The sequence below is a fragment of the Pleurodeles waltl genome, chromosome 11 (genome assembly GCF_031143425.1).
Source record: "Pleurodeles waltl isolate 20211129_DDA chromosome 11, aPleWal1.hap1.20221129, whole genome shotgun sequence".
Taxonomy (NCBI): domain Eukaryota; kingdom Metazoa; phylum Chordata; class Amphibia; order Caudata; family Salamandridae; genus Pleurodeles; species Pleurodeles waltl.
The window spans coordinates 302,152,887-302,224,975 of NC_090450.1; positions in this window are offsets into that span (position 1 = coordinate 302,152,887).

Here is a 72,089-nt window from a genome sequence, read left to right on the forward strand (position 1 = left end):
CACTCTTTTGCCCCATAGATTGCTACCACTGCGAATGAATAGGAGATGGAGACATACTTACGTGTACAGACCCCTGGTGGACTTGGCAAAAATGGAGGACAGGCACATTATCCTCACCTATAGACTTGACAGGGCCACAATCACGGAGCTGTGTGCCCAATTGGAGCCTGACCTAATATCTGATATCCGTCACCCCACTGGTATTCCCCCTCTTGTGCAAGTGCTATCTGTGCTTCATTTCTTGGCAACTGGTTCTTTCCAAGTGACAGTGAGCTTGGCAGCAGGAATATCAGAGCCGATGTTCTCAATAGTGCTGACCAGAGTGTTGTCTGCCCTGATCAAACACATGTGCAGCTAGATTGTTTTCCCCCAGGTGGAGTATTTTGCCACAGTGAAGGCTGACTTCTATACAATGGGACAATTCCCCAGCATCATTGGGGCAATTGATGGAACACATATTGCATTTGTCCACCCCCGCAAAATGAACAGGTGTTCAGAAATCAAAAGAGTTTTCACTCCATGAATGTCCAAATGGTGTGCCTGGTGGACCAGTACATCTCCCATGTCAATGCTAAGTATACTAGGTTGGTGCATGATGCCTTTATCCTGAGGAATAGCAGCAGCCCAAATTTGATGGGCCAACTACAAAGGCACAGGGTGTGGCTAATAGGTAAGCCCTGGTTCCTGCCGAGTGGATGTTGGTGTATGGTTAGGGTGTGGGCCATATGGGATAGTGTATGGCTAAATGTTGTCCCTCGATATTTGTAGGTGACTCTGGTTACCCAAATCTATCATGGCTACTGACCCCTGTGAGGAATCGCAGGACAAGGGCAGAGGAATGTTACAATGAGGCACATGGGCGAACAAGAAGAATAATCAAACGTACCTTCGGCCTCCTGAAAGCCAGGTTTCGGTGCCTCCATCTAACAGGTGGATCCCTGTGCTACTCACTCAAGAAGGTCTGCCAGATAATCGTGGCCTGCTGCATGTTTCACAACCTTGCCTTGAGACGCCATGTGCCTTTTCTGCAGGAGGAGGAGGCTGGAGATGGCCGTGTGCAGCAGTGGACCCTGTGGACAGTGAGAATGTGGAGGCAGAGGATGAGGATGAGGACAACAGAACTGCAGTGATTCGATAATATGTCCAATGACACACAGGTAAGACAGTGCTACTTCATATTTCATTGACATTTTTTTGTTCATCTTTGTCACTAGCAGGCTGTTATTTCCCACTTCTATGCCCACTCACTGTACCCTTTGGCAACTCATTTTGCAGATGTTGGTGCCCCACTATCGCTCCTGGTGTGATAACTGCAGGCAACTACAGGTCTTTCGTATGTGAACATTACTGTACAGTTGAATTGCAGTGTTTGAACCTGGTTAAACGAATAAATACTTAAATCATTTGACATACTCCATACTTGTATTTTTTTTATGGTGTGTTTATTTAAGTGCTAAGAAGTAGAGGGAATTTATTGAAGTGATAAGGAGTAGTGGGGCAAGTGTATTGGGATGGGTGATGACGGAGGAAAGTCCATGGTATAGTTCCAGTCTATTTGTTGCACAGATGCATTGTCCATGGGGACATAGGAAGGGGAGCAATGGCAGTTGAAGGTGGAAAGGGTGACTGAGTGGGACACAAGGGTGACAATCAGGAGAGCCTCATTTCCTGGCGGGGGTCTTGGCAAGTGTCTATGGCTTCTGCCTGGATCACAGGGAACGTTTGCAGGGTGGTTCACCTTCTGCAGGGGGATGGGTACTGGTCGCCTGTTGGTCCTGTGGCGGGGCCTCCTGTCCACTAGCGGCAGCGGAGGTGTAAGGCAGTTCAGATGTCTGGCTAGTGGCAGGGGCCCGCTGTTGTAAGACTGCCTCCCTCATATTGTTGGCCATGTCTGCCAGCACCCCTGCCATGGAGACCAGGATGGTGTTAATGGCCTGCAAGTCCTCCCTGATCCCCTGGTACTGTCCCTCCTGTAGCCTCCTGTTCTCCTGCACTTTGGCCAGGATCTGGCCCAGCGTATCCTGGGAATGTTGGTATGCTCCCAGGATCTTGATGAGTGCCTCCTGTAGAGTTGGTTCCCTGGACCTATCCTTCCCCTGGCGCATAGCAGTACTCCCAATGTCCCTGTTGTCCTGTGCCTCTGTCCCCTGAACCATGTGCCCACTGCCACTGACCCCAGGTCCCTGATTGTCTTGGGGGCGAGGTGTGCCCTCGGGTCCCAGTAGTGGTGGACACATTGCTAATTGATGTGTCCTGGAGACAGAGGTATGGGTACGCTGGCTGTGTGCTGTGGTGGTGTTTCCTGAGGAAGGAGGCTCTGTGGTTGTGTGTGGCTGTGCCTGGGTAACTGACTGTCCGGAGGTCCCTGATGGGCCAGGTTGGTCATCCAGATCCAGGCGACCAGAGTCGCTGTCATCACTGTGGGCCTCTTCTGTGTGGGGACTGGATGTGCTGGCACCTCTTCTCCGCTGACATTGTCTGGGATACCTGTGGGGATGTAAATGAAGTGTTATTGTTTCTGTGTGTGACATATTGTGCATCTGTGGGTTGCCCAATTTAGTTGTATTTACCCTGGCAGCTTTGACTTGTGTGAGTTGGTATGTGGTGGGCTAGCTGATTCTCTCTAATGTGTATGCTTTAGTGATAGGTGTCCATGCAGGGCTGTGAGTGATGTCCATGCATTGGTGGTGCATGCAAAGCTTGTCACCAGGATGGGTGATATGTGATGGTGGGGTGTGTGGGAGGTGGTGGAGTGATGGGAGTGAGGGTGGGCTGGGGGTATGTGATGGAGGTGATAGTAATAAAGAGTTGACTTACCAGAGTCCAGTCATCCGGCTACTCCTGCCAGGCCCTCAGGATGCATGATTGCCAAGACTTGCTCATCATGTTGTTAGTTGTGGGGGAGGAGGTGGAGGTCCACCTCCAGCCCTCTGTACAGCGAATTGGTGTCTTGCTGCTATGGAACATACCTTCCCTTTTAGGTCGTTCCACCTCCTCCTAATATCTCCCCTTGTTCTGGGGTGCTGTCCCGCGGCGTGTTGCCCGTTCACGCATCTCCTCCATGACTCCATCTTCCTTACAATGGATATCTGCTGCACCTGTGCTCCAAATAGCTGAGGCTCTACCCTGATGATTTCCTTCACCATGACCCTTAGCTCCTCCTCAGAGAATCAGGGGTGTCTTTATGGTGCATGGGTGTTGTGTGAGTAGTGTGGGTGAGGGTGTGTAGGGTGATGTGTTGGGGTGTGTGATGTAAGGTGCGTGGGTGGTGTATAGGTGTAGGTGGTGTGTGGCTCTGGTCTTGTCTGTGGTGTCTGTCTGATGCCAATAGTTTGTATTCGTAAAGGGTTTTGGGTATTGTGGGAGTGTGTTTTATAGTGGTGTGGGTGTGTGGGTGTGGTGTGTGTATGGGTGTCAGGTGTGTGTAGTTTGAATTGTCCAATGTGGTGCTGCTTTATTTGAGTGTGTGTATTTTGAGCGTGGCGGTATGTACTGCCAATGATTTACCGCCATTGAATGTCTATTGTGGTGATTCGTGGGTCATAATGTGATGGGCATAGTTCTGTTGGCATAACGGTGTGGGTTTTGATACCACCAGTTTATCACTGACCTTTGGGCTGGTGGAATTGTGTCTGTGGCTGAATAGTGACGTATTGGTGTGTGTGTGTCATCATATAGTGAACAAATATCCGCAGCGGTGTGTTGGCGGCAGTCAGCGTGGGGGTAAGTGGGATCTACCGCCAATATCATAATGAGGACCTGAATGACATAAAGAAGAAATTCGTGATATTTCAGAAATCAAAAAAATAGAACAAGTAACAAGGGTCGGGTTTGTAGTGAAAAATAAAAGAAATGGGAACGAAAGAAAGCACAAAAGGTGTAGAAATGAGAAAATAGGCTCATTTTATCATATTTGTTTGATAAAACAAAAGATATCATACATGCATGGAAATAAGAAATAAAAAAAAAACATTTGAGGGAGAAGGGTCATACATTAAAATATTTTCAGAGTCTGGGTGGTGTTGAGACCACATAGAAGGATGACACATCATGACTTCGGAAAAGGAGGTGGGGAGACTTGAACGAGAAACAGCAGAAATGCAAACAGAAATATAAAAGCTGCAAAGGAAAAAATACACTAGTTGAGGTAACCTATTGAATTAGATGCAAATGTAAACAGTAATTAGTAAAGTGAAAAAGTAATTCGTACTAAGCAATGTCAATAGAAAGAGAAGATGCCTGCAAACTTTGGCCGTTTTGCAGAGAAAGAGCTACGAGGCCTCCGGGCAGTTTTAGGCGCTATATAAGTAGTTATAACATAACATAACATAACAAATGAGAAACTTGAGAAATACATGAGAAATGTCAATGCTTAGTTGATCTGAATACATCAATGTCTTCAAGTTGACACCCTTGAAGAAATTCTTTCATATTTGAAAGCTCCTCGAAGGGAGAAGCTTTATTTTTGCATTTCACCTTAAACAAGCAAGGGTGGAAAAGGCCTCAGCAAGCTCAAAGATATCAGCAGGCTGGTCTCATGGAAAAAGAATGCTTTGCATCTGTCATCTGTAATTTTGGCAGTGTCTCACGAAAAGTGGATGTTGTTGCCAGACAAGAAATCTTCTTCATCAACCTAGCCACTGAGGGAACCCTAAGCAAGCTGGTCTAGTCCTGAAAGTAGAGAATAACACCCAGTGGTTTCCTGGTGATAGAAGCAGCATGTGGCAAATGACCACGTCTATGGTCACAGTGAATAATAACAGTTGGTGTCTCCAAAAAGATTATTAGTGTAGGGAGAAAGGTTTTGAAAAACATGATGGGGTCAGGACCTTGTGAACACTCGTGCAAACCATAGATGAAATGTTTTCACATCAGTTTAAACTGTTTTTCAAGCATGGAGACTTCAGATTATAGGTGAGTAACTGTTAGAGTAGTAGCAGTGAAGGTGGAATTTTTTTTTCAGCTGACACAATTCTTTCCTCCATCCTTCACCATTTGTCATCAAGACTCTATAGTTTCAGGTTGGTTTGCTTTGTATATGGGCACAAGGTACTAATTTCCCACAGTCAAAGGGAGGGGGTTTTCTATGAGGAGAGTCTTTTTGGAGTCTCCTATGGAACTTTTCAGCACAATGGGAGGTAGTATAGCAACTCCAGTAGTGGCAGTGGAAGAAAGATGCAGTCCACCAGTTGTGTGAAGAGCAGAAGCCTCCATCTCTAGTTTAGTAGAGGTTTGAGGAAATTGCATAGGAGATAAGTGTGAGTTTTTTTAGGAGCTTTCATGTGGTGATCATAGTGTCTTTCATCTGCCTATATAGCAAAGATCATTTAGAAATATAACAGAATTCCAGTCAAGCAATGAATCATAACAATAAATGTCTAATCCGAACCTCCTTGAACTCTTCCTCAGATATGCATCACAGGAGCACTTGGTGGAGATTTTTACCTTCGGACTGAGTCGTTTTTTGTGGTGAAAATCCTGTGACCGGGGCAAACCTGTTTCTTGATCCGATGTCCCTGGAGCCTTCCTTGGATACATTGACTGGGAGGTCCCGGTCAACTTTCTACGTTTGGACTTAGTCACTTTTTCGAAGATTTTCTTCACTGGGACGAACCTGCAAGTCAGGTCGGGTCGCGGTTGAGGCAAGCTGGCTAGAGTTGCCACGGCGGGTCGGTCCCTTTATGGAGCTTTTTTCCAAAACTTCTCCAAACGTCTCTAAACTTCTGGATCTTCTTCTAGATGATTTTTAAAGGTTCTTGTGAGGTCCACAGATCACCCCAAGGCTCCAGAAGCTCTGAGATGCTCCTTGAGGGTGCGGACTACAACTCCCAGAATGCACCTGGCACAAATTCCTTTTTGGTCACTGGACAGTGGTCAGCTGATCAGTTTCTTCAGGAGCTGGTGCAGGGGATTCTGGTTAGCAATTTTTTACCTGTAGCAAACAGGGAGTCCCTCCTTGAACCAGTTGAAGCCAGAGAAATTCCTTCTTGTGGTGAAGCCCAAGTGTGCAGGTGGTGCAGTCCACCAGACTGCAGTGTCCAGGTACAGGTCAGGGGTCTAGCAGGGCAGTCCTTCTTCAGTAGTTCTCCCTTGTTGGAATCAGGTATTGAACTAAGGTGTGAGTGCAGGCCTGCCAGTTTTATCCTTGCTCGTGGGTGAAAAGCGGGGGGGGGGGGTCCTGGTTCTCCAATCAGGTGCAGGACCCTTCCCCCTGTGAAGACAACTTCCTGGGAAGTGTGGAAAAAATCAATCCCAGGGAGCAACATTCCTCAAAAATCCATCATGGCTGAAAGTGATTTTTGGAGGTAACATCTGGCTGAACCCACCCACTGGTGTGGCTAAAAATCTTAAACACACCCTTCTCCTGCCCTCTCCTAATCTAATCAGGGGGCACCTAATTATCTGGGTTTGCAGGATGTGAGGGAGGTGCTGAGTTGCTCCAAATGTCCTTCCCTGCCTTTGAAGACCAGTTTGGCAGCCCTCTCTCCTTCCTGCTTCCTCATCTGTTGAGGGAAGGTCTCCTCCCCCAGGCACATCTCTTTGTAATAGCCAGGACACTTCACACCTCATCAAGGCAGCCTGGCCAGGCTGCCAGAGGCTGGCCAATCAGAGCTAAGAAGCAAAACACTGCAGGGCTGTAGTTGGCAACTTTTTAGGTAAAGTTTAAAACTTTTTTCCCTAACAGGTTATATTAAATCCAACAATTGTAAGTTCTGGGATTTATTATAACAATTAATTTGATACCCAACTTAATGTATCTGACATGTAAGGGGACTTTATAAATTAAAATAAAATCTCCCCATTCTAGCATATGAAGGCCATTCACTACAATGAGAGAAACATGAATTTTGCTGTTTTACCTCACCAGGGCTTATAAAAAATATTTTTACAGAGTCCCTGCTTATAGTTACACAGCCCTAGGGGCACATAGGGCACACCTTAAGGGTGAACTTATATGCATAAATAAGGTAGTTTAAGACTTTGGAAATAAATTCCAAAGTCGAATTTGCATGTATCTTTAATTTAAAAGCAGCCAGCAAGGCAGGCCTGCTTTTAAAATGACACTGGGTACCTCAGCAGTGCAACTATGGGGGCACCACCTATGCTGGGGTCCCTAAACCTACATGTCCTACACATATACTAGGGACCTATAGGTAGGTTGACTTAGCCAATTTCAATTAGTCTAATTTGCATACTCATTTTATACAGGGCACAGGCCCTGGGACTGTTTAGCAGTACCGAGGGCACCCTTAGAGTCAGGAAAACACCAGCAAAAAAGTGAAAAATGGGGGCAAAAAGTCAGGGGGCCTCTGCAGTCAGACTTGTTTTCACTCAATTAGCATTGTTATTATAGGAAAATAAACATTCTAACTTTTACACAAAGGTGTGGTTATTAATGACTGCTAAGTCATGGTGTGTGACAATTACTGACTCCTACTGATTACAAATGTTATTGATTGTTATTGGATATTGATCTATATTGGTATGGGATATATGGTGGGAAAACCTCAAAGCGAGTCAAAAGGTCCATCGACCCATCCGCGTCTCCTTGTGAGTTTACTTATAAAGGTCAGACACACTATCAGAGATGGAGGCAGATTGATGGTTAGTTTCCTTAAAAGCCCAACATAGAGGCCCGGTACATGGTTAGTCTCCTTAAGAGCCCATCATCACAGAGATTTTGAATTTATTGTGTTTCATTGATACAAAGTGGAGAGAAAATGTGCCCCTAAGTACTTAAGATGACTTTCCCAAAATCTTGGAGCTTGCCGATGATTGTTTGAGGATGTTCTCAGCATTCTAGTGACAGTGTGAATGAAGTAAGTTTTGCGCTTGCACAGCCTATGCAAATCACAGGTGAATTGTGGTATTTGTGAGGGTTTAGGGAGTTTGCATACTCCAAATGAAGTTGTAAAAGGAGTGTGCATACTCCGAAGGGTGAGAGAAGGGAAATCATCAAACTTCACATCTGTTTGGTGCTTTGTGCTAAAAAATTATCCACGTGGTTGTTGGTATATGGACCCTGCGTGGTCTAAGACTCTGGAGTGTATTGAAAAGTGTAGGAGACACTTGGTTTTTGTTTTAATTTGTCTGGTCTAATAGGTCAATTGGGCGTGGTCGACGAGTCTGAGTGTAACTCAAAGTGATTGAAAGAAATTTTCAACTGAGATCTAGCGAGTCCTATATGCACCAGGACAGACCTATTGATCAGTTGAGAGTGAAATTTGCAGGTCGAATTTTGCTTGCGGTTCAGGGAAACTGAGAAAGAAGGAGTAGCTGTTAGAGTTTCTGAAGCGATTGTGTTACCTTACCTGTAGTAAACAGACAAATTGGATTTTTATTTTGTTTAGTGCTCGCAATAAATTGCATTAGTTGAGTGTGAATCTGAGTTTGGGAGGAGAAGTTGCAAGACTTTGTCAGCCGCAGTACGTGTGAGTGTTACCTCATTGCAGCCGCGCTTTGATAGGTTGGTTAGTGAGAAGTGTTGAGCACGGATTGGCAGTAAGAGTCACTTCCTGATTTGATTTTGAGGAACACGAAGGGTGAAAAAATTTAAATTCTCAAAGCTTTAAAGAGTGCTTTGAGGGGAGATGTGTTCATTACCACAAGCATAGGGGATGTTGCAGCACCAGACGGCACATTAGCCTGAATTGTAATCAAAGAAAAGTGTGTCGCACCATATCTTTGGTTGAAGCAATGATGCAATGTGACCAAGAAAGATGGGAGTTTAGTGTTTCCTGTCCATGGAACATTTAATTTGAGGAGATTGGAGAATTTGAGAAGGGTACTAAATGATTTGAAACCCCTTCCGAGATCAGCACAGTTTGAGGCATTAGCAATCTGGGAGTTAGTAGCTAGACAGCAACAGCATCAGAAATTTGAGAGGAGGATGAGAAAGGCAGAGAAGACACTAGCGGAGGCTAGATGGGGCATTTGTCAGAAATTATATATAACCAAGACTTTACAGGGGATTAATATGTTTCCATTGATTGTACAGGACAATGAGAGAGAAGGAAGGAAAGCCACTAAAAAGACAAACAGAAGCCCTTCCGAGAGTGGAGAGTGGAGATCAGGGGAGGCTAGGAGATCTTTGACAATGGAGGAAGAGTCAGACAATGATGAGTTTATTTTTCAGTTATTGAGAATTCATCCCCCCCCATATGCAGCACAAGAGAGTGGTCCGCGCACCAGTGCAGATCCCTCAGCTCGGAAACAGGTTAATGTGACAGCAAGTCCAGTACAGATTAATCCTGTTTATACACTGAGTCCAATGCAGAGCAGTTTTAAGCACCTACTGCTCCAGTAGTGCAACATCAGGTGCCACAGCCAAATGTCCAGAGAATTTACCCTGATGTACCCATTGTGGAAACTGCCACCAATCTACTAGTGCCTACAGGACAACTTTCCAGAGAACCGACATTGGTTCAGACAGAACCAACTCCACTTTTACTGCCTCGAGTGCAGTCACAAACGATGCCGAAATACACCCCAATAACAGGGACACAGTCAGATGTGTCTGTACTAATGAACCAGAATGTGGGAATTACACTACCACAGAACCTGACTATCAGACCAAGCCCAGATGCTGTATTTGTACCTGTTACTATTGGACCAATTGTACCTTTATTTGCACAGGAGAGTAACAGTGCAGGTGGACAGGGAGTCCTGAGTCAAAATTCAATGAGGGGAGGACTTAATGAAAATATTCAAGTAGTCTCTCCAGTGGGACAGGCTTTAGACCGATTGAGATCATTGCTAGACCTTAGCCCATTCGGAGTTCTTCCGGATACTGTCATAGGATTGAATGTTAATCAGAGCCTGAAGTTACTGACACCTCAGACTCCAAATACAGTTGTAAAATGGACACCACATGCCTAGGCCAGCAACATTTCATTGCAAGGTTTGACTGCCCAGCAATTGACTGCATGGTTAGACAAGCTGAATACCCCACCACGTGCTCCTAAGGGAGAGGAGTACTTGAACTATGTGAGACTAGGAATGGAAGCGGGTGAGCTCATTGAAGGAACTATGGGTGTGAACAGATTACAATCCTACACAGAAGCAGAGTTGAGGTATCTGTGCCTGAAAATTACGAGGGAAGTGAGAAATGTGCATCAAAGCTAGCAGACCTGGCAGAGAAGTATGACATTGAAATAGAGAAAACAAAACATTTGAAAAGGAGTTGCAGGTTAGATTTTGACCCAAAATACTTTGAGCACATGAGATCTGTAGGAATGAAGGCACATCTTAGGGAGTTACTTCAGAGTGCCCAGACCTTGGGAGCATTGGAGCGATGGGAAGGCAGATGGGTAAAGAAAAGAGACAAGAGAAAAAGGGATTCTGCGGAGCTGACTGCAAGTGTGCAGCAAAGTAAGAATCCGGTGAAAAGTTTACCAATGAGGGAGATTCCAGGAGAGAATTTTGTTCATGTCCCTTGGAGCAGAAGTGACATTCTGTTCTTTACAAATGACTATCCTAGGTTGAGAGAGAAACCAGTAGAATGGTATCAATGGACAGACAGGTTCATGAAACTTGCAAATGCCTGTGGGAAGACTTGAACACTCTATTAGAAATAGCAGTTCCAGCTGATTTGTGGATAGAGTGCAAGAGGAGCACAGATTGGTCAACAAAAGAACCTGAGAGAGATCAGGTTACAGGTGTGCCGTCTCCTGAGGTAATAAAATATTACTACAAAGTGATTGAATTTTTTAAATGAGAATTTCACCCAAAAACATTGATTGGCAGAGAATAGATAGAACAGCTCAGGAAGCTAAGGAGTCAATACATGCATATCATCAGAGATTGTTGCAGGTGTTCAGGTATTACAGTGGTACGGAGACAGTTGAGCCAAAAGACATGATTCATTTTGTGTTCAGATTTGTGGAAGGATTGAGACCAGAAATTAGCCAGATGATTAGGAGTCATTTGATTTGCTGGCAAGCAAAGCCGATTGATGAGGTATTGCAGTATGCAAAGTACTGTGGTGATGAGATTGAGTTGAAACAGAGAAAGCTGAAAGAGAAGGTGATGGTGATGCAGATTAAAGCTGCACAAACACGGATGCAGGAAAGTTTTCCACAGCATCAACAACAGCAGCAGCGGGGAAATGTGGTATTTCAAAATCAGATGAGAGGACGCAGAGGAATTAGTAATGTAAATCGTGGTCCATTCTTGGGTACCATAGTGGTTCAAAATAATGTGCAGGGAATTAAGAAATTGTTGCCTTGTCATGGTCAGACATTGGAGGCAGGAGTGTCCGATAATGGTGCAGGATGGTGTTGTTCAGCAAACAAGTGACATCAACTCATTCTAAAACATGAGAGGACCGAGAATGAGAAGTCATAATTAAAATTTTCAGAATGTTGTGAATCAAAAAGCAGAATTTTCAATCCATGTAGCAGGTGCAACTGCCACGTGTACAAATGGCATGGTTACAGCCGATGCAACAGCAGGTTTCCAGGGTACCTAGACAGCAATTCAAATACCTCAAGCCTCAATGGAACAGCAGCAGGTGGTGCTTCCTCAAGAGGTCAGAGGTCCAAACAAAGTAATAGCACAGTACACCAATTCCCGTTACACAGTGATAAGGGAATAAACGATGATTGGGTCAGCGAGAGTTCGGATGAAGAGGAATGTGTGCTTCTTTAAAAGTAAATCAGAAAGGTCCCTATGTGAAGAGAAAAGTCATTGGTCACAGAGTTTCCTTCTTGGTTGACACAGGAGCTACACACTCTACAGTAAGATCTGCAGAAATTCCAAGTTTGGCCCTTTCATGAAAGAAAGTCCAGATTGTAGGAGTAGCAAATCAGTATTTGACCAACCCAATTACAGTACCAGTTCAAGTTAAGATTTGCAGCTTTCAGGGATTGCACAAATGCATAGTCTGTGATTCGAGTCCGGTATCCCTACTGGGAAGAGACTTGCTGTGTAAAACCAGGTCGATTACTTGCTCAAATGATGGAATCGAGATACAGACAAATAGTGATGATGAGAATGACCCAGCTCCAGAGACAGAGTGTGAGGCAATAAGTGAGGAGTATTCTCTGATTAATTTCTTTCCAGTGTTCACAGTGAAAGAGCTTCCTCCTGATTTATAGGGAACGGTTGAAGAGAAAGTGTGGGATCTGAAAGGAAAAGAGATAGGGCTGATAAAGGGAGTTCCTGTAAAGCCAAACGTGATTTTTCCTCAGATTCCCCAGTATCACATGCCCCAAGATGTCGTTATAAAGGTTGCCCAAATATTTGCAGAGTTTGTAAGTCAAGGGGTCTTGAAAGACGTGTTGAGCAGCCCCTGTAATTCACCGATAATAGGATTGAAAAAGCCCTGTGGGAAGGTTCAGGTTGTACAGGATTTGAGACAAATAAATTACATTGTGATCAAACATTGCCCCGTGATGCCAAATCAAGCTGTGACAATGTTTTAGATTCCATGTGGTGCTGAGTGGTTCACTGTCATAGACTTGTCACAAGGCTTCTTTTCTGTGCCTCTCCATGAGGCTAACCAATTTCTCTTTTGTTTCACATTTTTAGACCGAGTTTACTGTTGGTGTCAAATTCCTCAAGGGTTTTCAGTCACCTTCCATATTCAATCAGATCTTGAAAAAGAATTTGGAGTTGTTGGAATTGCCTTTCCAATTGACTATGGTACAGTACATTAACGACTTATTGATTACACCCAAAATGAGGGAAGAGTGCAAGTATGACTCAATTAACGTACTGAACCATTTAGGAAAGAATGGTCATCAAGTGTCTTCAATGAAATTGCAATACTGTCAGAAAGAAGTGAAATACTTGGGTTATCACACTGTGAAGGGATCAAGGTAGGCTACTGTCTCCAATAGATTCCCTATTTTTCAGTAATTTCCAAGCCCTCACAGAAGCTGACTGACAAGGAAGTCACCGATCCCCTAGTGTTAGACCAGGCTTGCATCAAAGCGTTTTCTGATTTGCGAGAGAGTCTGTGCAAAGCTCCGATTTTGGATATGCCTGACTACACGAAGCCTCCATATTGTTTTGCCATGAGCTTGATGCATGTCATTGTTTGTTTTGACGCAGGTCCATGGTAGGTGTCAACCGCCCAATAGTATATTTTTCAGCTACTTTGGACCCATTTGCAGCAGCTTTGCCAGGCTGTCTGCATGTAGTTGCAGGGGTTGGACAGAGCTTTACACAGTGTGAAGGCATTGTGATGGGACATAACTTAGCTATCATGGTCCCTCACTCTATTGATATCCTACTTACAAAGACAAAAACCCCGTACCTAACAGGTGCCAGATTGAACCGTTATGAGACAAGTACTTTGGGGTCACCTAATGTATCTTTGAAAAGCCGTACAGTGCTTAACCCGGCAACTTTGCTTCCAAATGAAAATATTGAAATTGAAAAATTGGAAGACATTGAGCATGATTGTCTTGAAGTAATTGATCTGTGCATGAAACCAAGACCTAACATTAGAGACACCCGATTGGAGGAAAATGACCAAATTATCTTTGTTGATGGTTCTTGTCTAAGAGACAATACAGGCGATCTCAAGAGCAGGATATGACGTGTGCACAATTTCTGATATAATGGAAGCGTCCTTGCTCCGAGGATACTATTCTGCACAAGTAGCGGAGCTGGTAGCGCATACTAGAGTGTGACATGTTTTTGCTCAGCTTAAAGGTACCATCTATACAGATAACCAGTATGGTTTTGGAATAATAGTCCATGACTTTGGCCAGTTGTGGTCACTCTTCTGGTTCACCAGTGGCAAATGGTGAGAGAATTCAAGAATTATTGCAAGCAATTGAAATGCCTGAAAAGATTGCCATGATGCAATGCAGTGCACATTTGAAATCGTAAGATTTTGTGTCAATGAGAAATGGATATGCGGATCAAGTCGCAAGGTTTTGCACATTGAACTGTACATCATTCAAAGATAAGTGGGAATTGTTACCTGAAGAAGATGAAACATGTACAAGTTTTGCATTGCATGTAATAGATTCATTGGAAGAATTTAGAACATTGCAGAGTAATGTTGAAAGGGAGGAAAAACTAACATGGAGCAAAATGAAATGTGTACAGCGACAGGATGAATTGTGGGTTTCATGAGAGGGTCACTTGGTTCTGCCAAATAGCCTGTTGTCTCAAATGGATAGATTTTATCACGGTCAAGCACATGTTGGGAGGGATGCCATGATTTGCCAGTTCAAGCATAATTGGTTCATCCCAAGGTTTAAACAAGTTGCTGAAACAGTTTGCCATTTTTGCATCATTTGCCAGCAAATGAACGTGGGAAAAGGGACAATGGTTAACTTGAGCCACATTGGAAGAGCAGGAGGTCCATTCAGCAGAATGTAAATGGATTTTATTGCGATGCATGTGTGTGGTGGCTTGAGATACATGTTGGTGATTGTCAACATCCTTAGTTATTGGATTGAAGCATACTCTTCTCAAAGAAATGACGGCCTCACAATAGCGAAACTACTACTTAGGGTACTGATACCAAGTTTTGGGTTTCTGATCTCTTTAGAATCAGATATGGAAAGTCACTTCAACAATGAGGTCATTAAATTACTGTGTGCAGCCTTGAACATTGAGCAGAAGTTGCATTGTAGGTATCGCCCTGAGGCATCAGGACTAGTGGAACAGATGAATGATATCTTGAAATCAAGAATGGCAAAAATGTGTGCATCCACAAATCTGAAATGGCATGACGCACTGCCTTTAGTTTTGATGACAATAAGAAACACACCTGACAGGAAAACAGGATTATCCCCCCACAAAATGCTCATGGGAAGATGTAGGAAAGTAGCCTCTTTCTAGCATGGTTACCCCCTCTTTTGGCCTGTTTGTGAGTGTGTGTCAGCGTGTTTTTACTGTGTCACTGGGATCCTGCTAGCCAGGACCCCAGTGCTCATAGATAAAAACCTATATGTCAGTGTGTTTGCCTGTCTCACTGGGATCCTGCTAGCCAGGACCCCAGTGCTCATAGTTTCTTGCCTAATATGTATGCCTGTGTAGTGCCTAACTGTGTCACTGAGGTTCTGCTAATCAGAACCTCAGTGCTTATGCTCTGTCTGCTTTTAAATTTGTCACTGTAGGCCAGTGACTTCCTTTACCAATTTTAATTGACATAGGACCCCCCCTTATAAGTCCCTAGTATATGGTACCTAGGTACCCAGGGCATTGGGGTTCCAGGAGATCCATATGGGCAGCAGCAGTTATTTTGCCACCCATAGGGAGCTCAGACAAACCGTTACACAGGACTGCCATTGTAGCCTGCATTAAATAGTGCAGACACTATTTCACAGCCATTTTCACTGCAATTAAGTAACTTATAAGTCACCTATATGTCCCAAAGTTACTAAGTGTGAGGGCACCCTTGCACTAGCAAAGGTGCCCCTACATAGTTCAAGGCCATTCCCCCGGACTTTGTGGGTGCGGGGATACCATTACATGCATGTATGGGTCAATACCTATATGAAGCTTCACAATGGTAACTCCGAAAACGGCCATGTAACATGTCTAAGATCATGGAATTGTCCCCCCATGCCAAATCTGGTATTGGGGAGCCAATTCCATGAATCCTGTGGGCTCCAGCAGGGCCCCCTGGACAGCCACACCAGCTCTCTGAGGCTTGCACTGCAGCTACAGCTGCTGCCACCTCACAGACAGGGTTCTGCCCTCCTGGGGTCTGGGCAGCCCAGTCCCAGGAAGGCAGAATAAAGCATTTCCTGTGTGAGCAGGGTGTTACACCCTCTACCTTTGGAAATAGGTGCTACAGGCTGGGGAGGGGTAGCCTCCCCCAGCCTCTGGAAATGCTTTGAAGGGCACAGATGGTGCCCTCCTTGCATAAACCAGTCTACACTGGTTCAGGAACCCCTTCTCCCCTGCTCTGGCGGGAAACTGGACAAAGGAAAGGAGAGCGACCACTCCCCTGTCCATCACCACCCCATGGGTGGTGCCCAGAGTTCCTCCAGTGTGTTCCAGACATCAGCTATCTTGCTTTGCAAGGTGTGGGGGCACTCTGGAGGGCTCTGAGTGGCCAGTGCCATCAGGTGACATCAGAGACCCCTCCTGATAGGTCCATACCTGAGAAGGTAGCCAATCCCCTCTCAGGGCTATTTAGGGTCTCTCCTGTGGGCTTTCTTCAGATTCTGCTTGCAAGTCTCCTTCAGGAATCCTCTGCAACAACTTCAGCATCCTCTGACCTCGGATCAACCACAGCCTGCTCCAAGAAACGCTGTTACTGCAGCAAAGTGTCTACAAGAGACACTTTTCTTCTGCAACCTCAGCTCCAAGTCAGCAACTGCAACAATTTTCATGGTGTGCATGCTCTGGGGACTCCCTGTCTTTATCCTGCATCAGAAGGACCAAAGAAATCTTCTGTGGAGTGACTGAGTCACTCCCCTGCTCCAAACAGGCACCTTCCAAGGACTCCTCTCATGGCAACGAGCATGCTCTAAGGACACAGAGGGTGGACATCATCGACATAGACTGTCCTGAGGTCCTGCTGATGCAATTTGGAGGAGGTAAGACCTTGCCTTCCCCGAGAACGACAGTACTCCTGTGTATTGTGTCTTCTTTGCCTCCTGAGGCTTCTGTGCACTCTTTACAAAATTCGTACATGCACAGCCTGGCCCAGGACCCCAGCACTCCACCCTGTGACGCTCAACTTGCTGAGTTGTTCCCCGACGGCATGGGACCGTCTTTGGTTGTGCTGTATCAACCATGGTCTTCACCTCCTTTGAACCTGGATCCTGTGACTTCTGGGGGTGCTGGCTGGCATCTGGTGGGCTCTCTAAAGTGCTGAGAGCCCCCTCTTCCTCCTCACACACCCACCACCATTTTGATGAAAAACACACTTTTGCCATAGCCAAGGCCTGTTGACGCCTTCCAACAAGAAATTTCACCTGCAACAATCTTCACACCAGGTGACATCTTTTGCATCATGCAGTAACCTGCTGGCATCTTCCTAGGGTGCATTTCTGCAGTCTTCTACTAACTGGGGACTCTTCTTTTGCACCATCTTCTGGGTTGGCAGGGGCTCCTGTCCTTCCTGGAACTTCTTTTGACTTCTGGACTTGGTCTCCTTCCTTCCTTTTGCAGGTCTTCAGGTCCAATAATCCAGCATCTGTTCTTTACAGACTTAGGGGGTCATTCTGACCCTGGCGGTAAAAGGCTCTTACCGCCGGTCAGAAGACTGCCATCATACCGCCACGGCCGCGGTAAACCGCCACGGTCATTCTGACCCACAACTGCCAAACCGCCAAAAACCCGACATCCATTGAAGGCCGCCTCATCAGCGGTCAGCGATAAACTGGAGATGACCAAACCTCCACCGTCACGCCAACACAAACACGCCCATGCCATTACGACCCACGAATCCACGCGGCGGTCTTTCAACCGCGGTATCCCATTGGCGGTACACACCGCCGCAGTCAAAATACACACACATTTACAAAACACAGCCACATTGGACAACTCGAAATACACACACCTGATACACATACACACACCACACCCACACACCCATCACCATATAAAACACACACCCACATCACCCACAAACACCCACAAATCGAAATTCAGAGACAAGGCGCAATACACAGAGAGAGAGCACAGGGAACGCAAACCACAACACACACAGGAATCCAACATCATCACCCACACCACATCTACGCACAAAACACCACACACCACCACACTCATCACCACAAACACCACCCCACACCTCATCCACACCACCCCATGGCACCCCAAAGACACCCCAGGTTCACGGACCAAGAACTCAGGGTCATGGTGGAGGAAATAATCAGGGTAGAGCCCCAGCTCTTCGGCACACAGGTGCAGCACACCACAATAGCCAGGAAGGCGGAGCTATGGCAAAGGATCGTCGACAGGGTCAACGCTGTGGGACAGCATCCCAGAAATCGGGAAGACATCCGAAAGCGCTGGAACGACCTACGGGGGAAGGTGCGGTCGATGGTGTCAAGACACAACATCGCTGTGCAGAAGACTGGCGGCGGACCCCCACCCACTCAACCCGAATTCACAGCATGGGAGCAAGAGGTCTTGAACATCCTGCATCCTGAGGGCCTCGCTGGAGTAGGCGGAGGAATGGACTCTGGTAAGTCTAATCTCAACTACTTCACCCCCCCCAACCACCAGCATGCCAACCCACACCCCCACCCTCACCCCTAACACCCCAGCACACATACTCCCGGTTAATGTCTCACCAGCACAACCCACCCAACCCACCCCAAACCCCTGAATGCCAACACAAATCATGGACACCCATCACCTAAGCATGACCACTGCACATACCCATCCCCCCCCACAAACCACCCTCACAACTCCACACACATGGGACTGCAAGCACTGGGGGACAAGGGCACCCACAAATCGGACGCCACGGCACACACAAAAGCAATAACCATATTATTTTACCCCTGCAGGGCCCGAACGCCAACACACCGGCCAGGAGGGTCCAGATTTGTCCATCCCACCCCCAGAACAGGCCCCCAGTGATGACAGCAGCTCTGTCGACCTAGAACCTGATGACCAGCCCGGACCATCGGGGACCTCTGGACAGTCGGTTACCCTCAGTCAGCCACAGGCCACAGCAGACCTACCCCCCTCAGGAAACACCAGCACAGCACCCACCCAGCGGGCCCATGCTTCTGTCTCCAGGACAGGTCAAGCAGCGGTGTGTCTACCAGTACAGGGCACCCAGGGTAACCCACAACCCCAACAACAACAGGGACCTGGGGGCACTGGTAGTGGGCACACCGTCCAGGGGACAGAGGCCCAGGAACAAAGAGGAACTGGGAGGGCTGCTGTGCGACAGAGGGAGGACAGGCCTAGGGAACCCACTGTCCAAGAGGCCCTCACCATCATCATGGGAGCGTACCACCACTCCCAAGAGACGATGGCGACGGTCCTGGCCAGGTTCCAGGAGATCCAGGCCATGCAGGAGGGCCAGTACATGGGGTTCCGGGAAGAACTGCGCAGCATCAGTTCCGCAATGGGTACAATCGTGGTGGCACTCAACCTGATTGTCACCACATTGCGGGACCATGTGGCCCCCCAAAGGGCCCCTGCCACTAGCATGGAGGAAGAACAGCCCACCACCTCCGCCGGCGCTAGTGGTCAGGAGGCCCCGACACAACAGCAACGGCCCTCCCGGACCCCACCCCCTGCAGAACAAGAACCACCCCGCAAGAAAGGCCTGAGATCGAGGAAGAAGACAGAGTAGGATGTCAAGACCCCCGCCATGCACGGAAACCCCCGGATGTCATCCCACTGTCCCACTTGTTTACCCTGTCCAACCTTGAACTGCCCCTGCTCCACCTTCCACAGGCATATGGACAATGGACCTGTAGGAACGACAGTCTGGACACTGCCATGGACATGCCTCCATCATCACCCTGTTTGAACTATACACCTTTTTTTAAACTTCAATAAACCCAATTATTGCACATTAACCAACTGGATTCTGCTATCTATTTATTTAAACCAAATGTATTCGATATAACCAACAAAACATTTCTAGTTACATTGTGATGACAACATACCAGTGTCACACAGCGGTAGTCCATGGTGAAAAAAAACAGAGGGCACTCCGTGGGGATCAGATCACTGAAATAGGAAGTGATATACACAACTGAGTTACCATACATTGGGGTGAAAGGTCAGACAGTAGAAAGCCACTACAGTTACAGATATAATACAATGCAGGAGTAGATTCTTACCTGTGTGTCACTGGAAATACTGCAGTATCACTCTGTCCCTGTTGTCTGTGTCGTCCTCTTTGTCTTCCTCCTCTTCACTCTCCGCAGGCTCCACAGCGGCCACAACACCACCATCTGGACCATCCTCCTGCAGGAAAGGCACCTGGCGTCGCAAAGCCAGGTTGTGAAGCATGCAGCAGGCCACGATGATATGACACACCTTCCTTGGTGAGTACATTAGGGATCCACCAGTCATATGCAGGCACCTAAACCTGGCCTTCAGGAGGCCGAAGGTCCGCTCAATCACCCTCCTAGTACGCCCATGGGCCTCATTGTACCGTTCCTCTGCCCTGGTCCTGGGATTCCTTACTGGGGTCAATAGCCAAGGCAGGTTTGGGTAACCAGAGTCACCAATTAACCACACACGGTGTCTCTGTAGCAGTTCCATCACATAAGGGATGCTGCTATTTCGCATGATGTACGCGTCATGCACTGACCCTGGGAACTTGGCATTTAAATGGGAGATGTACTGGTCAGCCAAACAGACCACCTGGACATTCATCGAATGATAATTTTTACGGTTCCTGTATACCTGCTCCTCGTCTTTTGGGGGAACCGAAGCCACATGGGTACCATCAATGGCACCAATGATATTGAGAATGTGTCCAAGGGCATAGAAATCACCCTTCACTGTAGGCAAGTCACCCACCTCAGGGAAAATGATGTAGCTCCGCATGTATTTCATTAGGGCAGCCAACACTCTGGACAACACCTTTGAAAACATAGGCTGAGACATCCCAGATGAAATGGCCACGGTAGTTTGAAATGATCCACTTGCCAAAAAATGCAGTACTGACAGCACCGGCACTAGAGGCGGAATCCCTGTGGGTTGGCGGATGGGTGACATCAGGTCTGGCTCCAGCTGGGCACACAGTTCCTGTATAGTGGCACGGTTGAGTCTGTAGGTGAGTATGACGTGTCTTTCTTCCATTGTCGACAGGTCCACCAGCGGTCTGTACACGGGAAGATTCCTCCGTTTCCTCGCAAGTCCCAGCGGACGATGCCTAGGAAGGACAACATGGAGCACAGAGTCAAGCAACCCACAGGTAAGTGCCCACAGCATGCACAGTACACGAATCTCTCGGGATTAAATGGCTAGTATGATTGTCGGTGCAAGGCCTAGGTATGTGTGACGCAGTAGGAATGAAGCCATGTGGGCCCTTGAAATGGCGGCTGCCTGACCTGTGAAGTGTGACAATGTGAAGTGAGGTCATTGCGCAAGCGTGGCACACCGTGGCGGTAGGCGGTCGCAGTCCGTGGCGCAAAGCCGTATTGGACAACATTGAACCCTATGGGTTTCAGGAGCCAATGGCGCTGAGCGCCGGCGGTCGCGGTACGCACCGCCGCGGTACGCACCGCCGCGGCACGCACCGCCGCGGTACGCACCGCCGCGGCACGCACCGCCGTGGCACGCACCGCCGCGGCACGCACCGCCGCGGCCGTAACCGCCATTTTCTCTCGGCTTGATCACACGAGACCTGAGCATCCACAGGAGAGGACCTATACTGCAAGTGCTGCTGTGACCTCGGTCTGGAAGTGACAATGGCTGCTGCGACTGGGGAAAGGGCCCCCGCCTTCAGTTCCAAGGAATTGGAGAATCTCGTGGACGGGGTCCTCCCCCAGTATGCGCTACTCTACGGGCCTCCAGACCAACAGGTGAGTACACGAGGGGCAATGCATAGTGCCCAATGCCTGGGCTGAGTGGGGAGGATGTACGATGGAGGGGAGGGCTGCGAATGACCAATGCATGGCACGACAGATGAGAGCATGTGCCACATGGCAAGGTTGGGGAGGGGGGGCCACTCACATCGAGCATGCAGAAAAGTGATGATGTTTCTCTTCCCCCCTGTACATGTCACATAGGTCAGCGCCCATCAGAAGATTGACATTTGGCGTGCCATCGCCAAGGACGTCTGGGCCCTGGGGGTCCACACCAGAAGGGGCACCCACTGCCGCAAGAGGTGGGAGGACATCCGCCGCGGGAGCAGGAAGACCGCGGAGCCTCTGCTGGGGATGGCCTCCCAACCTAGGAGGGGTGCCAGTCGTACCTTGACCCCCCTGATGTCCCGGATCCTGGCGGTGGCCTACCAAGATTTAGATGGGCGCTTGAGGACATCACAGCAGACACAAGGGGGTGAGTACCAGCACATTCAGCTATTTTGCGCGCAGTGGAGGTGCCTGGGTGGGGGAGGAGGGCTGTGGGTATCCCTAGGCCAAGGCGATTTCTGTAGGATAGGCCCGTCCGTGAAGCATGGTCCTGTGCCCCCGCCCCCCACCTCTGTAGGGTGCCTAGTAACACGATTCATGGACCAGTGTATACTGTGTGGGCAGTTGTCGCCCATAGGCTTGTAGGGCATGTCCAAGTGAATGAGTAGTGTACCCCAAGTGCGCAGCGTAGTGCAGGGGGCTTCTGTGTCTGTCCTCTCCGCCAACGGTGTCCCCAATGCATGCACTCAACTTGTCTTTATGTTTTCCACCCCCCCCATTTTCTTTGTTTTACTGTGAATGTGTGCATTAGCATCATCAGGCGGAGGAGAAGTGGCATCGAGGGAGCTGCATCTCACATGGCCCCGGAGGGCCATGCAACGGACTCCGACATGCCCAGTGAGACGGAGCGAGGGGGGCTCCACCACGGGGACCCGTGGAGACGGCAGCGGCACCGACACGTCCTCAGAAGGGAGCTCCCTTGCGGTGGCGGCAACATCCGTGCCCACCGATCCTACAGGTACAGCCGCCACCCAGCGCACCAGCTCCGCCCTCCCAGCAGCCCCTCGGCCTTCGGCCCGTGCCCGCAAGGCCAGGAAGCCGGCCATCTCCTTCGCCCCAGGCACCTCAGGCCCTGCCCCAGTCACCCCTGCTGCCCTCAGTGAGGAGGTCATTGACCTCCTGAGGACCATCATTGTTGGGCAGTCTACCCTTTTGAATGCCATCCAGGGTGTGGAGAGGGAGGTGCATCAAAGCAAAGCATACCTGGAGGGCCTTCATTCGGGTCAGGCTGCCCATCAACGATCGTTCAACGCTCTGGCCTCAGCACTGACGGCAGCGATTGTCCCTGTCTCCAGCCTCCCTCTTCTGACTCCCTCCACCCAGTCCCACTCCCCTGTTCCTCTGCCTATCCCATCCACACCTACAGACCAGCCTGCACACACCTCAACACCCAAGGGCAGCTCATCCAGACATAAGCACCACAGGACACACAAGCATTCACCCAAGCAACATCCAGATGCAGACATGCGAACAGCCACTACCTCCTCTGTGTCCCCCACCTCCTCGTCTCCCTCCTCCCTCCCTGTGACGTCTCCACACACACCTGCAAGCACACCACCATCAGCCATTGCACCCATCACCAGCACACCCTCCACACCAGTCCGCACACGTGCAGTCACCACCCCCACTGCCATGTACACGTCCCCTGTGTCCTCTCCCAGTGTGTCTGTCACCCCCGCTTCCCAACCACACAAACGCAGGCAGGCACCCAAACAACAGCCATCCACCTCACGTCAGCCTCCTGCCCAAGCACCTGCACCCAAAGACAGCACAATTGACTCTCCTACAACCACATCCTCTTCCTCCACTCCCATACCCACTCCAGCCACCCTTCCCATGGCTCCAAAGAAAACTTTCCTCGCTAAAGTGGACCTCTTTTCCTCACCTGACCCACCCCCTCCATCCCTTAAGAGTTCCACAAACACCTCAGCCACCACCAGCCCAGCAACTCCAAAGAACGTTGTGCCTTGTTTTTGGAGTCTGCCCTTTCCTTGGGCTGGGACATCGTCCAGCAGCAAAGGCACAGCCAGCCCCCCCCCCCCCCCCCCGGGAAGAGGACCAAAAAACTGAAGGGCAGGCGCGACAGGCCTGATACGCCTGCCCCCAAGGAGGGTAGCCTTGCACCGTCACCTGCCACATCGGGTAAGGGAGCCAAGGGCCACGGACAGTCTGCCAAGGAGGGCAAGGGCAGCAAGGAGCAAAAGGCAGGGAGCAGCCGACCTGGCCATGAGGGCCCCTCCAGCCCCATTCCGGGGGTATTGAAGGAGAGCCAGGGCCCCATGACTCCATCACAGGAGGGCCCGCAACGGAAAGGTCCGATGCAGACTGAGCGGCAAGTATTGGCCAGGTGTGGTTCACTGGAAGCACAAGACAGGCACCGCTGAATAGGGCCCCGCCGTGAGAAGCACCGCTGAACAGGGCCCCGCCGTGACCAGAACCGCTGAACAGGGGCCCGCCGTGAGAAGCACCGCTGAACAGGGCCCCGCCGTGAGAAGCACCGCTGAACAGGGCCCGCCGTGAGAAGCACCGCTGAACAGGGCCCGCCCTGAGAAGCACCGCTGAACTGGGCCCTTCCTGTCAAGCACCGCTCCGCTGGGCCCTTCATCTCAAGCACCGCTCCGCTGGGCACCGCCGTCTCTGAACTGCTCCGCTGGGCCCTTCCTGTCAAGCACCGCTCCGCTGGGCCCTTCATCTCAAGCACCGCTCCGCTGGGCCCTTCCTGTCAAGCACCGCTGGGCCCTTTCTGTCAAGCACCGCTCCGCTGGGCCCTTCATCTCAAGCACCGCTCCGCTGGGCCCTTCCTGTCAAGCACCGCTCCGCTGGGCCCTTCCTGTCAAGCACCGCTCCGCTGGGCCCTTCATCTCAAGCACCGCTCCGCTGGGCCCTTCATCTCAAGCACCGCTCCGCTGGGCCCTTCCTGTCAAGCACCGCTCCGCTGGGCCCTTCATCTCAAGCACCGCTCCGCTGGGCCCTTCCTGTCAAGCACCGCTCCGCTGTGCCCTTTCTGTCAAGCACCGCTCTGCTGGGCCCTTCATCTCAAGCACCGCTCCGCTGGGCACCGCCGTCTCTGAACTGCTCCGCTGGGCCCTTCCTGTCAAGCACCGCTCCGCTGGGCCCTTCATCTCAAGCACCGCTCCGCTGTGCACCGCCGTCTCTGAACTGCTCCGCTGGGCCCTTCCTGTCAAGCACCGCTCCGCTGGGCCCTTCCTGTCAAGCACCGCTGGCCCATTGGCAGTCCCGGTTCTGTGTCAGGCAGGCCTTCACGACGCACTCTGCCCACCATGCCTCCTCCATGACCAGTGGTCTCTGTAATCCACCTGATGGACTGTGGCTTTGCACTCCCCAGGATGGCACAGTGGGCAATCCACCCACTGTAGAGACTTGTGAGACTGTGGCTTTGCACTCCCCAGGATGGCACAGTGGGCAATCCACCCACTGTAGAGACTTGTGAGACTGTGCTTTGCACTCCCCAGGATGGCACAGTGGGCAATCCACCCACTGTAGAGACTTGTGAGACTGTGGCTTTGCAATCCCCAGGATGCCACAGTGGGCATGGAGGCCCTTTGTGGATCTGGCGTCGTTCACTCATGTGGCTGAGGTGCCCCCCCTTCCCTTCCCCCTGAGGTGCCTGTCTTTTTATTTTAGTGATGCCCCAGCAGTGTTCTCTCCAATGGACTCGATCTCGTGTGTGGGCTTTGCCCATGTGTTTCTGCACATTGGCCCACGGACATTTGGACTTTGAATGACTGGGCCGGACTTTTGCTACTGGTATGGATAGAGTTCTAGATGTCGATTCATTCTTCATATATTGCTATGGTCGCTATACTTTATTGTTGCAATAATATGGTTCTACTTTTACATTCATTGCCTTTTGTCTTTGTTTTTGGGGGGGGGGTTGGGGGTGTCACTCTGACTTTTTTATCTGCATAGGTGTGTAGGTATTTCGGTGGGGGTGAGGGTGGGGGTGGGTGGCGTATGTGTGTGCCCGTAACCTTTCCTCCTCCCCCCTCCCCTGTGTCATAGGTGCAGTACTCACCGTTGTCGTCTGCGGCGAGGTTTGTGATCCTGGAAGAAGAGCAGGAAGGCAATGGCTGGGAGGATGTGGCGTTCGGGTTCCATGCTGTTCCGATTCCGCGTGGAGTGTGTCGAGGTAAGCGTTTTCCATTGGAGATGCCTGTTTCCGCCGTGTTTTTATCGGCGGGGCTGCCGCCCCGGAAAAGGTGGCGGATTGGTGGGTCGTGATAGGGTGGGCGGTACATTGTCTGCCGCCTGCCTGTTGGCGGTGACCGCCGTGCTGTTTGTGTGTCCCGCCGTGGCGGTCGGAGTGTTAAAGTGGCGGGCTGTGTTGGCGGTTCCCGCCAGGGTCAGAATTCCACTTTTTGGACCGCCAGCCTGTTGGCGGGTTGGCCGCCGCTTTATCATCGACCGCCAGGGTCAGAATGACCCCCTAAGATTGGTAAATTGCTCCCAATATTGGATAAATTAGGTACTAGCACTGCAAATTCATTGTTGTTGGTGAACACTGAGCTGTTAGCAATAAAATCTATTGTTTTGCAAAATCGGCTTGTGCTAGACTTGTTGCTTATGAAATAGGGCGAAGTCTCTCTGATGCTGAAGGTCCATCAATGTTGTACCTATAGTCCGGATAAAAATAAGGATTTACAGAAGTAAATCCAGAATATTTCTGGATTGACAAAGGATTCGAAGGAGCTGGAATTGACTGGTGCATGGAAAGGGATTGGAAATGGATTTTCTGCTATAAGCAGGTGGTTTGGAAATTGGGAAGCAGATTTATAGGCTTTGTGTTGAGATCACTGTTGATTTTCCCGCCAGGGTCAGAATTCATATTTTTAGCCCGCCAGTCTATTGGCGGGTTGGCCGCCGCTTTAACACTGACCGCCAGGGTCAGAATGACCCCCTTAGTTGGCAGCTGCAAAATCCCAAAAACGAGATGTAGTGTGTCCTGAGGAAACTTGCAGTACTTTACTCCTGCTTTTCTGGGCTCTGGGGTGGGGCAATTTACTTACCTTTACTGCATTCTTACTCTCCCAGTGATTCTGCACACATTACACTTGTCTAGGGGGAAATTTGTGATTCACATTCCACTTTTATAGTATATGGTTTGTGTTGCCCCTAGACCTATTTCCTCCCATTGCATTCTATAGGATTTCCTACTGTTTGCATTGCTCTATGAGTATTTACTTGTCTAATTTTGGTGTCTAGTGTATATATTGTGTATAATATAATACTTACCTCCAGAAGGAGTATTGTCTCTAAGAAATTTTTGGTACTGTGTCACCAAAATAAATATCTTCATTTTTGGTAACACTGTGTATTGTCTTTACTTGTGCATAAGTAGTGTGTAACTATAAGTGGTATTGAATGAGCTTTGCCTGTCTCCTAGTTCAGCCTAAGCTGCTCTGCTGTAGCCACCTCTATCAGCCTAAGCTGCTAGAACACTACTACATTCACTAACAAGGGATAACTGGACCTGGTGTAAGGTGTAAGTACCCAAGGTACCCACTACAAACCAGGCCAGCCTCCTACAGCAGAGCAATAAGGTTGCCAGCGGTTCCTGAAAATGTGCTTTTGAACATTACAGATGATATGGTGTTGGACTACTGCAAAGGTCTGGCTGATGTGGTTCGCTCTTTCTCTCAGCAGGTGAAAGCCACCACTTGGCCACCGATCTAAAATCAAAGACATACCAGGAGGGCGTGTGACTGGATGGTGGCCTGAAAACACCTGAGGAAGACGTGTTTGGAGCTTTGTTGGAAAGGCCCTTTTTCCAGGTAGTTCTGGTTATTACCACACCTGTAAAATGAGCTGGAGTGCCGAACTGGATCCACGCAAGGCACACAAAAAAGGTGGCATTCCTTTGGACAATGAAGAGAAGTTCTTGAGAGTACTAACAATGACCAGACAAGCCTCACAGCCGGAAGGAGAAGAGGGAAGAACTGAGGCCGGATCTGAGCAAGTTGAGGACAGTTCAGTGACTCCTGTAAGAGACAAATGAGAAGACATGCAGGATGGTGACAGTGAGTCAATCTCAATTGAGACAGCAGGAGAGTCTAGTCAGAGGAGGGCTCTCCCAGAAGTAGATGATTTTGAGAGACAAACAGAGCAATTGCCAGACCCCGAGGTGGAAGGAGTTGAGGTGGATCAAAGTCAATGTGATCTGATGCCTCCTGAACCAGTTGCAGGTCCGTCAAGAGAAAATCCTGCGGAGCAAGAATAAGTTTCAAGTTCAACACTGAAAAGAGCATTGACCTAGGGTCCACTGAAAGGAGGCAAGTAGCCGGAGTCACAAGCAAAGAGAAAGTAAGTAGTTGTTTTCACACCAATTGAGGAAGAGGTAGATACAACAAGGAGAGAAGACCTGAGTGAAGGAGAATTAAATGGAGATCGAAAGTTGAAAACAAAGAGAATAGCAAGCCGAAGGTACACAGGTCCTGAATGGGCATATGCAACTACAAGTGAATGGCAAAAAGAGTTTTTGTCTTTTTGTTTTGATCAAGACATTCCTGGTCAATATTTTGGCATTTGAAGGAAATCAATGAACTTGAATTGTTGAAACAAAGAAATTGTGAAAAGTGCAAAAAGAAAGAAACTGTTGAAAGTAACCTGAAAAAAACTTTGACAACCTGATTTGACTTTTGAAAAACCTGATTTTGACCAGCTGCAAAACCGATTTTTGACAAAGAAACCTGGAAATGAGACTGAGGGTGGTCAATAACTGCTAAGAGACGATTGAAGATTTTTTATTTTTTATTTTTGCTGCATAGTTTCTAAATATTTCTCTTCTGCTTTCTGATTCTTTACAGATCATGAGTAATGTTAGCCAGCAGGGTAGGAATAACAGGTGCTGTAAATACATGAGTAGTGGTTTGGCAATTGTGTGTGTGATATTGTTTGTGATATTGATTGTGGGTATGACTGTTCTTGACAAGAGTAAAGCCAGCCATACTTCAGCTTTAGAGACAACTACTGTATTGTCAACAAGAGAAAAGTTTAGGTTAGATGACAAGTATTTGCACGTAGGTAGTGTTCAAGGGGAACTTTCTTCTAATGTCTTCTATTGTTTATTTAGTGAGTATGTTGGGATGATGGATGCGAAGAATTGTTTAGTCGAAGAAGGAGTTACTTGTCATAGTTTACCCCTCACTTATTGGATAAGTTGTAGCCTGTTAGTAACAAGATTCTATAACCAGGAGTACAATCAGTATTTCTACTCCAACTACGATGTGGTGTTTTCATTTGTCCCCATAATTAGGTACCTAAGTAGAGTAGCTAAGGGTAATGACATAGGCCCTCATTAAGACATTGGCGGTAATGACCGCCTACCACCGTGGCGATGGCTGCCAAAACACTGTCACCACGGCTACCTACCGTCCGCCATATTATAACCGTAGCCAGGATTCTGCCAGTCGGCTGCCGGAATTCCGGCTACGGTCATGGCTGCGAACAGTGGTAAGGTGCGCCAGTAGACCGCTGTAGACTGTATCATGATCTATGATACGGCCTGGCAGTGTTCTGCTGGCAGCAGCTTCGCATCCTGTCTCCTGCTGGAGGACCCCCTGCAAGCAGGTAAGTCAGCTGCTCTGACAGTGGAGGGGGTGAGGGGTGTTGTGTGCATGTGTGGGTATGTGTGTGTGATTGTGTGCGTGCATGCAGATGTGTAGCGTGTGTAATGCGTGTGTGCATGAATGGGTGTGAGTGTGCGTGTATGTTGTGTGGTGTGAATGCGTGTGTGCTAGAATGTATGTCAGTGTGTGTGGATGTGTGTGTGAATGAATGTATGCAAGCTTGGGGAATGTGGATATGAGTGTGTGTATGCATGTGTATGTTGGTGCGTGAATGTGTGTTTATGTTGGGGGTCGAGAGGGGGAGGGGCAGGTTGGGGGAGGAGTCTGGTGAGGGGTCAGGGAAGACCCCTATCAGTGTCAGGGAAGGAATTCTCTAGCACTGATAGTGCTACCACCATGGTTTTCATGGCGGTAAGATTGCCACGAAAACCATGGCGGTAGGTGGGGTTATAATCCAGCGGGTGGGACAGTGACGGCAGCCTGGCTGGAGACAGAATTCTCCAGCCTGGCAGCTGTTACTACCCTGGCGGATGGAGTGATACATTGGCGATTTGGCTTGAGCCAAACTGCCAATGTCATATTTTGGAGAAAGGTACCGCCAGCCTGTTGGCAGTACCTTTCTCCAAAATACCGCTATCGCAGTGTCGCAGTACTTATTGTGATGGTATTCAGTTTGGGTTTTTGGTAATGCAGTGTTAGTAATTGTGCCAACAGTTATTATTATCCAAGAAAAGTGCTGAAGCATCCCAGTGTATTTCTACTGCTCCCGTGCCCATATCAGAAAGAGAGATTCAGTTTCAAGGAAGTTGAGTGCACTAACACTACTATCACTTTGTCAACAATGACCTGCCCCCACAAGATACAGGGTGCCTGGCTGGACCAGCAAGACCTGGCAGTGTTTTGTCTCTTTCTCTTCCACTTCCCCTTTCCTTTTGGGACACCTGCCGGGTCTTCTGTGTCCACCAGGAAGTGCTGAGAGGTGTTCAAATAGGTCGGGGCATACCATTCCCCCTGCAGACATCCTGCTTTTCAGGTGAGTGGCCCGTCTCGACATAATGCCAGGCCACAACATACAGGGCTGCCTGGGCAATGGATTCCTCAATGGGTAATTTCAAAGGTTTAGCACAGGCTTCACCAGCTGATCAGGATGCTCCATCTTTATTAGATTTAACTAGGGCCCTAGGAGGATTACAGAAGGAAGTTCTTTCCTTAAAGCAAGAGAACCTGGAGTTGCACACTGAACTACAGCGGTATAAACCACATGACACCCCCTGGGGAGGAGTCAAACTAAAACAAAGATCTTCAGTACTACAGGCCCCTCGGTTTGACCTGTCTAATCCTGTTCCTAGACCCAATTCAGACCCAACAACTTCCACCGCACAACCCATGCAGGTAATAGTCACAACACCAACCCCTGTGCCCTTAGCTCCTCCAGAAAGTTTTTTGGGAGATAGTACCAATTTCAAAAAATTTCTAAATCAGTGCCAGCTACAGTTTTTTTGTTGGGCATCAGCATTCCCCAAAGATGCTGCAAAGGTGGCTTTTATTATCTCTTTTTTGGGAGGCAATGCAACTAATTGGTCTATTCCACTGGTGAAGCGCAATGACCCTATACTGTATGATTTCAAGCGGTTCAAGGAAGCCTTGCGGAAATTGTTCACCAAACACCTCTTTGTGCAAGCCAGTGATAAAGAGTTGCTGAATTTGCACCAGGGAAACAAGGATCTAGTGGGCTATGTCACCTCTTTCAATTGGTTGCTGGCAGAGACTGAGTGGCCTGAGGAGAAGAGGACCTCCCTCTTCTATCGTGGCCTTCTGGACGATCCCAAGGATGTTCTAGCCCAAATCGTGGAACCTCCTACAGAGTTTTCTGAGTTCATTGACCTGGTGGTACAATTGGATCACTGCTTGAGTGAACGTGAAGGAGACAAATTCCAGGGTGACATACGCTTAGTGGTGCTCAAAACTGAGAAAAAGGAGTCCACCACTCCCACTCACGATACACTTTAGCCCATGCAGATTGGCAGTGTGCGGGGCCCACTATCTAAGGAAGAGAAAGAACGTAGGAAAAAATTTAAACTGTGTCTATACTGCGGTAAGGCAGGGCATTTTGCTCAGAAATGCCTTAACAAGCCCACTGCTCCAAAGAAAGCAATCGGAGCGGCAAAAGGGTCTGAATTCTCTCTTCCTGCCATGCGGAAAACTAACTGGCTTCATAACTTCTAAGACCATTTTATTGAGCGCTTCTTTCAATATGGTCTCACATCTTCTGGCTAATACCACCAGTCCAGTACCTCAACATTTATCTCTTATTGTGACTTTAGAGTTGTCCCCTCAGGTTCGTAAGGTCATCCCCATATTGCTTGATTCTTGGGCTACCAGAAACTTTTTAGACTCAGGTTTGGCTAAAACCCTAAATATTAAGACTGTCAGAAAAGACGTCCCTGAACCATTCAGAGCGTGGATGGCTCAGAGTTGTCCTTCGGGCTTATCGTTTATCAAACCACACCTTTGTCCATGCTTTGTGCAAACAACCATACAGAACAAATTCAGTTTGACCTCATAGATACCCCAGTATTTGGAGCCATTTTGGGCATACCCTTGCTTCAGTTACACAATCCCAAAATTGAGTGTGCAGCAAGTACAGTGACATTAGACTCTAAACATTGCTGGCACTCCTGTTACCAATACAAACCATTACTAGTGACACCCTTGCATTGTGGGTCCACGCATATTACAGCTATCAAGCCGGATGACACACTGGCCATGCCTGCATCGTATAAAGACTTCCATGATGTCTTTAGTAAACAGAAGGCCACCCAGCTGCTGCCACATAGGTCATATGATTATGGTGTAGACTTGATTCCAGGGTCAACGCTACCATGTAGTAGGGTGTATGCTCTTTCTGAGCCTGAGAATCAATACCTACAAGACTACTTGGATGATCTATTTGCTAAGGGTTCCATTCGTCATTCAACGTCACCAGTATCGTCATCTTTGTTCTTCGTGCCCAAGAAGAATTGCAAGCTGCGCTCCTGTATAGATTATCGAACAAAGTGACCATAAAAAATTGGTATCCACTTCCGTTGATCCCGGTACTTTTAGATCAGGTACATCAGTCGACCATTTATACTAAACTCGACCTCCGGGACGCCTACCATGTGATCCGAGTGATGAAGGGGGATGAGTTCGAGTACACAGTGATGCCCTTCGGGTTGTGTAACGCTCCTGCAGCATTTCAATTTTTCATCAATGAAGTGCTGTAGCAGTTTCTGGACATCTGGTAGTGATATACATAGACAACATTTTGATTTATTTGTCTTCCACTGAGGAACATATAGGGCATGTAAGAGCAGTTTTACAATAGCTTTGTGAGCATCATCTCTTCGCCAAGCTGGAAAAATGAGTTTTTTACGGTACAACTGTAGAATTCCTGGGATATGTGATCACTCCTGATGGAATTTCCATGGATAGGTCCAAGGTACAGGCCATCCTGGATTGGGTAGCCCTAATATCCATCAAGGAAGTGCAACAGTTTTTTGGGCTTCGCAAATTTTTATCAGAGATTTATACCCCACTTTTCTACCGTGGTATCTCCCATAACTCGTCTCCTACGAAAGGGGGTTAAGTGCCTCTGGGATGCAGATGCTGAGAAAGCCTTCGATCATCTAAAAAACACATTCACTGAAGCACCCATTCTCCATCATCCTGACCTGGTTCAGCCATTTATCATGAAAGCAGATGCTTCCCAAATGGCAGTAGGTGGTGTCATGTCCCAACAAGATCCTGAGTCTGGGTATTTCCATCCACAAGCTCACATCTCAAAGAAATTGCTACCCTCAGAACAAAATTACACGGTGGCAGAGCGGTCACTTCTGGCCATTAAGCTTGCCATCCAGGAATGGCATCACCACCTACTAGGAGCTAGACAGACCATAACTATTTACACAGATCACCTTAATTTACAGTTTTTTCAAGCAACCAAGGCCCTGACACCTCGTCAATTACGCTGGCTTCTATTCTTTAACAAGTTTGACTTCGTAATTACCTATAGGCCTGGTACTACACAATAAAAGGCAGACACGTTGTTTAGGATGGGTTTCTCCTCTGATGTTGCGCAAGAACAGGCCAGAAGCATTATTCCCCCAGAAACAACTGTGGCTGTGTACACTTCCCAAGAGTTCCTTGAGAAGATATGGGTAGCCCAACTCAAGGTTTCATGTTCAACTGATGTGTATGAAAAAGAGGGTTCCCTATACCATTCTGATCAGTTGTACATCCCTACCAAAGAATTAATGGATACAGTGTTACATTGGGGACATGATTCTGTCCTCACAGGTCACCTGGGTGAGAAAAAGATGTTAGATCTCTGTCAAAGATGGTTTTGGTGGCCCACACTTCTGCATGATTTCAGAAGCTACATCCAGACTCGTCCCACCTGTGTTCGGACTAAAACCCCACGTACTCCAGCCACAGGATTGTTACTTCCCATGCCAATTCCAGTGGCCCCATGGCATACCATAAGTATTGATTTTATTTCTGATCTCCTAGCTTCCAATGGACGCACTGTCCTATGGGTGGTTGTAGATTACCTAACTAAAATGGCTCATGTTGTTCATTAAAATGCCTCCCTACGGCTTCCAAGCTCTCTGATTTGTTTGTCCAACACATTGTATGGCTTAATGGGTTGCCCACCACAATTGTTTCTGATTTGTGGCCTCCAATTTATATCACGGTTTTGGCGTAGCTTCTGTTTCTCTGTCGGTATGGACGTCCGCTTGTCCTCTGCATATCATCCACAAACGGATGGGCAGCGGAACGTGCCAACCAATCGCTGGAGCAAATCCTGAGATATTACATTGACACACGGTATAGTGACTGGGATAAGGCTTTGCCTCTTGTTGAATTTGTATATAACAACAGCATCCACATGGCTACAGGAGTATCCACATTTTACTGTTTGTTTGGTCTGCACCCAAGAATGCTACCTATAACTTGGTTCCAAACATCCACAAGAATCCCATCAGTACAGAAACACCATAAAGAGTTATAGGAGATTCAAAAACAAGTTCAACACCATTTAAAACTCTAAAAAGCTCAAGTAAAAAAAACAAGCAGACAAAAGAAGGAGACCTGCTCCCTCTTGTCAGAGAGGAGCTCATGTGTGGCTCTCATCAAAAAATCTCCATCTTGCCGGATCCAGAAAATTAAACCCCCAATTTCTAGGCACCTTTCCTATTGCCAAAATAAGCAATCCTATGGTAGTAGAACTGACATTGCCAGGTAGTTTCAAGGTACACCTTGTGTTTCATGTGTCGTTACTCCGTCCCTATTCCCCTTATACATGCGATGCCCCACCACCTCCCCCGGTAAAAGGACACGGGCAATGGGAATTTGAAGTGGCCAAACTTCTTGACTCCAGGTGTGTCTGTGGTGTTCTACACGATTTATTGGCTTAGAAAGGCTATGGGCCTGAGGATAATTCCTGGGAACCTGCATCCACAGTTCATGCTCCATGTCTTACTAAAAAATTCCATCTCCTGCACGCTTCCAAGCCCCGCCCTTTGAGAGAGTCCTTGATGGGGAGGACTGTCAGTAATCCCCAAGGTGCCTCCTGCGTTATCTGACAGCATCTCCAGGGATTAGGGTTAAATCATATCTCTGTTCTTAGTTAAACCTTCATGTTTCTAAGTAAACATAATGAGCTGCATTACACAATTGGTTCTATCAATGCTTGTTTTACCAATGCTTGTTTGCTAATGTGAGCAGGTGTAGACATGTGCTTCTAATTGGGTGTGGTGACTCATCCACATGTGGAAACTCAACTGCTTTCCTGATTGCCTATAAATACTAATGTGAATCATGCCTCCCTGCTTGGCTTTGTTTTGCTTCCTGCTCTCAGCATCTGATTTGGCAGTCCAGCCCCTGCTGTCATCCTCGTATTCAGGACTTTTGAGGCAATTCTTTTCTTCATTCCTGTACCAGCTGACACCATGCATTCCTCCAGCACTCCGGAAAAGACTGCAGCTAAGTGACTAGTATTCTCCAGGGAGTTTGTTATATGAGCACTGCGCTTTCCTAGAACAGCTGGTGTATTTCAGACCTCGTATTTTGGCAGAGTGCTTATCTTGAAGAGACAAATGCATTTCTGAACATTCTACATTATTATTGTAGTTACTTGCCTAAATGTGCTTCAGGAAATCTGCTTGAGCTCAAGTACTACAAAAAGTGACAGTGCAATTTTAAAAGAGCATGTACATGACTTTTCTTTCTCTAATAGCATAATCCTAGGAGTTAAATTGTGTCACTCATGTCTTTGTTTCAGGTTTCAGGAATTTTCTTTTCAAGGGTTTTTCACACACACAGTGAAACCAAATCAAACTGTGCCACCCTAACTGTTTAAACCCAGAGTGGGCATTTGTATTTCTTGGATTGTTTTTGTTCCTTTTAGTTTGACCTTATGCATGCAGAAAAGTTATACGTGATATAATTAATGCCCTTGTTTGTCTTTCTTGTGCATAATAAGTGCAACCACAGTTCTAATTGTAATGTGCAACAGTGAATCTCTGTGAAGCCAGCCCTAGTTTCGCAGTACTTATTGTTAGGGTACTCAGTTTGAGTTTTTGGTAATGCAGTGTTAGTAATTGTGCCAACAGTTATTATTATCCAAGAAAAGTGCTGTAGCATTCCGGTGTTCTTCTATCGCTCCCGTGCCCATATCAGAAAGAGAGATTCAGTTTCAAGGAAGTTAAGTGCACTAACTCTACTATCACTCTGTCAATAAGGACCTGCCCACCTTAGATACAGGGTGACTGGCTGGACCGGCAAGACGTGCCAGTGTTTTGTCTCTTTCTCTTCCACTCCCCCTTTCCTTTTGGGACACCTGTCCGGGTTTCTGTGTCCTCCAGGAAAGGCCAAGAGGTGTTCCAGGAGGTCAGGGGGCATACTATCGCCCCTGCAGACATCCTGCTTTTCAGGTGAGTGGCCCCATCTCAACACTTACGCACCTATACATTCACTAACACACATAGGCACACACTGATGCATACCCTCATGCACCCATGCACACACTGATACATAAATTAAGGAACACAGGGGCACACTGATGCATACACTTACAAAGTTAGTCACACACTACTGCATTCACTGACACCTAGGGGCACACTGATGCATACACTTACAAACCTAGTCACACACTGATACATAAATTGACACATTCAGGCACACACAATACACACAGGCACACACTGATGCATACACTAAAACACTAGTGCACACAGATTGACTCAGTTACTCACCCATTCACACACACTGATGCTTACACTGACAAAACCAGGCACACACTGACGCACACACAGACACACCCAGGCACACACTGATGCATACACTGACATACCAAGGGACACAGTGATGCCTACACTGACACACCCAGGCACTCACTGATAAACACACTGACACACCCAGGAATGCACTGATCCATACACTAAAAGACGCAGGCACACACTGATGCATATACTAAAAGGCACATACTGATGCATACTCTAACACACCCAGACACACACTAATGCATATACTATCATACCCAGGCACACACTGATGCATACACTAACACATCGAGGCACACACTAATGTATACACTAACACACCTAGGAACACACTGATACATACACTGGCACACCAAGTGGCACAATGATACACACACTGACACAGCCAAGCACACACTGATGCACACACTGACACACTTAGGCAAACACTGATGCCAAGGAAACAGTGATGTGTACAGTACACACCCATGCACACACTTCTGAATACACTGACACAACCAGGCATATCCTGACATGTATAGTGACATACCCATGCAGACAATGATGCACACACTAACACACTTACACTCAATCACACACCTATTTATAGAGTGACACATAGAAACACACTGTAGTACTCTGTCACATATCGTATCAATAAACAACAGCTCTTTTTTAATAAATGGGAGTGTTCTAACAAGAACCTTTTGAGGTTTTTTAGGTTTCTGTAACAATTATTTTTGTTTGTTTGTTTGTTTTTGAAAAATTAACTGTAAAATGAATTACCCACAAATACACAAAGAAGCAATGTAGTCTATAAAAATAATAATAAACATTTGAAAATTGTGAACTAGCAGCCGTGGTTGCGAACAGTATTAAAAAACTCTGCAACAGATGACTCCTATGCAGAAAGGAGGGTGTGGCAGATTGCACAATACTTCTCTCAAACCCAATGGGACAGTGATGGTAATTGTTGCCTGTCCTTGTTCACCAGATGAAGATGATGTCCCTTTACCAGCATCCCTATCTTGTAACATCTTCCTGTATGCTCTCTCATGGATTGTGCGAAGGGGCTTCCACATTGAAGATGTCCCATGAGAATACCTTTTGCTGGTAACTCTTGACAGCTGCTTGCTACAGATGGTCCATGTGACAAGTTTGGCAGACACCTTTTTTTGCTGTAGCAATCGTAAAGAATTGCCACACTTCACTTGCCTTCTTCTGGTTTCCTCTACTTTTCTCCTCCTCCATGCTTGATGTTGTTGAGTAGCTGCAGTAGCCATATTCCAAATTTCCAAAACAACAAAACGGAAGAGAGAGACTAAGGGCCAGATGTACAAAGCTTATTTCTGTGCCCAAACAGCCTGATTCACAGAATTGGGCCATTTGCTCACATCTAAAAGCATTTTTGTATGTACAAATGCTATTTTGTGATTCAGTAATCTATTCACAAAATCATAAAATAGGTTTGCAAATTGCAATTAGGAAAGGTCGTGCCAAGGACGTCCCTTCCTAATTGCGGGTCACAGTGGTATGTATGATTGTTTTGTTACTGTGAATGTGGTCGCAAAACATCACAGGTGACACCAATTTTAAACTGGTGTTAACCTATTCGAAATAGGGAAAGGGTCCCTAAGGGACCCCTTCCCCTTTGAGAATGGGGATACTAACATGTTTTCAGGGCAGGCAGTGGTCCCACGGATGACTGCCTATTCTGAAAAAATTAAACTGAAACGCTTAATTTTTATTTGTGAAATGCATTCCTTTTACCTTTGAGGAAAAACTGCTTTATTTTAAAAGCAGACACAGACATGGTGGTCTGCTTACCCCAGCATGCCACCATCCCTGTAAGTGTGGCCATTCCCAAATGAGTTAAAATTTTGGACCTGCCTCATGAATATTAATGAGGCAGGTCCCTTGCAACCCATTTCGGAATCACTAACAGTGTCTGAGACACTTATGTACATCAGATTTTGCGACTCACAAAATGCAAGTCGCTCTGACTTGCAATTTGCGAATCGCAAAACCTGACATTTGCACATGTGGCCTTAGATGTCACAACAGCATACAAGTTGTTCAATCTAGAAATGAATAGTCTAGGATGTGGCTGCAACAGTTATAGACTATGGACCAAATACGACCAATGAAATAAGAAGGTTTCTTTTTCATATCAGATGGATGTCATCAATGATGTCACTGACCATGTCATGAGTGATGTTATATGTGAGGTCATAAACAGTACATAACAGGGGTGCAAGTTATAGTTAGCTGAGCTAACTATAACTGCTGAATTTCACTGGTTTTGTATGTGTAAAATGTGAGCCTAACTATAACGTCCCTGTAACCTTTAATTTTTTCAGTGAAAAAAATAATAAATATATATATATATATGATTGAGAGAGACAGTATGGAAAAATGCTTTAACTTATGTTATAAAAAACCCTAGAAAGTTACTAAAAGAGATTAAAGTGGTGTTTACCTTATAATGTTTAAATGACTGTGCCTTGGGCAGCTAACCAAAAAGAGACTTTGGGGGTCATTCTGACCTCGGCGGTAAAAGGCGCTTACCGCCGGTCAGAAGACCGCCATAACACCGACGCGGCCGCGGAAAGCCGCCACGGTCATTCTGACCCACAACGGCCAAACCTCCAAAAATCCGACCTCCACTGCAGGCCGCCACATCAGCGGGCAGCGATAAACTGGAGATGACCAAACCTCCACCGTCACGCCAACAGAAATACGCCCATGCCATTTCGACCCACGAATCAACGCGGCGGGCTTTCCAACGCGGTATTCCATTGGCGGTACACACCACCGCGGTCAAAATACACACACAGCACCAAACCACAGGCACATTGGACAATTACAAATACACACACCTGATACACATACACAACCCACTCCCACACAATCAATCAACTATAAAACACACCCCCACATCCCCCACAAACCCCTACGACCACAATTACTGAGAGAAGGAGAGAGAGACACAGCAGACAATCCATAGCAATACACACTGAGGCACACTACACCATCACACACACCACATAGTAGCACAAAGCACCACACACCAACATACTCATCATCACATACACCACCCCACACCTCACCCACACCACCCCATGGCACCCCAAAGGCACCCACGCTTTTCGGACCAAGAACTCCGGGTCATGGTGGAGGAAATCCTAAGAGTGGAACCCCAGCTCTTCGGCTCACAGGTGCAGCACACCAGTATAGCTAGGAAGGCGGAGCTATGGCAACGGATCGTGGACAGGGTCAACGCGGTGGGACAGCATCCCAGGAATAGGGAGGACATCCGCAAACGATGGAACGACCTACGGGGGAAGGTCCGATCGATGGTCTCCAGGCACAACATCGCGGTCCAGAAGACTGGCGGCGGACCCCCACCCACCCCTCCCGAATTTACATCATGGGAGCAAGAGGTCTTCAACATCCTGCATCCTCAGGGCCTCGCAGGAGTAGCCGAAGGAATGGACTCTGGTAAGTCCAATCTCAACTACTATATCCCCCCCACCCCACCAGCATGCCAACCCACACCCCCACCCTCACCCCCAACCCCCCAGCACACATCCTCCCTGACAATGTCTCACCAGCACAACCCACCCATCCCAACACCAACTCCTGCATGCCAACACAATCCATGGACACCCATCACCCAAGCATGACCACTGCACTTACCCCCCCCCCCACTAACTACCCTCACAACACCTCCCTCAAGGGAATGCCTGCACTGGGGGACGAGGGCACCCATAACACGCACGCCATTGCACACACAGAAACAATAACCAAACTCTCTTACCCCATGCAGGACCCGAACGCCAACACACCAGCCAGGAGGGTCCAGAAATGTCCATCCCACCCCCGGAACAGGCCCACAGTGAGGACAGCAGCTCTGTCGACACTGAACCTGATGACCAGCCCGGACTATCGGGGACCTCTGGGCTGTCGGTTCCCCTCAGGCAGCCACAGGCCACACCAGACCCGACCCCCTCTGCCAACACCAGCACAGCTCCCACCCAGCGGGCCCATGCCTCTGTCTCTAGGACACATCAATCAGCGGTGTGTCTGCCACTACAGGGCACCCAGGCTAACCCAACACCCCAACAACAACAGGGACCTGGGGGCAGTGGGAGCGGGCACACCGTCCAGGAGACAGAGGCCGGGGGAAACCGGGCAGCTCGGAAGGCTGCTGTGCGACAGGGGGGGAGGAGAGGCCCAGGGAACCCACTCTCCAAGAGGCCCTCACCACCATCATGGGGGCCTACCACCACTCCCAAGAGACGATGGCGACGGTACTGGCCAGGTTCAGGGAGATCCAGGCACAGCAGGAGGAACGCAACATGGGGTTCAGGGAGGAGCTGAGAATCATCGGGACCGCAATGGGGACCATCGTCCTGGCCCTCAACAGGATAGAAGACGCGTTGCGGGACCATGTGGCACCACACAGGGCCCCTGTCACTAGCCCGGACCAGGAACAGCCTACCACCTCCGCCGGCGCTAGTGGACAGGAGGCCCCAACACCACGACAGGCCACCGGAACCCCACCTCCTGCTGAAGAACAACCACCCCGTAAGAGGAGCCTGAGATCCAAAAAAAAGACAGAGTAGGATGTCAAGACCCCCGCCAGCAGGACATACCCCCTGAACTCTTGCCACTGTCCCACATTGCCACCCTGTCCAACCATGAACTGCCTCTGCTCCATCCTTCCACAGGCAAAAGGACAATGCACCTGTGAGACTTAGAACTGGACTCTGCCATGGACATTACTCCACCCCCACCCATCACCCTTATAATCACATGTACCAATATCTAGCACTGTAAATAAATCACATATTGCACACAAATCAGTTTGGAGTCATGCTGTATTATTAGCAAATGTATTACATATTACTGTTCAATATCTGTTCTGTCAATTAGTGATGACAACATACCAATGTCAATACGCTGTAGTTCATGGGCAAACCAAGCAGAAGTCAGGCACTGAGTCATACAGCACTGAGAAGGGAAGGGAAAAACAAAAATTACCCAAAAAGATCTGGTGGGAACTACAGAAAGTACAGATGCAGGAGGCTATAAGCAATTGTGAAATGGCGTGGGTGATTCTTACCTGGGTGTTACTGGAAATACTGTTGTATCACTCTGTCCCTATTGTCTGTGTCGTCCTCTGAGTCTTCCTCCTCTTCACTCTCCACAGGCTCCACGGCTTCTACAACACCACCATCTGTTACCATACCAGTGTGTATGGCACCAGTAAGTGCTACAAAATGTTGTTTGCATATCTAGCCCAATAAAACAATGAGATTGGACAGTTGTTGCCTTTAAAATTACTGTAAAATGAATGCACCCACAGGCACACTTATATTTGATACTTGTAGGCTGTCATCAGACTACTCAGAAGAATGAACAATGTAGATATACCTTCCCTCGAGCGCTGCATCTAATTGCTTTGGGAAAATGTATTCAAATACATATAGTCAAACAAGCATATACAAGCAAGTTGCAACATGTAGTTTTATGGTTAACCATGTCCATAAAATCGTGCTGTGCACACAAACGGAGACACACCTTCACGTCTGGTATTACAGTCCAAGGAACTCACCGAAAACATCCTTGTGAAAGGGCCATTTACATTTCTACTGACATCACACACTAACCAATCTAATTTCCAATCTTATTTTTCAAAATATCAATGTGTGGTCATTAATAGTCTAATTTTTGTTTATTTTTTTATTCTTTTTCGTTCAATGGCGACGGATTCGCACACCCGATCTACCTCGTGGTATTTCTCGTGAGGGCACATTTATTTATATTTGTATCTGGTGACATAACAGTGACTTTCCTTCCACTCTCCATGTGGCTTCTGATTAATTATTAGATAAATGTCTTCAGAGCAGATGTAATGAATGTTTGATTAAAAAATAGTCAGTATATCAAGTACAATACTAGTCAGATGTAAAGGAGTAAGACAAATCACATTAACCTCTTTTAGATTGAACAGGACAGGAAGAGAAGACTAGAACATGTAGAAGCCTGAAGGATACTCTCCTTGCTTGTAGATGGGGCCTTTAAAATTCAGCCGATTGTGGATCAGGTCTGTCTCCAATGTATTACTGGGTTGCTATATGTCAGTCATGTACAATTTGTGTGCTCCAGGCTGCATCTCAAAAGACCTTCTTGCTTCATACCGTCTTTCTAAAAACGTTTTTTTCAGTGTAGGACAACATTGTTTAAATTAGCTACCACCAACTGTAGCAATATTTTAATCCATTATATATATGTGTTTTAAGCTTATGAATTCTATAAATTGATGTACATACTTGTAAGTGCTTCGTTGAAGTACTGTTAAGAAATGTTTAAATAAACTAAAACCCAAAACCTACAACAAGTTCTTGACATTACACTCAGCGTATTTTTCCTATTTATGACCACACTATTTTTGTATTTGTGGTTTCTATCAGGTTATGTGTCTCCCTTTGTATACAACAACGAGTTGTTTTATATATTTGGAGGTTTGAAATAAATTATTAAAGCACGACCATTTTATTGCCTGCTTTTTCAATGAAGCTCTGGAATAGTGAGTACAGTCCATTTCTAGTGGGCAGTAATGTTTTTAAACATCTGTATGAAAATAATAAAGCCGTTGATTAGAGTAAATAAAAGCAAGAACAAAGATTGCAGAAGAACTGCAATTCCTCTGACCTACCTCTGAAAATTCAGAAGCTCAAATGAATGACAAAATGTGAAGTTTTCTATCACATTGTAGTCTATCTCTTAGGAACAAATTAAGTTCTATTTTCACTTCAAATGTTTTTTATCCAGAAACGATCTTATTGTCACCAATCAGCCCTCATACTCCATTAAACAACAGTGGAAATCTTGCTGAATTGACTATTAGTCTCAAATCATACACATCTCTTCATCAAAGTTCAAGGTGAAGGAACTTAAAAAAAATATTTACTTGAAATGGGAATCCATTCTTATTAATTAGATGTTCTGTCTAGAGGTGGGCGATATATTCCTCTCTGTCGGCAGAGCTGGTGGAATTTTGGCAACTCCGTGTTACTCTTGTAATGCAGAGTTCCAGCCAATTTCCAGAAACTGCAGTGTGCCCGAGGTTTTTCTCACACATAGCTGAAAATAGTAGGTTGGTCGGCACAAGTGAGATTTGGCATTCCCTTGCATGATTTTCAGTCGATAGGAGGGCACCTGGAAAGACTTCTCCAAGGGGGCGGTCGCCGGTGGTTGCAACCATTCACAGTCAGAAAGCTGCCACTTGAGTAGGAAATCTACTCGAGTGGCAGCAAAATCAACTCAAGAAGCTACTCCCTCTGGTGCCCTGCGCTGTGGTGCCATTTGTGCAGGAACGAGCTTCCAGAGCTAAATCACTGTGGAAGCAGAACAATGTGCTGAATGCCACCCATTTGTGAAATTCCTCGGAATCTCTTGGAGCTTTTTTGCAACGCTACAGAATTCTGTGGAGTAAAACTCAGCAAGCTCCACCCAGGTCTAGGTCTATCTTCACCATAGAAACAGTTGCTCAATGGAATCTAGGGCCTAAAATCTGAGCTTTATATTGTGTTCTTTCTGAAAGTGTTTATTACAGGGCAGGAAAACCCTGGTTTACGATTAATCATCCACGCTCAAATTTCCATATTTATACATGACTTACCATATAACCTATATACTTCATCATAAAAAAATGAACATTGTTCAGTATAATGCAAGCTCTTTTTTGCATATTACATTGTTATCAATCCATTAAAGTTCCCATTTACTAAATTTATCGCAACTTACTGTAATGGCACGTCATTCACTGACAGAAGTTTTCACTCATTCACTGGAACTGAGCCTAACTCACTACCAGGTAACCTTAGATCACAATGAGGGAGACTCACTCAGTCTCACTCTCCAGAAGTGTGATTTAATTTCTGGAATCTTGCTCAAACATTCACAATGAGTTTTACTACTTACTAACAACGAGCAGCACTTAATCTAAGGCTCTTTTCCCTCGACATCTATTTCGACTCCTAAGCCTCTCCATCTCTTATCTTTCCTCTGAATTCTGCTCTGATTTAACTCAGTAGGCGTCAAGGCTGATATATTTAACCTCTACGCTTATTCAAATAACATATTCAAATAACATCTCTCTCACACTGAAAGTGAGCCACTTTCTTGAGTCCCACCCAGCGCTCTATTATCTCAGACCATCAACCTACCACTAGACCGTCAGAGGATCAGGCCAGTGTCAGACAAATTTGACAAATGTAAGGATTTGTGGAAAAAAAAGGATGGTACATTGCTCTCAGTGACCGAGGGGCATATTTACAAGCCCCTAGAGCCACTTATGTGTCACTTTTTGTGACGCTCCAGTGGCACTGTGGCATATTTACAATGTGGCACTAAGCCACTTTTCAGGGCTTAATGCCGCCTTGTACATTTGAGCCCCTGCGACGCAGTTTTCTGTGGCAAAGGGGCATGCAATGGGAATTGCTGACGGCATACCCACGCAACACCCATTGCTTTTTGACATTGCCCCAGATTTACAAGGAAACATAAATATCTGAGGCAATGCCAAAAATTAACCCTCCTCCGTAGGGGTGGCATAAGGAGGAGAAATACTTTTATTTCTCCTTGTTTTTGCTTTTTCTATACATGCTGCATTCTGAAGCACACATAGAAAGAGCACAAGGACATTATTGATTATCTATGTGCAGAAAGGTGTACTTTCCTGCACATAAACAATCACTAAATGAGGATGATTTGCTACTTCCATGTGTGCTGAATTCTGCAGCACACATAGGAGTAACAAATCACCATTACTGATTGTTTATGTCGAAAAGAAGGTATCCCTTCCTGCAAATAAACAATCACTATATAATGATGATTTGATACTTCTATGTGTGCTGCATTCTGCAGCACACATAGGAGTAACAAATCACCATGATTGTTTATGTGCAGGAAGGAACACCTTCCTGCACAAAGATAATCATTAATGACCTTATTCTCTTTCTGTGTGTGCTGCAGAACCCAGCACAAATAGACGAAGCAAAAACGAGGAGAAATAAAAGTATTTTTCCTCCTTATACCACCCCTGGGGAGGGGTAATATTTGGCACTGCCTCAGATTTACGCTTTCTTGTAAATCACATAAACAACCATTCCCTGCAAGACAGGCACCCTTGCACTATGGAGCAAGAGTGCCTGCGTAGGTGCTAAGCAGGTAAATGTAGAGCTAGGGGAAATACAGGAGTGCACCGTACGTTTGTAAATACGTTGCATTGCTGCATTTCTGAAGTGACACAGCACAGCACTGGCAATTTTTGCACCACTTTCTTGTATAGATGCCCATACGATTGCCAGTGGTTATGATCAATCGAAGCAAATCTTAATGGCACCCCGGAAAACAACTTCACTCTATCAATGGTATCAGCTTTCATTGGAAGTGAGTTTCACTAACCAGATATGATTTGCACTTGTAAAAGTGAGTCTCACTCAAACTGTTGAGGTGACAGTCACTCATTCTCTATGGATCTGTTTAATTTGTTATGAGACTTCCACAAAGTCTCTCTTACAGTGAGAATCTCACTCATTTTTGGGGAGTACAGCTTACTAAGTACACATCTCAACCAAAGAGGCTATCCCGCTCTGAAAGTGAGTGAATAGCAGTGGTTCGTAATTCGACCTAACTGATGAATATTAATGAGTTAGGTTGCAAATTGAAACCCACTACAATTCACTGCCTTTAAAGGGATAGTGGGTTGCTATGGTAGGCAGATTGATTTCTGTCAGTGATTTCTTTTAAAAAAAAATTTTTTAATTGGAGCCCTTTTTCCTTGAAGGAAAATGGGATGCTTTTAGAAAAAAAAGGAAAACTTCTGTACAGTTATTACTCCTAGGAAATGTTTTTTGGGCAATTCACAAAGGAGAAGATGTGCCCTGTGGAAAACCTTCCTATTTAACAAAAGGGTTACCACCTCTTTTGAGGTGGTTTTCAAACATTAATATTTTGTCACCGCATTTCAGCCTCAAAACGTCATTACATACCATAGAGAAAGTCTATAAGGAAGAGACACCATAAACACCCCTCTTCCAAATAGCAATTCCTTATGTTTTCTTAAAACCATTAAGGGATTTGGTAGCATACTATGGAATCGCTTAATGGGTCTAGTACATCTGAAAACCATATTTTCTTGCAAAACCTGCAATTTACCAAATAACAGGGTATGCAACAAGAAAAGACAATATCTGCCCCCTAGTTCTCTGGTATTTTACAGATAAGGTTTTAAATCTGCATTAACAAAAAAGTACATCCGAACTCCATATTCTGTACTTTTTCTGCAGTTTACTGGTTGTAATGTAAATTCACAAGCTGCCTACAATCCTGATTGCAATTACTGGCAGCTTTAGTCCAATCAAAAGACTCTGAAATCTATCTTGCAATGCCCAAAAAAGAAGTGGGGAATAACAAAGGCAAGGAGAGAAGATAATGGGCCTCTTTACTAGTTTGACAGTTCTAGGACCACCAAATTCGCAGTGGTGCTCCAACTGCCGCAAACCTGGTGGTCTGACATCAGATTACCATCCTGGTGGTTGGACTGCAAGGAGATCGCCACCTCCTCAGGGATCAGGGATCCCGACAGGTTGGCCACACTGAAAGTCATGGTCAGCCACAGAGGTGCTGAGTTTGGCCGAGATGGGAGCCCCAGAGGGGTCCCTGTACTGCCCATGACCATGTCATGGGCAGTGCAGAGGCTCCCCTGTCAGCACCCTAGGAATTTGCACTGGCTGGTATGGCAGACAGTGCGTATTTCAAGGGTGCTGTGTGCAATGGCATTGGCTTTGGCTTCCTGATGGAGCCGAGGCCAATGCTCCTGTACTGTTCCCAACGGGCTGACCGGCAGTAACGATGTAATATGACGTTTCTGCTGGCCAGCTCGGTGGAAACATTGTAACACTATGGTGGTGAGGCTTCCGGCTTGACAGCTGCCTTACCACTGCTGTATTGGAGTTCTGGCAGTTCAACTGTCGAATTCATAATAAGCCGCAAAGTACTGTCAAATAAGATAGAAAAGTAAAGAGGGAAAGAATGTTGATCAAATAAAGAACCAGCAAACTTTCACTAACTGACATTTCTAAGCCCAATTAGGAAGGTGATTGTCAGAGAATCTGGTAGGGTGTGCAGCAAGTGCTAAGGCCCATATTTATACTTTTTGACGCAAAACTGCGCTAACGCAGTTTTGCGTCAAAAAAATTAGCGCCGGCTAACGCCATTCTGAAGCGCCATGCGGGCGCCGTATTTATTGAATGACGTTAGTCGGCGTTAGCCGCCGGCGCCGTCTGGTGTGCGTTAAAAAAAACGACGTACACCAGGCAGCGCCGGCGTAGGGGGATATGGGGCTTGGGCGTCAAGAATGGGGCAAGTCAGGTTGAGGCAATTTTTTCGCCTCAACCCGATTTGCACCATTTTTTTTCACTCCCAACCCCCATAGAAATGACTCCTGTCTTAGCAAAGGCAGGAGTCATGCCCCCTTGCCCAATGGCCATGCCCAGGGGACTTCTGTCCCCTGGGCATGGTCATTGGGCATAGTGGCATGTAGGGGGGCACAAATCAGGCCCCCCTATGCCACAAAAAAAAAAAAAAAAAAACACTTACCTTAATGTCCCTGGGATGGGTCCCTCCAGCCTTGGGTGTCCTCCTGGGGTGGGCAAGGGTGACAGGGGGGTCCCTGGGGGCATGGGAGGGCACCTTTGGGCTCCTTCAGAGCCCACAGGTCCCTTAACGCCTGCCTTTTGCAGGCACTAAAAAATGGCGCAAAAGCGGCCGTATGTCATTTTTTTTGACCCGCCCACTCCTGGGCGTGAATTTTGCCTGGGAGTATAAATCCGACGCACATGCCTCGAAGTCGATTTTTTAGACGGGAACGCCTACCTTGCATATAATTAATGCAAAGTAGGTGTCCACGCTAAAAAATGACGCTAACTCCATGGACTTTGGCGCTAGACGCGTCTAACGCCAAAGTATAAATATGGAGTTAGTTTTGCGTCAGAATTGCGTAAAAAAAAACAACGCAATTCCGGCGCAAACGGAGTATAAATATGCCCCTAAATGTCTCACTAAATTACAAACAGGATTTTAAACAGGGGATAGACAAGGTGCTTTTGTTGAGTTCTTGACTGCCATCCAAAAGGTGAACGACTCAATTGTGATCTAAGCTCTAAGAGATGGATAATCCTTAACCTTAGAATTAAAAACGTAAGATGGTATATTGAAGAGGAGCATGATACTTGCACTTATGGCGAACATGACCTTACATTTAAAGAGACAGTCGATTATGGGATTGTTGGCTTATTTGGACACAATAGAGCAAATAATAGCTTCTGGGGTACCAACGAGAGCTAAAATGGACAGGGAAGACAAAGGTTAGGAAATAACCCTTTTGTGACAATATGTTCTGTGCTTCAGTGAAATTGTCTTGTCGCCTATGTGCAGAACCCAGCAAATTTGGGGGAAGTCATGGATGTTTACTTAGCATTTGCAACCATGAGAATTGAGAAACAGTTCTCAATTTTTGGCTGAGGGCAGGAATGGATAGAACCATAAAGGTTCTGCAGAGGTTGAGGCAAAAATATAGAAATCCTTTCGTACATCCCTTGCGACTGTTTTGGTTTAGGACACCTACAAAGCGTTTTATAATCCTAGTAATATCCGGCTATTTTATTCCGATCCTATAGTGAGCATGATGCGTCATGAATTATTGTTAGAGCATGGTCATTGTCCTTTTTCTATTTTGTTTTATTTGCTACGATTTTGATTATTAATATAATAATTGTATGTGTTTGATATTTCACATTGTTTTACCAAGCTCTATATAAACGTTTTTGCTTGGGCCCTTGGAAAATCATTACCCATTATCTCATTCTATTTTTTCAGCTATAATAATATTTTTCTCTTGCACACAATCACTTCTACCATAGTTAAGCACACGGTTTCATTTTTCATTATATTGTCACCGTTCTTTTTGCACTACAACCTTTTCGCCGCACATTATTTTGTTTTCTACATAATTTCTCACTTTGTATTTTTATCTTTTTCTGTTTGTACCACATTATTCTGAGCCTTCTACTCGGTGTCTCACTTTTCTGTTTGTTTTTTACGCTTGGTGGCGCCATATTGTAGTCATGATGCTTTTATTTGTAATTACGCCACTTGCTGCCCAAGTAACGAGGAGTCCTTTTTCCAATACTGAGTGAGACGGATACGCTAGGCTTATCGACAGTCGGCACCTTTCTCTCCTTGCCAATTTCCACTCCGAGAGAATCCCGATTCTGGTAATTGGATTACTCAATAGGAGAGAGAGGCGCATAACCAATGTACGCCAAAGTCTCAACAATCTCACACTTCATTATAGGGGGAGCGTAAACACGTTGCAGACCCCGAAACCTAATGAAATTCCCATTTGCCAGAGTTACAGTTCATTATAGGCGTTCTGCGCTGTATAATCCATCCCCTGCACAGCCCTCTGGAAGGTGTGATGCCCTGGGTGCTGAATCAATTGAAAATAAATCTGGAAATGTGTGAGGAGAATTAATCCCCATCATAGCCAAGATGCTTGGCGCAGGGTAAAACATTTTTGTGCTGACGGGGTATAAGAGAGGCTCTGCAGAGCACCAGCGCACATGGCGAAAGTGTTACTGTTCAGTGCCTATGAGGCCACTGCAGCGCTCAAACTAAGCCATAAGAAAACGGATGTGCGCAAAATAGCAGACGTGTTGCCGACATGAGGCAAGTGTTCTTCTCTTCAAGGAGGCGGCCATTTTCTTCGTTAACGCGCACACGTCTTTTTGGAGAAATATGTCCACTTTGGTGAGAGAATGTTGCTCAGAGTTTAAACGCATGATGTGCGAAGTCTATTGCAAATATCCTCAATTCTGCACAGAAATCTGCAACATGCTGCAGTTGGTTTAAATCATGTGGCCCTTAAGAAAAAAGTTAAACACTTTTTCACCTTTTAAAAAGCAGCGGAATGTGAAGAAAAAATGTTGCTTTGGTTTATTATTTTCTAGTAGCGCAGAATTAAGGCCCTCATTATGACATTGGGGGTAAATCCCACTTACCGCCACGCTGACTGCTGCCAACATACCGCCGCAGCGGCGGATATCCGTTCACCATATTATGACACACACACACACACCAATCCGTCACTATTCAGCCACACCAAAGGTCAGTGATAAAGTGACGGTATCCAAACCCACACTGTTACGCCAACAAAACAACGCCCATCACATTATGACCCACAAATCACCATGGTGGACATTCAATGGCGGCAAACCATTGGCAGTTTATACCGCCACTCTCAAAATACAAACTCAAGTATAAAACAACACCACATTGGACAATTCAAACACACACTTGATACCCATACACTCACCACACCCACACCACTATAAAACACACACCTACATTACCCACAACCTGACTACTATAAATCATTGGCATGAGACAGACACCACGACCACAGACAAGACCAGAGCCACACACCACCATCTCCTATACACCACCCATGCTCCCCGCATCACACACCCCAACACATCACCCTACACTCCCTCACCCATACAACTCACACAACGTCCATGGCACCACAAAGACACCCCAGATTCCCAGAGGAGGAGCTAAGGGTCATGGTGGAGGAAATCATCCAGGTAGAGCCACAGCTATTTGGAGCACAGGTGCAGCAGATATCCATTGCAAGGAAGATGGAGCTATGACGGAGGATCATGGACAGGGTCAATGCCGAGGGACGGCACCCCAGAACAAGGGACGACATCAGGAAGAGTTGGAATGACCTACGGGGGAAGGTGCATTCCATTGCAGCAAGACACCAACTTGCTGCAGAGAGGACTGGCAGTGGACCCCCACCTCCTCACCCACAACTAACAACATGGGAGGAGCAAGTCTTGACAATCATGTATCCTGAGGGCCTGGCCGGAGTAGCAGGTGGACTGGACTCTGGTAAGTCAACTCTATACTACTATCACCCCCCTACCTGCATACCATCACATATCCCCACCCTCACCTCCATCAATCCACCACATCCCACACACCCCACCATCACATCTCACTTATCCAAATGCCAAGCCCTGCATGCCATACCAATGCATGGACACCACTCACAGACCTGCATGGACACCTATCACTAAAGCATGCACACTAGAGAGAACCAGCTAGCCCACCACATACCAACTTACACAAGTTAAAGCTGCCAGGGCAAATACAACCAAACAGGGCAACCACCGATGTACAATTTGTTAGACACAGAAAACATAACACATCCTTTACATCCCCACAGGTATCCCAGCCAATGTCAGCAGTGAAGAGGTGCCAGCACAATCCAGTCCCCCCACAGAAGAGGCCCACAGTGATGACAACAACTCTGGTCGCCTGGATCTGGATGACCAACCTGGCCCATCAGGGACCTCTGGACAGTCGGTTACCCAGGCACAGTCACAGACCACCACATAGCCTCCCCATCAGGGAACACCACCACAGCACCCACCCAGCGTACCCATACCTCTGTCCCCATGAAACATCAATCAGCAGTGTGTCCACCACTGCAGGGATCCCAGAGCACACCTCGCACCCAAGAAAATCAGGGGCCTGGAGTCAGTGACAGTAGGCACACGGTTCAGGGGACAGAGGCACAGGACAACAGGGAAACTGGGATGAGTGCTGTGCTCCAGGGAGAGGACAGGCCCAGAAAACCAACTCTCCAGGAGGCATTCACTGAGATCCTGGGAGCATACCAATAATCCCAGAACCTGGACAACGTGCAAGAGAATAGGTGGCTGCAGGAGGGACAGTACCAGGGGATCAGGGAGGGCTTGCAGGCCATTAACACCACCCTGGTATCCATTGCAGGGGTGCTTACAGACATGGCCAACATCTTGAGGGAGGCAGTCTTACAACAGCGGGCCTCTTCCACTAGCCAGACATCTGAACTTCCTTCCACCTCCGCTGCCGCTTGTGGACACGAGGCCCCGCCACAGGACCAACAACCCACCAGCACCCCTCCCCCTATAGAAAATGAACCACCCAAAAAAAATTCCCTGTGATCCAGGCAGAAGCTAGAGACTATTGCCAAGATGCCCACAAGGAAATGAGACTCTCCTTATTGTCACCCTTGTGTCCCACACAGTCACCCTGTCCGTCTTGAACTGCCATTGCCCCCCTTCCTATTTCCCCTTGGACAATGCACCTGTGATACCAATAGACTGGAACAAAACCCTGGAATATCCTCCATCATCACCCCTGCCCATTGCACTTGCCCCTCTACTTCTTAGCACTTAAATAAACACACTTTAAAAAAATACAAGTATGGAGTATGTTAAACTTATTTTACTGTGTATTCGTTTAACCAGGTTCAAACATTGTAATTCAACTGTACAGTAAAGTTCAAATAGGAAAGAGCTGTAGTTGGCTGCAGTGATCACACCAGGAGCGATAGTGGGGCACCAACATCTGCAAAATGAGTTGCCAAAGGATACAGTGAGTGGGCATAGAAGTGGGAAATAACAGCATGCCAGTGACAAAGATTAACCATAAAATGAAAATGTAATATGAAGTAACACTGTCTTACCTGTGTGTCATTGGAAGTATTGTCGAATCACTGCAGTTCTGTTCTCCTCATTCACATTCTCTGCCTCCTCATCCTCACTGTCCACAGGGTCCACTGCTGCCACACAGCCGTCTCCGGCCTCCTCCTCCTGCAGAAAAGCACATGGGGTCTCAAGGCAAGGTTGTGCAACATGCCACGATTATCTGGCAGACTTTCTTGGGGAGGCCAAAGGTACGTTCGATAATCCTTCTTGTTTGCCCGTGTGCCTCATTATAACGTTCTTCTGCCCTTGTCCTGGGATTCCTCACAGGGCTCTTTAGCCATGATAGGTTGGGGTAACCAGAGTTACCTGCAAATATCGAGGGACAACATTTAGCCAAACACTATCCCATATGATCCACACCATACCCATACTCCAACATCTCCTGGGTGGGAACCAGGGCCCACCTTTTTAGCCACACCCTGTGCCTCTGTAGTTGGGCCATCACATTTGGGATGCTGCTATGCCTCAGGATATAGGCATCATGCACCAAACTAGAATATTTAGCAATGACATGGGAGATGTACTGGTCCGCCAAGCACACCATCTGGACATTCATTGAGTGAAAACCCTTTCAATTTCTGAACACCTGTTAATTTTGACAGGGGGGGCAAATGCAATATGTGTACCATCAATTGCCCCAATTATGTTGGGAATATGTCCCTTTGCAAAGAAGTCAGCTTTCACTGTGGCCAAATCCTCCACCTGGGGGAAAACAATGTAGCTGCACATGTATTTTATGAAGGCGGACAACACACTTGTCAGCATGTTTGAGAACATTGGCTGTGACATTCCTGCTGCCAAGCCCACTGCCACTTGGAAAAAAAACAGTTGCCAGGAAATGGAACACTGTTAGGACTTGCACAAGAGTGGGGATTCCAGTGGGGTGATGGATAGCAGAGATCAGGTCAGGCTCCAGTTGGGCACACAGCTCCGTGATTGTGACCCTGTCAAGTCTATAGGTCAGGATAATGTGCCTGTCCTCCATTGTTGCCAAGTCCACCAGGGGTCTGTACACGGGGGTATGTCTCTATCTCCTATTCATCCGCAGCGGTTGCAAGCTATGGGGCAAAAGATTGAGGAGCTAGTAACAAACTGTAGATCGTAGTCACTACAGTACAATGGATGATGTAAAATTTCAATGTAAAAGTGAAATTTGTCCTGTATGTCCAATTTTGAACTGTGAAACAGTTATTATCCAGCGGTGACGGTATGCAATGCCGCGAACGTGACCATCATTTTCTATCTGATCACTCACCTGCTACCCGAACTTCAACAGGAGAGGACCTACGCTTGATGTGCTGCTGTGACCTGTGTCTGGAACCTACTATTGTCACGGTTTCGGGCGGGTCTGATCAGGACTTTGGTTGGGACACCCCTTGAGGTCACCGAATATCCTAAAGAGGTAGTACACTGGGGCAGAGGAGCAGCTAAAGGCATACACGGAAAGGACAGCTATGGATAGGCACAGGAAACAGGAAAGTAAAAGCAGAGCAACCCTTGTGTGAACAAACAGGAAACGGATTACCAGTGGACAAACACGCTGGGGTTGTACACAGAGTAAGGCGCAGAACCTCCCACAGTGACAGGGAATCTCAATGCCTCTGTGCAGTTTGCTCTTACAGATAGTCACCCTGCCAGCCCCATAGAAAGGAGGCAGCAGAAGTGATTCTGTCTCTGGACCCTAGAGCACAAACAAGGATAGTACTTACATACACAGGACACGCTCTTGTGGGTCCAGCTGGAAACACAGTGGTGATTCCTGAGAAAACAGCAATAGCACACTGTCACTGTTAGGCACGAAATACAACGTATAACACTGGACAAGGATGGGGCTGGAATTGCCTCCTGGAAACCAGGAGCCAACCCCAGTACACAGGAGGACACGTATACACTGGTGAAGACTGATAGAACACTTACCAGACACAAAGAACCAAGAAGAAACAGAAACAGAAGGGAACAAACAAAGAGGCAGGGGCAAGAACTAGGAACAGGCTCAGGCTGAAGCAAAGGCGGGTCTAGGACTTGAAAACAGGGCGCAAACTTCTGGCTGGGACAGACAGAGACAGGAATGGGAAACTGAGAACAGGCTCTGGCTGGAACAGGCAAGGACAGGACTGGAATACAGGGAGTAGGAAATGAGCAGTAAACAGGACTGGGAAACAGAGAGAAGGTTCAGGCTGAAACAAGGCAGGAGCAGGGCAGAGCAGAGAAACAGGGAGCAGGCTTTGGAAGAAACAAACAGGTACAAGGCTAAGAAGTAGGGAGCAGACTCTGGCTGGAACAATCAGGAGCAGGGCAGAGAAACAGGAAACAGGATCAGGCTGGAACAGAACAGGAACAAAACTGGAACACCATCCGACAAGGGGTCTGTAACACAAAGGAATTGTAGTCCGATGCACGACAGGGAGCTTGAGGAAATGGCTGCTTATTAGCAGTTCCAAGCTGGGCTGCACAGGAGAGGTTTCAGGTGTGTGTGGTTTCGGACACTTGCAAGTCCTGGAAGAGAGGATCCAGTGAAAAGGAGCAACTGGACTTCTCCCATTGAAAACAATGGGAAACAGAATCCGGGTTTTCCTGACTACCAAGCTGTGCATTATGGGATTTGCAGTCCCAAGAAGCAAATGTAGTCCTACACAAGTGTACCATGGAGAAAAGAGAAACAAACAGGAGTCAGCAAGGGACTCTAGATAGGTGTTCAAGGTGATTCCCAGGCTTCTTACAGTCCCCTTACAGCGCCCCCTGGAAATGGGATGACCGAGTTGTAACAACTATTGCTAGTGTGACTAGGGAAAGGGCCCCTACCTTCACCTCAACAGAGTAGGAGCGACTGGTGGATGGGGTCCTACCCCAGTACGGACTGCTGAATGGGCCTCCAGAACAACAGGTGAGTATACTGTGAGCACAATGCATGTGGCATGAATGCATGGAGTGGTGTGTGTGAAGACCTCCTGTGGGGGGTGGATGTCCCCTGGGCGGCATACAGCTTATGTGCTTGGCCCTGTGTGTGCAAATGGCGATGTGAAAGGGTATGGTCGGCCATAAGTGTAACAGGAAGGATGGTATGACTGATACCTTTTCCTATGTGGATTTCCTCTGCAGGTCAGTGCCCATGAAAAGAAGGGTATATGGCATGCAATTGCCAAGGATGTGCGGACCCTGGGTGTCTACAGCAGGCGGAGAACCCACTGTCAGAAACAGTGGGAGGACCTGAGATGCTGGGCACAGAGGACCAGCTGGGAATGGCCTCCCAACGAGGAATAAAAGTGCGGTGCTTGTGTTTGCCTGTGCCACTCTTGTGTGTTGTCTTGTGTTCATGCACGTCTGCCTGTTTGCTTGGGATAGGTTGGGGTTGAGGGGAATGGGATTGGGTAGAGGAAGTTGGAGGGTGGAAACAGGGACAATGGCTGCCATCAGAGAGGAGGCCAGAGCCTGGATTGATCCCTATTGGGCCGCCAAGCCAATATGAATGCCCTGCAGAAATGCATTGGTTTGTTGCATTTGGGCTGCCAGCCCCTGAATGGCATTTATAATGGTTGACTGCCTAACAGAGATGGATCTCAGGAGTTCAAATAGCCTCCTCACTGAGGGCAGCAGGGCTAACTGGGGAAGGGCCTGAGGTGCCTGGGGCAAAGGAGATGCCTACCCTCCTGGGTGAGAGGGCACGGAAACTCACTGAGGGGCTGCTGGAAGGGCGGTGCTGGAACATGGGGTTGGAGGCTGTACCTGTAGATTGGGACAGCACAGAGGTGTCTGCCACCACCAGGGAGCTTCCATCGGAGGAGGTATCCGTGTCCGAACTGTCCCCTCCAGTCTCCACCGTGGTGCTCTCCTCGCCCTCCATGTCACTGGTGCCCTCACCGTCAGTGGACTCTGCCTCCTGGCTCCTGTGGGATGCAGCTTCCTCCGTCACCGGTGCCTCTGCTCCTCCACCAGATGATGCTAATGCACATAAGGAAAGCATGACAAAACAAAAAGGTGGGGGAGAGACAAAGGATACACTTGGTCAATGGCTGCACCAACACCACCGTTGGCATACACAGCACCCTCACACACAGGGAACAGACCTACGCAATATGCAATGCACTACCAGTAATAATGCTAGTCAACAGGGCATGGGTAGGGACACATACAGCCAACTGCAGCATACCTGGGACCCACACACCCCTACCCAGTAGTGGATGCCTACTGGTTAGGTTGAAGCAATTTCAGTTCAGAACCCTGCCCAACATGGGACCTATTCTGCAGTGTCAGGCCTGGCCTAGGGGCACCCACAGGCACACATCCCCAACCTGGATACCACCCCACCAGGCATAAGTAGTAATGATGGGCACTGTACTCACCCCCTTGTTGCTGCTGCGATGCGCCCATGCCCCCATCCAGCTCCGGATAGGCCACTGCAAGTATGCAGGGCAATAGGGGGTTTAGGGTTGGAGGGGCACCCCTTCCTCGTTGGGAGGCCATCCCCAGCTGGGCCTCCGCCGTCTTCCGTGCCCAGAGTCTCAGGTCCTCTCACTGTCTGCGACAGTGGGTGCTCCGCCTGCTGTAGACCTCCAGGGTCCGCACGTCCTTGGCAATGGCACACCATATACCCTTCTTTTGATGGGCGCTGACCAGCAGAGGAAATTTACACCTGGAAAGGTATTAGTTAGACCGTCCTGCCTCACTCAAGGCCCACCATAGCCCTTCCCATCCCCTTATGCACAGACATGGCCCAGCATACATGCTGCATGCTGCCCATGGCATATCCACCAACCCCCCCACACGAGGCCTTGCATGCATTTATGCCCCGTGCATTGTGTTTCTGTGTAGTCACCTGTTGGTCTGGAGGCCCATACAGCAGTCCGTACTGGGGTAGGACCCCATCCACTGGTTTCTCCAACTCCTCTAAGGTGAAGGCAGGGGCCCTTTCCCCAGTCACACGGGCCATGCTAGGTTCCAGACACAGGTCACGGCAGCACATGCAGTGTAGGTCCTCTCCTGTTGAAGGTCAGGTAACAAGTGAGTGAACAGATAGAAAATGGCGGTGACGTCCACAGTGGTGCATACCGTTGCCGCCAGCGTACATCACCATTGGCCACTGTACCCCATAGGGCCCAATAATGACCAATGAGGAATTGCACGGCGGTTCCTGACCACCTCCCACAACTGTGCACAACATCAACAGAATTACCTCACTTCCATCTGTCCCTCCACACAGGACAGGTGGACGCCATTTCGGGAGGGGGTGTTAGGTCATGGATCATAATTGTGACCCACATCACAATTGTACATTCAGGATATATGCCACTAAAACATTAAAATATCTCATCATGCATTGAACTGTAGTGACTACAATGTACATATTATGACCGGCTCCTCACATTTATTCCCCATAGATTGCAACCGCTGTAGATGAATAGGAGATGGAGACATCCCCCGTGTACAGACCCCTGGTAGACTTGGCAACAATGGAGTACAGGCACATTATCCTTACCTACAGACTTGACAGGGCCACAATCACGGAGCTGTGTGCCCAACTGGAGCCTGACCTGATCTCTGCTATCTGTCACCCCACTGGGATCCCCTCTCTTGTGCAAGTGCAATCTGTGCTCCATTTCTTGGAAACTGGTTCTTTCAAAGTGACAGTGGGCTTGACAGTAGGAATGTCACAGCCAATGTTCTCAATCGTGCTTACCAGAGTGTTGGCTGCCCTGATTAAACACATGTGCAGCTGCATTGTTTTCCCCCAAGTGGAGGATTAGGCAACTGTGAAGGCTGACTTCTATGCAGTGGGACAAAGCGTCAACATCATTGGGGCGAGTTATGGAACACATATTACATTCATCTCCCCATGGCAAAATGAACAGGTCTTCAGAAATTGAAAAAGTTTTCACTCGATGAATGTGCAGATGGTGTGTTTGGTGGACCAGTACATCTCCCATGTCAATGCTAAGTATCCAGGCTCGGTTCATGATGATTTTATCCTGAGGAATAGCAGCATCCCAAATGTGATGGCCCAACTACAGAGGTACAGGGTGTGGCTAATAGGTGAGCCCTGGTTCCCACCCAGTGGATGTTGGTGTATGGGTATGGTGTGGGCCATAAGGGTTAGTGTGTGGCTAACAGTTGTCCCTCAATATTTGCAGGTGACTCTGGTTACCCCAACCTCTCATGGCTACTGACCTCTGTGAGGAATCCCAGGACAAGCGCAGAGGAACGTTGCAATGAGGCACGTGGGCGAACAAGGAGGATCATTGAACATACATATGGCCTCCTGAAGGCTGGGTTTCGGTGCCGCCATCTAACTGGGGGATCCCTGTGCTACTCACCCAAGAAGGTCTCCCAGATAATCATGGCATGCTATATGTTGCATATCTTTGCCTTGAGACGCCATGTGCCTTTTCTGCAGGAGGAGGAGGCTGGAGATGGCTGTGTGGCAGCTGTGGACCCTGTGGAGAGTGATGATGAGGAGACACAATATGAGGACAACAGAACTGCAGTGATTAGACAATAACTTCCAATAACACAGATAAGACAGTCTAACTTCACATTTCATTGTAAGTTTTTTGTTTGACATTGTCACTGGCAGGCTGTGATTTCCCACTTCTAGACCCATTTACTGTACCCTTTGGCAACTCTTTTTGCAGATGTTGGTGCCCCACTATCGCTCCTGGTGTTGTCACTGCAGCCAGCTACAGGTCTTTCCTATGTATACATTACTGTACAGTTGAATTGCAAAGTTTAAACTTTGCTAAACTAGTACATACTTAAATCATTTGACATACTCCATTCTTATTTTACTTTTTTTTCAAAGTGCGTTTATTGCAGTGCTCTGAAGAAAAGGGGGAAGTGTAATGGGCAGGGGTGATGATGGAGGAAAGTCCAGGGTAGAGTCCAGTCTATTTGTAGCACAGGTGCATTGTCCAAGGTGGCATAGGAAGGGAAGCAAAGGCAGTTCAAGGTGGACAGAGTGACAGAGTGGGCCACAAGGGTGACAATCAGGAGAGTCTTATTTCCTGGAGGGGTCTTGGCAATAGTCTCTGGTTTCTACCTGGATTGCAGGGATCGCAGGGAACATTTGCGGGGTGGTTCATTTTCTGCAGGGGTGCTGGTGGCCTGTTGGTACTGTGGTGGGGCCTCCTGTCCACTAGCAACAGCGGAGGTGGAGGGATGTTCAGCAGTCCGGCTAGTGGCAGGGGCCCGCTTTTGTGAGGCTGCCTCCCTCATGTCTGCCAGCACCCCTGCAATGGAGACCAGGGTGGTGTTAATGGCCTTCAAGTCCTTCCTGATCCCCTGGTACTGTCCCTCCTGCAGCTGCCTGTTCTCCTGCACATTGCCCAGTATCTGGCCCAGCGTATCCTGGGGATGTTGGTATGTGCCCAGGAACTCGGTGAGTGCCTCCCGGTGAGTCGGTTCCTTGGGCCTTTTCTACCCCTGGCACACAGCAGTCCTCCCAGCTTCCCTGTTGTCCTGTGCTCTTGTCCCCTGAACAGTGTGCCCACTGCCACTGACCCCAGGTCCCTGATTGTCTTGGGTTTGTGGTGTGCCCTTGGGTCCCTGTAGTGTTGGAAACACTGATGATTGACGTGTCCTGAGACAGAGGTATGGGTCCGCTGGGTAGGTGCTGTGGTGGTGTTTCCTGAGGGGGAAGGCTCTGTGGTCGTGTGTGACTGTGCCTGGGTAAGCGACTGTCCGGAACTCCCTGTTGAGCCAGGTTGGTCATCCAGATCCAGTTGAGCAGAGTCGCTGTCATCACTGTAGGCCTCTTCTGTGAGGGGGACTAGATGTTGCTGGCACCTCTTCTCCAGTGACTGTAGGGATGTAAATGCAGTATTATTATTTCTGTATGTGACATATTGTGCATGGGTGGGTTGCCCTCTATGGTTGTTATTGCCCTGGCAGGTTTACCTTGTGTGAGTTGTTATGTGGTGGGATGATTAGTTCTCTAGTGTGCATGCTTTAGTGATAGGTGTCCATGCAGATCTGTGAGTGGTGTCCATGCATTTGTATGGCATGCTGGGTTTTCCATTGGGATGAGTGGGTTGTGATGGTGGGGTCTGTGGGAGATGGTAGAGTGATGGGTGTGAGGGTGGGGGTATGTGATGGCATGCAGGTAGGGAAGTGATACTAGTTTAGAGTTGACTTACCAAAGTCCAGTCCTCCTGCTACTCCTGCCAGGTCCCTCAGGATGCATGATTGCCAAGACTTGCACCTCCCATGTTGTTAGTTGTGGGGGAGGAGGTGGGGGTCAACAGCTAGTCCTCTGTACAGCGCGGCGATATGTACTGCCAATGGTTTACCACGGATGAATGTCCACAGTGGTGATTTGTGGGTTATAATGTGGTGGTCGTAGTTCTGTTAGCGTAACGGTGTGAGTTTTGATACTGCCAGTTTATCACTGACCTTTGGGCTGGCGGACTTGTGTGTGTGGCTGAATAGTGACGGATTGGTATGTGTGTGTCATAATATGATTTACGAATATCCGCTGTGTTATGTTGGAGGCAGTTGGCATGGCGGTAAGAGGGATTTACCGCCAATGTCATAATGAGGGCCTATGTCAGCAAAAGCGTGTTCCCTCCTCACATCCTCTAACAATATACCATCCCCCAAACCGCACATATTTCCACCTCACGCGCCAATGTGAATATTCTGGAAATTCCACCAATGATCAATTTCATGGGTATATGGAAAACCTGGAGTCAGTTTCTTTGAAAAAATGTAAAGGAGACAATGATATGAAGATTTTATGTCATGGCTCCCAAACTACACGAAAAGGGAACCATGTAATAGATGGAGTGCATACAAATAACACCACGTGCAATAGCAGCTTCACCCGGAGGACAATTAGGAATAATTACTGCTGTGATTGGCAAAAAAGATGAGAACTGTGTTTTTTTTGCATCCGGTGAGAAGAGTCCAATATTAAAGGGGTGCAACTCCTTTCCTTTGCTCAATCGCAATACAAATCCTTGTTTATGCATTTTCGTGGTTTTCTTTCAATCAGATGAGCACTATCCTAGAAGTTCAGAAATAGAACCAGTATTTTACAGGCTTTCTTTTGGTCGTTTTTGATGAATAGCCTCATGCCTAGTTTCCTATTCAATAAATGCTAAGCTAACACATTTTTGAATCGTGCACCTCTGACTTCTCACTCTTCTCTAGTGTTTAAACATATTCCGCTTATCAAGTAATTCCTTGTGCATACCTTGGGGGTCATTCTGACTCCCGCCGGGCGCGGTCACCGCGCGCCCGGCGGGAGCCGCCAAAATACCGTACCGCGGTCGGAAGACCGCAGCGGGTATTTTGAGTTTTCCCCTGGGCTGGTGGGCGGCCTCCAAAAGGCCGCCCGCCAGCCCAGGGGAAAACGACCTTCCCACCATGAAGCCGGCTCGTAATCGAGCCGGCGGAGTGGGAAGGTGCGACGGGTGCTACTGCACCCGTCGCGTATTTCACTGTCTGCTATGCAGACAGTGAAATACAAGCGGGGCCCTCTTACGGGGGCCCCTGCAGTGCCCATGCCATTGGCATGGGCACTGCAGGGGCCCCCAGGGGCCCCGCAACACCCCCTACCGCCATCCTGTTCCTGGCGGGCGAACCGCCAGGAACAGGATGGCGGTAGGGGGTGTCAGAATCCCCAAGGCGGCGCAGCATGCTGCGCCGCCTTGGAGGATTCTGACGGGCAGCGGAAAACCGGCGGGAGACCGCCGGTTTTCCTGCACTGACCGCGGCCAAAGCGCCGCGGTCAGAATGCCCTGCGGGGCACCGCCGGTCTGTCGGCGGTGCTCCCGCCGACCCTGGCCCCGGCGGTCTAAGACCGCCGGGGTCAGAATCACCCCCCTTGTGTTCAAAAGCCAAGTGAGATACAAACAAAGGAGTCTTTAAGGAAAAAATGCCTCCAAAACATAGTTTCCGTTTGAACCAACGTCTTTGTTGCAAAAAAATAATTTTGCTCAATTTTTCGGGAGTGAAACTCACAAATTTCACTGATGTAATAAAAAATTTTCACAGAGTAATACACAGGGGATTACTGCAGCTTGTATGTGTTAGTAGCACAGCCACCAGTCAAGGAAATAAAAACAAGCGTTTGTCAAATAAAGACCACAGAAATTGCTTACGTGAACATAGAATATGATCCTGTGTATTTTAAATATGAATAAGTGTGCATTTGAGACCCAAGTAAATCATCTTGTTGATCACCACCACATATATAACCCTAACAAGAAAGCCATGTGATCTTGAAAATATTTTAGTATTTCAACATCGTCACTAGTGTTAGGAGAAAGGGAAATGGATGGCGAGCAGTGAATATGGCCCTTAGAAGAATCTTCCACTTGTCTGCACAGATCAACATGGGGCCAAACACAATTCACAAATTTACAACAGGTAGATTCCACAAAGTAAGTTATTTTCTTCTAGACAAATTCCCTTTATTCTGCCTAAGCACTCTCTGCTGGTGGGAGCACATTCTCACATTTTCCTTAAGAATTCCTTTTACACCCTATGTAAAAGGCACCTTATGCCTGGTTTCATACTTGTAGACAACCACATTCGCTACTGTGAAAGTGATACTATATATTTTGCCTTGTAATAGCAAAGTCAAATAATCTGTCAAAGGCAAATTAAAAAAAACAACCCAAGAGAGGTAACTCATATATGGCACTACTAAATCGCATACATTGGCCACAAGAATCTCGACACTACTCTTCTGACGTAGACAGTTTACAAGTTTCTGTGATATACTCAGTGCTGTGATAGACAAACAGTACAGGTGATGGAGCAGATATACTAATTTGAGGAATTCCTAATGATTAATGTGTGTTTATTAATGAGAAAAATGCATAGCCAAATTAAAATTGGGAAATAACGTGTGTAAGCAAAAATTTGCCCACAGGGAGTGGTTACCATGTGTATTAACAAGATGCTAAATAATGAGAAAATGTATGTAAAATGTATTAATATATCATAACTGGATGTATAACCTATAATTTGTGTTAATTTGCATTCTTGATTTAGCCGGATTAAAGGCCTGGTTTCACTGGGCCTTCCCTGCTTACAACGTGAATATGTAACAAGGCTTGCGAGGACTGGTAACCAGAGTAAAGGACCTTGAACTATGCAGAGTTCAGATGGCTCTGTTAGAACATTCTGCAATGTACCAGCGGACAGGAGATGATGAAGACAATTTGATACAATTATGTGTACTGTAGGCTAAATGTACTTTCCCAGGACTTGAACATTAGAGGCACTGACTAAAGACTTGTATGCAACAATTTTGTTACCTGAAGAGGCGGATGATGTTCTCATCACAAGAAGGACCAATCAAATTTATAGGATATGATGTCTATACAAAAATAGGGATTCGGTAAACAAAAACTATAGGTTAAAGTCATAACGTCCGATGGACCAACCAATTAGCAATTAGTGAGACGGATTGGGAGACCCTAATAAAGAGTCATGAAAAGGGGAGCGAAATCAGAACTGCGAGGAGAAAGTTGATGACGTCAGGAGACGCTGTCCGAAGTACTGATAATTGGGCTTACACTCTGTGAGCCTGATACGTAGCTGACCACTGATGACCTGGGGACGAAGACTGACTCGTTGCTAATCCATCCTGGATAGGTAGCTATATAATTGTGACTGACTAATTTTGTGCCTTTTCTTCTAGGTACCATCTGATTTGTTTTATAGAAATTCTCTCTTAGGTAGATTTTTCCAAACTGATGTTTTCACTAAATTGTTTTCGCATGAAGACCCACATGCTGATGCTAATATTGGTTAGGTAGGCTGACAGGGGAGACTTTGACAGCGACAAATGACTGACAAATTAAATTGCTGAATTGCTCCATTAGTGCTGATATTCATTGACTTATGATTTGCATTTGTTGCTTATGTTATCTCTTCGAAGAAGAATGCTTCCATTGATGAATTAATAAAGATTGATTAATAAAGGCAAAATTTACATGAATTAGAATTGTAATCAATAGGGAATAAAAATTATTAACCTTTTCCATGAGTGATGGTTATTTCTGATTTATATAGTTTTTCTTTTGGGTTCCTTGAGTGATTGACATTGATTATTGATGTTGATTATTGGTTCAGTAATCACTGCACGATTAGGATACTCCATGCGATTCAAAAGGTTCATCGACCTATACGCGTCCCCTTGTAAGTTTACTTACTAAGGACCGGGCTTGCTTGCACAGGTTAAAACAGGTGCAGTTAAGCTGCATGAAAGACTAAAGACAACGTCGTCAGCAGGCGCCGAACTTCAAGGACCAGCAGTTTTTCTTCCCATATCTATCTGCACCTGGCAGTGTAAAAATATTGTAAGCGTTTGGGTTCAGTCTGCCGTCTCATTCTGGGGTGAAGAAAATCCTCTTGCAGTCCCTAAAGTGCAAAAGATGAGCATGCACCAAATTGCGATTTCAAATGGAAATCAGAGACTAAGAAATAATCAAGTCAGTGGTCATGAAGGATATACAACAGACACCGAATCTAGAATCAACATCCACATGGTTCTAGAATCCATGCATGATTGAAAGAAATAAATTATATCTACAATCTTTCACAACTATAGCCAGTTTGACAAATTGAAAATTGATGTAAGGAGATATATTTTCAAAAATACCATTTTGTCTTGCTTACAAACAAGGTCATACTTTCAGAAGGTGAACACATTTTTAATTGGTGCTGATGGCACAGGTGGGCAGTTGCAGGATATATAGATAGGAAGACCTTGCTCTAAAGAATAAAATGTTGGAAGTCATTGAGGAGTTCTGTGACTACGTAGAGGAATGAGGCCATAGGCAGAGTTCCATTAAAAGGTCCTGGAACTCTGAGGTGACTTGCAATATCCTTGTACTGTATGCCAGGTGTCATTTTATTCCTTATAATACATGGTCACACTATCACCTCTCGTACAAACCACTTGGACCGTTGATGTACAGTTCTTTCAAGTGAAAGAGGTAGAGGCCCTCATTATGACTTTGGCAGTTTTCGGGCAAGACCACCATGCAAAATGCTGCCACCATTCCCCCAGTGGTGGCGGAACAGTGACCGCCGTATTACCCAAATACAGTCACAAAACTAACACCGCCAGGCCGCCCAATGGCGACATGGTGACTGACCTACCGCCAGTCCCACCACGCCGACCCCATTATGACCGCCATATGACAAGTCAGTTTTCAGCACAGTGGAACATGCACAGTGGTAAACCAACGGCAGTCTGCACCGCAGCGGTACAAAAAGGCACTGCCAATAGTAGCGAACACCACATTGGACAGTATGAATTCCCCACACCAGAAACACATACACACATCACACACACACCTGCTCACAGCACCACACACACTCACAGTCCCTTGTGACGACCACGACCAGCCACAGAGACACGTGCCACGAAGCACACCCAATACCCGACAAACACCGGCACATTGCACACTTTGCACACACCACCACTACAACCCACCACGACCCACATCCAAACACCCCCACACGACCAGTCACCCGCATTGCACCCTACCCACACAGCATCCCCCCAACATGTCACGCTAGAAGCACCCATGGTTCACAGACAATGAGTTGCGGGTCATGGTGGACGAGATCATCAGAGTAGAGTCACAACTGATGGGGGTCCAGGTCCAGCAAATACCGGTGTCCAGGAAAACGGAGTTATGGCAGGGAATTGTCGACATGGTCAATTCAGTCAGCACCTATCCATGCACAAGGGAGGATATAAGGAAGAGATGGCACAACATCAGGGGGAAGGTGCGTTCCATGGCGTCCAGGCACCAGATCACCTTCAACAAGAATGGCGGTAGGTGCCCACCTCCTCCCCTTGACTTAGCATCCTGGGAGGAAAAAGTCTTGGAAATCGTGCCTCACTGGTACCAACAGAGGTCTCAACACTGGTAAGTCAATACCACCCCCTAGGCACCAACCACTCCTACCCAGCATACCTACCCATCACTCACCTATCCCTCTCCCAACACTATTACAACTCCACAATCACCCCACACCCCTCCCCTGCATGCCACAACAACCCCTCACACCATCCCGACACCCTCCCCCAATGCATGGATAACAATCGCAATGTGAAGAACAATATTTCCCACAATGCATCACACCCCAGACAGCCAAAATTCACCGTAACACTTCACAGTGGAACATCTGCCTGGACAACCATGTCACAGCACAGACCTACTGGTTGCTACAACTCCTTCCCAACACATGACACTGACAGCAATGTCAACCACCATCAACAACCCACCAAGGCACATAGAAACCATAGCACTATACCCATACCCAAATCAATGTCTGCAGTGCTGCAGCTGTCAGTGCCATCACTGTGAAGCAAATTGAGCCACTGCATTCACCACACCATGAAAATGGGCACTACACTTCCACATACAAACTTTCCCTCTTTCCATCCACAGGTAACCCTGTCACTTATAACCAGCAGAGGATGCCAGGGACAGACAGACCTCCCTGGGATGAAGGCCCCAGTGGATGTCTGGATGGGGACGAGTTGCTTGGGCCATCTGGGGAGACTGGTCACTACACTCCCAGCAGCCCCATCCTGGATGCACTGGACTCCCCCTTCCATGTGGCTACAACATCTCAGCCAGCCCCTTTGCCCCAAACCTATGCCACATGGACCTCACAATCAGAAGTGTGCCACACAGTACAGGGGCCAGAGACAAGGGCACACATCCTATACAATGAAGGGCCTGGTGCTGCTGGGAGTGGGCACACTCTGCCAGGGGCACAGGCACATGTGTCTAGGGTCAGTGGGAGGGGATCAGTGGACCAAGGGTCGGGGCAGCCACAACAACTGACTGCCCAGGAGGCCCTCACCAAAATCTTGGGTGCATACCACCAAACCCAGGACACCATAGGCCAGCTCCTTGCCACAGTGAAGAAGCCCCAGAGGCTACAGAGTGAATACCATCAGGAAACCAGGCAGCAGTGGCAGACTCACAATGCCACCATGGCCTTCATGGCAGGGGTGCTGAAGGAACTCACCACCATCCTGTGTGAGTCCATCTCCCACCATCAGGCCCTTTCCATTAGCCACTACCCATCTGAGCCCTCCATGTCAGCGGCGGCTAGTGAAATGGTGGCCCTGCCACAGGACCCACAGGACACCAGCACTCCTGCCCTGATGAGCCCCCATGTAAGCGAGGATGTCCAACCAGACATCCTGCTGTTACTGATGCCAAGAGCAAGACCTCTGCCAGGAAGTGAGGCTCTCCTGAACATTCTCCCTTGTGTGTCACTGAGACACCCTGTTGACTTTCCACTATCACCTCTCCGTGCTCCCATCACCACCATACTGGATCTCGGCTACTCACAGCTGGGCCAAGAACTCAGATGATCCCACCCGCCATGACCCCACTCATTACCTCTTGCACTTGTACCTCCCAAATAAACACATTGAGCACAGTTACTGCCTACGTCTTTATTGTCATGAGTACGACAGATACTGCCATCACTTGGGCAAACGTTAACCCAATGTCCTGCAAATGTATGTGTGAGTGGCAGAGGGGGAGCAATATGTAACAAGGACAACAGTGAAGCAGGCAGTGACTGGAGAGATGGGTCAAAGGAGGCAACAGGTGATACAGGGGCCAGAGTGCACCACAACAAGGTCCTGAAAGTGGAACAAGACAGGGACATTAATGACTATAGCCGTCACATATACCAAATCGACACACATGCACTGTAACTATAGGAAGCCAAGGCTGAGGTGGCAAGTCAAGTCCAAAAACATATGGCCATAACAAACCCACTTTCCCAAAACATACCACCCAAATGATCCCTGCCTCGCAGCAAACAGAGCCACACGTTAGGCAGTGTAAACTGTCACAATCATTGATGTAGCACCGCCTCCCAATCCCAAATCCCAGGACAGGATGCAATACAGATGAACCCACCTAGTGTAGTACAAACAACGCACTGGATCTGGCAGTTCAGGGAACTGTGGTCCTGCACATTGATGTCACACGTGCTGCAACCCAACATCTGGATGAGGATAGCAATGATGTGAACAGTAAGAACCCACCACATGGCCGCATGTAACCCCCCCTACCCACCCAGAGTCAGAGCTTCAATATCCTCTCATCCTCTCTTATTACATGCAGCAGGTGGTAGCATGGCACAAGGCAGACAGTAGAACAGGACACATACAATACATATGACAAATACCTGTATCTCAGTAGAAGTATTGTTGTATCAGCTCTGCTCTGGAGGCACCTACATCCTCATCATCTTCCTCATCATTACTCCCCATGTCCCCTTCATCAGCCACTGATACAGCTGCCACCTCCTCTGCATCAAGCAATGGGTTCTGACGTCTTGGGGCCGGATTGTGCAGCATGCAACAAGCAACAATGATCTGGCACACTTTCTGTGGTGTGTAGAGTAGGGCACCTCCAGAGATGTGCAGACACCAGAAGTTGGCCTTCAGCAGGCCAAGGGTCCGCTCAATCACCTGTCTTGTCCTACCGTGGGCCTCATTGTAACTGTGTTCCACAGCTGTAGTCGGATGCCTCACAGGGTGTCAGTAGCCAGGGAAGTTTGGGATTGCCAGAGTCACCTGTGTGTACAGAGATAAGGCCTATGGCAAGACCAGTGTATAGTACAGGTTGTGAAGAGTGTTGAGAGGAGAGGAGCACACATATGTAGGGATACATACCGATAAGCAAGGCCCGGTCCCTCTGAAGTGGTGCCATCATGTGTGGGATGGTGCTGCTCCGCACAATGTAGGAGTCATGCACAAACCCAGGGAACCTGGCTGTCACTTGTGTCACATATTGGTAAGCCAGACACACCACCTGCACATTCGTTGTATAGAAGTTCTTACAGTTTCTATACACTTGTTCACTCCTGGGTGGCACCAGGGCAATGTGGGTGCCGTCTATGGCCCCCATCACATGAGGGACATGTGCCAGATCGTAGAACGCAGCTTTTACAGTGGCCAAATCAACACGATGTGGAAGACTGATGCATCTGCACAGATGTTGTAGCAGGACACATAGGATGCCCTTAAGGATGTTGCTGAAAATGGGCTGTGACATCCCTGCTGCCAAGCCCACTGTCATATGGAAGGACCCTGAAGCAAGGAAGTGGAAAACTGACAACACCTGTGGGAGTGATGGCATTGGGCTGACGAATGGCAGGCAATAGATCCGACTCCAACTGGGTCACCAGCTCCATGATGATCTGATGGTCCAGACGATAGGTCTGCATGACGTGTCACTCTTCCAGGATGGCAAGGTCGACCAGGGGCCTGTACACAGGAGCATTTTTCATCCTTAATCTTCCACCATACCTGCAAATAGGAGGGAGAAGAAATCATAATGTGCAGCATTGACTGTGTTGACGTCATTGAGCTGTGCACAGCTCACAAAATGTCACCCATGAAGCACCTTAAATGCACCCTCAATACACATTGGACATGTAAAATGGCAGCCACCTGTCCTACATGCACTGGACAGATGGAAGTGAGCTCATCCCGCTGGCGTAACACGTCATGGCGTTAGGCGGTCTAAACCGATGTGCAACTCCTCATTAGTTAACATGGTTGTCTATGGGATACAGAAGCCAGTGGTGATCGCCACCGGCATTGACGGTGATGTCCCGGCATCCATGACCGCCATTTCATGTGCTCTTGCTCACTTGACTTTTGACAGTCGTTCACAGAAGATCTCCACTGCATGTGTTGCTGTGTCCTTACTCTGGTAGCCAGGATGCCACGTACTGCAGGAGAGAGGGCCCCAGCCTTCACCCAGGAGGAATTGGAGAAGCTTTTGGAGGGACTCCTACCCCGGTAGGGACAGTTGTATGGGGCACCAGAGCAGCAGGTGAGGCCAATGTCACTGTCCTGTCTGTGAGTGGTGCTTATGGGGATGATGGCCATGGGATGAGGCAGAGTGACTGGAGTTTGGGCTTGGATGGGGAGTCTGAGCCTAAGCAGATTGATGACGCGAGTGTGGTCAAGAGATTTGTGCTGTCCACTGCTGTCCCTGTATTGCCACTCTACATGACTTTTCCCTTCTGTCTGTTTCACCTATGCAGGTCAGGGCCCATCAGAAGAAGGGGATATAGTGTGCCATCACCAAGCAGGTGCAGACCCTGGAGGTCCATGCCCTGCGGAGAAGCCACTGCAGAAAGAAGTGGGAGGACCACGGAGGCCCAGCTGGGGACGTCCTTCAATGTGGGAGGGGGGCCCGTCGGACCCTAACCCCACTTATGGCCCACATTTTGATAGTGCCCTACCCTGAGGTGGATGGGCACTTGAGATCAGCACAGCAGCCACTAGGGGGTGAGTACACACTCTCACTTACGATATGTGTTGCCTTAGTGGCTATGGGTGTGCACTATTGGGAAGCTGAAGCGTGGGTCCAATGTGGATTCATGTCCACTATGGGTATTAGACAGCCAGGCAGGATTGACATCATAGATGTGTGGCCATGCAGTCAGTGAATGGAGGGACAGTCAGTTCTAATGTGGTATCTGTGTTGTCAGCTACTCTAAGGATGTGCTAGGCAGCACAATCCAAATGGATCACAGCATCTGTGGTGTCAGGCTTTTGTAGTCAGTTGATGCCAAGCATTGTGCTAGGGGTGAAAGTTGGGTCCTTAATCTACTGCAGGCACTGTATGTGTAATGAGGCAAGGTGGGCCAAGATGCCACTGTGAAATTTGACTATGGCCTAGTTGGCATGCCCACTAGCCATGCTTGATTCTGTTGGTTCTGTTGTCCAGGATTAGTGTCTCTCTGCGGGCATGTGATGACGCCAGGTCCTGGGCAGGTGTGGCAGATATGCCTCTCATCATGTACATGATTGCATCTGTATCAGCTTCAGCTGTGTACATGTGCATTGCTGTGGTGATTCCCATGGTGTTCCATTGTTGTAGCATGTGTTGGTGAGGGCATGGCGTGTCATAGCATGGCGTCAGAAGATAGTGTAGTTACTCTGTGTGACTGTTGTGATGGCAT